Here is a 72,089-nt window from a genome sequence, read left to right as displayed (position 1 = left end):
ATAATATGTTTTCAAAAATCTCCTGGTGCACGTGTCTAAACAACAATCATCAACGACAGCCCTTTTAAGTTTGGTCAGCTGTTGACTATCTGAAAATGAAGGAAATTCATAAGTCAAAATAAAAATAGTTATAAATCTAATAGACCTAACCTTATATATTATAAGTTAACTTGATTATTTGTGTTATCAATTTATTGTGATAAAGGCATAACGCATTATTGTAGATAATCATAAGAGTATCAGATAATCAGTAGCGATCTGATTGTCAGAGAAGGCGGATCCCTCTGCAGTAATTAATATGTAATATAAAATCAATGCCGTAGAAACTGTGGTGCGGGCGGTTCATTGCACCGGGGCTCCGCGTTGCAATTTCTAATATGAGGCCCATACTTAAATAAAATAATATAAGAATTAAGAATCTATACTAATAACAATTTTTTTAATAAGATCATAATATAATGATAATGCCGTTAACACTTTGTTATTTTAGTATAATATAGCACCGCCAGGCTTCATATTAATACTCTCAGTTCCCATATAATAACATATAATAATATAATTATTTTTAAATGTTTTGAATACATAATATATTATGTACAGTATAGTTGCTTAATAGCTTAAATAAATAAAGAGTTGCGATTACATTTACATTTATACATTTTCAACTTTATTATTAGTTATTAATTTTTCTATACAAATAATTGAAGAAAAATTGATTACAATTTTAATCAATTATATTTGTATTATAATTAAAAATTCAGAATATAAATAAGTACAAATTTAAAAATATTGCAATGCAGTTTATTATATTATTAGTGGGGTTGTGGACTGTGGCGGGCTAAGCATCCCACGGATCTGTGTACCATCAATTATATCTGCACTCCCTACATTAACATCCGGTGTGCGCTTTTAAAGGGGCCACAGTTTAAATTTGCACTGGGGCCCATCTATTTCTAGCGGCACTGTTTAAAATAAAGTAATATTGCGTACAATCCCAATTAAAGTAGTATTTAATTATAGTTCCAAATTTCATCTATAACATTTGATTACCATTTACCAAGTAATCAATAGGTACATTAAAGCCGTGGAAGTGGTAAACTAAAATGTACTGAGAATAGCTAAGAAAGAGAAGCAGACTAATTATGTAATTATATTGCAGTATAATAGTATGAAGGTTTACTGGATAATATTGTATAATTGTTTTTATTCAAATTATTTTGGTTAATCATTATTTATTTCAGAAAGGAAAATTCGAAATTACAATTAAAATTGAACGTATGAAACTAATCTGAAAATTAAAATTCTATATATTCTTTTGTGTGTCTAATCATTCATCTATTAATGAGCAAACAAAATTTTTCATAGTCATAAAAATTCTGTCCATAAATTAAATATGTATGTATTGGCAATCAAAAGCTTATACATTTTTAGACCAGCGGGGTGGCATTTTGGCATCAAATAAATGCATAGGCATATACGCAGATATGCTTAGATCATGTACTACGGACTGAAAAGTCTTTGTTATTATTGTGCATAAATAAATGACTGATAACCAAATCAGATTGAACAATCTGAATTCTTCGCAATTCGCTGTCGTACATTGCTGTCAGAGAGTAGGGGTTCTTGGTTCATACATAAATCATGTTTTCATTATGACATCAAGAATTAGCATGAGGGTTAGGTCTATAATACACGATCCTAGTAGTTAAAACTACATCCATATAGTACCTACATTATCTAAGGTATGTAACAGACCACGTGGAAAAACAACATAATGTATAAAAAAGATAAGAGCGTGACCATTTCAGCTTATAATTTGTGATGTTTTTTGTTTTCAAAAAGTGGGATCTGAATGTAAACATACTGTCTATAGCCATAGGAAAGGAAGTCATTGTCATACCAGTAAAAAAAATTAAAAAAGGAGTGCTGTCATGGGACACCCGGGAGAAACGTAGTTTCTTTGGAAGTCTTATAGGTTATAGATTAATTTCAGTGGAACTATTCGAAATGAATGTAAATATTATCTTATCAGGTTTTTTTATTTAATTCATTGAAAAATACATTGAATTATTATTATTGCTCATATTCAATCACCGAAAGCAAATGATACGTTGTCATTAAATGATCGCGAAAACTGAACAGAGCAACATTGTCAACACAACACGCACCGCGGAGAAAAGGTCAATGACATCGGAGCCCGATGCGATCAAACAAAACAACGCGAAATGATGTAATCATAACGGAAAAACCCAGATTCGTCAGCACAGTTACAAAAGTGATTTTATAATATATATTTTGTTATGAACGGTTTCTATTGTAATACTATAATAATTTATTTATTATAACAATAACAATTAATAATAATAGTATCTAAGGTTTCCAGCTACCTGCAACCTGACCTTTTTTATTTTGTGTGTTTTATAGGTGGCGACGTGTAGATATATAATAACAACGTAGCCGGCCGTAGAGCGAGAGGGGCAGGAGTATAGAGAAAGCGATAAAGAGTAAGAGAGATAGCGATTAACGCTTTTATTTTCGTTACGCACGGTTTTTCTAGGCTAGGGTCCCTCCGCTCACATCACGCCTTAAGAAACTACGTTTCAAAAAATGGTAAACCTTTTGGTTTTAATAATATAATATTATGCACCTTTTAAAACGGGTATAATGTGAAAGTAGTATTTTGCCAGATATCCCATATGCCCAGTAACATTATTTTAACCAATTAAAAACAGAAATTTAATGCACTACTGGCAACACTTTTTGATCAAAATAAAATCAGATAATTTAAAAACATAAATGTTCCCGCCTTCCCGAGAATATTTCCCATGAAGGTTTTATGAAATATAAATTACAGTTTCCTAACCAATTTCTAAAAAAAAAAAAAACAAATTCTAACCAGCTTTATGGTCTGCTAGTTTCGATTGATGGAAGATAAAGTATTGTAATTGATAATCAGATACCATAATATATAAATTATATTTACTTTTATCTTTATTGTAGATGCCTTTACAGATGATTGCTAGTTCAGCCGAGAGTCTTGTTCCACAAAACTGTATCGGATCAACCCAGTACGAACTATTATCAGCGATAGATCCCAGAATCAAGTCAATGCATAAGCACAGAACAAACAAAATCATATTGAACTTCATGATTATCTGAAACATTCGGTCATACAACATAAACTTTTGACTATAAGTATCGTTTATTAAATTACCTCACGATATAGAATAAAATAAATACACGTTGATCTTGATTATTAGATTATTATTGAATTTAAATGCGACTAAACACTAAATATCAATTGTTATATAATAAATTTATTTTTATCACACAAATATAGCATAAATCGTTGATTACTTTCTAATGTCAGAATTGTTTTTTATTATTTTTAAATACATACTTAGTGTCATTATACTATCTAAAATTGTGGAATATTTTGAAACTCTCATTAATTTTTATTCTTTTCATAATCACAATATCGTATAAAATATAAAAGTAATTGTTGGTACCAATACTTACATATATCATTTATAAGCAGTTAATTTATTTGACGACTATTATGAAAGTAGTTTTATTACAGTTTATTGCTGGTATTTAATAATAATTTAATATTAATATTAAAATATGATAATTGACTGAACTATAATTTGCTTTCATATCTTTTATAAGTACCTATAATAAGTAAAAATCTTCATATCTAAATGTTTTTAATATTATAATTTGTTAAATAAATTTACCACAGTATGTAACTATAATTCTAAATTAAATAGTAATACGTATTTAAAATGTAATACGATTATTATTTTTGTATATCAATAAAATATAATTAATATTATCTTGAATTAATTTTATATTAAATAATATGACTGATTTATTTAACGTTAAGTTCCTAATGCATTGATAGTGGATAAGTAATTAAACATACCTTTTTCAAGAAAAATTGCTGTGTAGGATACCTGTAGTCGACTCGGTGTATCTGGTGGAAGAGTAACAATAGTTGTACTAACACTGTAGCCAAATTGAATTCTGTAACGTGATCAACTGTGGTGCAGTCTAGTGAGCAGATGAGCAGTCGGCAGATCCTACCTACTTATATATTTGATTTATATGTAGCAAATATAGAGAATAGGTGGGGGTTGTTTAAACCCTAGTGACCATTCAGGTAACAAAAGGACCTTATAAGGTGTACGGGCCGCGTACGAACAACAATAGTACGCGACGCCCGGTCACCGAAATACTTCGCGCGTTACATAGGTATACGATACACCGCTACTCACCAACCGACCTATGTGTGTGTGACGTAAAGCGACTCAAAGGAAGTGGACGTGGTCGCCGAGCAAGATCAGAGAGTACTGGTGTGTGGTGAATGTGTGAGGGTGTGTCGTGTGTATGTGTGTGCTTATAAATAAATAATAATAAAATGGTAACACGTTTCGGGTAAATAATTAATTTATGTATAATACACGATATCAATAATAAATTAACAAATATATAAAAATCACAGAAACACAATTATAATCGTATAAAAATATAATAATTAATAAATTAAAGCCCTTATGGCTGAACAAGATAAATAATATTATAGCCCTTCTGGCTCAACACAGGAAAAATATGGGCAAAAACAATAATACAATAATGATAATAATAATCAGTGGTGATCAGCACATACTGTAAAAAACAATATAAATTTTAATAATATAATAAATGTCGGCGATTAGCGCCTAACAATATAAAAAAATAACGTTCGCGACGACGGTTAAAGGAAGACAAAAGTGTCACGGCGGCCGTATTAACGAAGCTCGTCTCGCCTAGCATATTATAATATATTAATGTCGTACGTTCGCTCGAATATAAGGAATTACGTAACGAAAATAAAAAATTCGTTGGACGTTGACGTTCATTCAACGTCCAAGACAACGTTTTTGACTTCCCATTTTATCAAAGATCGCTTACCGGTGAATGTCATAATGGGAAATTTTCTGCCGGAACCTTTTTTTAAGTACGAGTATGTAACTAATTTCGGACTAATTTCTAACTGTACTAAAATTTGGTCGTCTGTTTCTAAAATGTTTACCCCCTCACTGATCATAAAAAACAAAATCCGAGTTTCTCATAAATCTGGTTGCTAAAGTAAAATCTAGTGAAAATCAATTATTGCAGTTTCAAGTGTTTCAACTGTTAAAAAGTTATTTAATTTTTAAATTTCTCATTTTGTATTTAATTTGAATTACATTTCCAAAAGGAAAATTATGAACGTCAAAATATTATGTGAACTTTTCGTATATAAATATAAATATATACGACACATAGCCATATTATCAAGACCAAATACAGACAAAGATCGTTCAGTTTCGTGGAGGCGGCCAATATGACAGCGGGTGGCCATATATTGTTGTGAAAACGTATAGGCATGCATTGCTGTAAAACTTAGTTTTGGGTGGTCTCCGGTTCTTGGAAACAACAATCATTTGAAATACACAATTGAGCTCACAGGGCACAAAATTATACAATGAATGTATAGTCTGTTGAACGGAGACTTACTGGTCGACCAGCTGTCATTCCAGGAGGTTATTTTTAAGAGCCTCAATCAATATTTAATACTGTTTACAATAAAAATAAAAATGATATATAGTATACAAATTTGGCACAGGTTTTTATTTTGCACCTTCGTTGAAATGCGTTTTATTTTTGATATTATTGAATATTTTTTTATTTTTAAACCATGCATATTTGCACCATATAAACCGTTCTTTTAACGATTCTCAATTACCTATATTATAGTATATAGTTCCACCGAGGCACTAAATCATATAGATATAATAACAGTTAATAGGTAGGTAATTTTTAATATTTTGTATTTGATAAAACAACTATTATTATACGGCTATATAACATTTAATAGGTAGTAGTAACACTGCATTAAATATTAATATTTACACAAAATAGGTTCAATGTATTCAAATAAATATATATTTTAATACATAATATATTTGGTATATATTTATGTATGAACCAATTTTAAAACTTTTTTTACTTTTGTCCACTTTTTTAACATCTTGATTTTATTTGAAACTGTCTCATCTTTATAGTGATGTATGTAACAAAAATATCAGTCAACATATCTGTTTTATGTAGGTATTATATATTTCTACCAGCAGTATTTATTAATAACTACAATATTATATCCACCTATTTTATTAAGTCAAAATAATTATTACTGTGTTATAGAAAAGTGTATATGTGTCACCATAGTGGATTTAATAAAGTTAGTATTGAGAAGAACAAAAAAGGGAGATAAAAAAACACAGAATGCAAAGCTCAAATTGATATAAAAATTAAATTAAGTACTAGGGACACAAAAAAAAAGGATAAATATATTAGAGTGAGTTATATAAGTTTCACTCATCTAATTTGCCCAGTTATTAAAAAATAACTACATAATTAAGTTATTAGAATTTGGAAAAAATATTTATTTATTTTGTATATACTATTACTATATAGTATATACTACATAATCAACTTTTATTTATTTAATTTGTTAATTGTAGTATAATTTGCAATTATAGGATGGTTTACCAGCAATCATATTTGTTATTGAACATAACCATATAGCTTAGGTTCTGCTGAAGCTTTATATTTTTTAAGACCAACCAATGAAATTAGAATTAAATTTGAAAATTATTTCAATGACGGTTTAGGTGAGTATTTTTCTCTTCTATGAATTATGATAAATAATAGGTAATCAAAATATATTTATTTAACTGGAAGTTAATAATATAATATTTAACAGTTATATTTAGATACCGTATCCTCAGATATATGTTTATTGAAAACATTTAACTATTTAAATACCTATAAAAATAAATAATTAATCACAATGAATTAATAAAAATTGAAACTAACAGTTTTGCATGTTATAATACTATATTATTTTAGAGCTAATTAGTTAAATATTTTGAAAAATAAAAACAAGTACTTATGTGGCTATGTACAATTACTCTGTCTCAAATTATAAAATAATTTAATATAAAATTAGTTTTAAACTGTAATTTTAACTCATTTTTCACAACTGAGTGTTTGAGTTGTAAACAAAGTAGGTAAACAGTGGTGCAATTTGTTGCATAGGTATAACCTAATATATTAATGATTTAAATTAATCATTAATTATACTAAAAACATTAAAAATAACAATGTATGGTAAAGCATGTCAAAACTTCAGCTTATAGTTATAAAAATCAAGTAAAATTGAAAATATTAAAACAATTTTTTTTTAAATTTTGCCTTTGTTATAATATATTAAATAATATAATATAATATCATAACCATTATGATAGAGACCTCAGGACCACGGTTAAAGTTATGTTATATTTATATTTTCCTTTAAGGAATAAAGCAATATTGATATTTTTTTTAAGCATCATATTATTCAAATGTCAACATAGTATGTATATAATTTTATAATTTATTGAATTTAAATGGGTCTATTACAGTTTTACCAATCAATGGGGCACAAAATTTCCTACAAAATCGACTATTTACATCAAAATGACCAAAAATGGACTTGAACCCTTCTCCAAAACACCGTCAAATTGTATTATTGACTCCACCAATTTTGATCAATTTAAGAAATTAATTAAAATTATTGTTATAGGTAGTTTTAATAAATTAAATAACAATTATTTTTATATAATTATATATAACAATAAGTTTTCTAAGTTTTCTTATATAGTTATATTCTTATTGTGTATACATTTTCATAAAAGTAAAATATGTAATTTTACTCAATTGTTACTTCATCAATTTATATTAATATTGTTTGAATATAAAAATAAGTTTTTATACTATTTTTAGTACATAATTTAAATCTGCTGATATTTTTAAATTTTTACAAAGACTAATATTAAAAATGTAAAATTCCCTGATCTCCATCACAAGTCTTACTTAAAGGGATCAGGAATCGAATAATATTAATAGATATGTCTCCATAACAATTTATGATGTAGTACCTATTCTATTAATTAAATCCAAAAATAATGTTAACCATAATATCACACCATGAAATTCCACACTAATTTTAATACCTACATATTTTTTTTTTTTAATTATTACAAAGTAAAAATAATCTAAATAAATGGATACTAATTTTTTATTTATACATTTTAAAAATATTTCATTTTTAAAGTTACTAATGGGAGCAATGGTTTTATAATCTATACTCTACACTGTAAAACTGATTATACGTACATTGTATTATTTAATTCTTAAATAAACATTTTGCAGAAACTTGAAGATAAAAAAACAGATTATGAAAAAAATGGAATTATTGTAAGGTTTAATGAAAATCCATTTGCTATACTAGTGGTCACTCCTATTATGCAAAAGGCTCATAAATTAGCCTTTGCTAAAGATATTGCTTTTGCAGACAGTACAGCATCATGTGATACTCAAAGTCATACTGTTACATTCATGCTTACATCATGTGGTATTGGAGCTATTCCTCTGGGTATATTCATAACAAAAGGACAAACAGTTGATGAATATAAAACAGCATTTTCCCTGCTGAATGATTCAGTTCCTAACAGTTTTGATGGCCAAGGTTTTCCAAGACATTTTATAATTGATGATAGCGAGGCAGAAAGGCAAGCACTAAAATCAATTTGGCCACAATCAAATATTTTGCTTTGTAGGTTCCACGTTTTACAATCAGTATGGAGATGGTTATGGGACGCTAAACATAATATCAAAAACGAACACAGAAAATTGTTGTTTAATTTATTTCAAAGTATTTTAATTTCACCAGATTATAATAGTGCTCACAAAGCCTATATTACTGCTATTGGCAAGACAAAAACTATTAATAATAGCATAGGTGATGAAATTATACCACTTAAGTATGAAAAATGGGTGAAATATATTAATAATTATTGGACGAGAAAAGAGTTATGGTGTTTAGCTTTTAGAAATTCTGCTGTACATGGTAATCAGACCAATAATTTTAGTGAAGTTAATGTACGGATTTTTAAAGACATAGTACCTTCTAGAAATAAGGCATATAACGCCATTGCACTGGTTGATTTTATTTGTACTGGCCTAGAAGATTACTACTTAAGACGCTTAAGGACTTTTGTTAATGGTAGAAATGACTCAGCTCGATTACTATTTGAAGATCAAATAAAAAGAGCTATTTATATTAATAAAGATTCGATAGAAAAATTATCTAACAATACATTTAAAGTACCATCAGGGTCCGATTGTGGTCATTATGAAGTAGATGTCACTCATGGATTTTTTACGTGTTCCAAAGGAAATTTAGGAGCTTTTTGCAAGCATCAGGCAGCAGTATACCATTACTATAATGAAGCAATGCCTAATTTACCAGCTATTGCTTTAAATTATTGAAAATAATGTATTATCATCTCCAATAACAAATACATTAGTCGAAACTGATGATTATCTGGATAATCATAATATTGATCATCAGTCTGATGAATGTGTTAACCAGATTCAAGAATTAATTAAAACAAATTTTGAAAAATTTAAAAAGAATACTTCAAGTTCAGTACTCACTAAAAGTTTAGATCGTTTGAAGAAAGTTAAGTCAGTTGCTACTTGGGAATCATTTTTGAGTACTGCTGGTAGTACTATATCACTAAGGCATCTATCTCGTTCAACTATTCATGTGCAGCCTACCAAAATAAGTAGAAGAAAGCCAGGTGTCACAAGAGGTAGTAAACGTTTATAAGTAGGGCGACCAGTGAAGACAGACAATAACAAAAGAAATGCAATAAAAATAAAAATAAATTTAGCCGAAAATATTAGGAAGAATGTCCCAAATGCCAAAAGTCATTAACTACAATGACTATTATCTAACTATTATTTAATTACTATTTTCATCAAATCTTATACCACATATTTTTTATTATTATGATGTACATATTATATAATTATATAATAATAATAATAATAATACATAAATTTATTATTAAACATTCATAAATTTTCTCTAAAATATTATAACTACATAGAATGTAAAATTGTGCTAACTTGAATTTTTCATTAATTTATTGTTATTACTTATTTGGAGACCTAAGGTATTTTTTTTAAATATTGTATCCAACTATTAAATATATTATGTTATTAACTTCTAGTTAAATAACTATTAAAATTTAAAATATACTTTAGCATTTAATATGACTTTATTATTATTTATTAGTTATTATTTATTGCATAGGTAATAAAATTTCAACTACCTATGTTATGTGTATATTTCAAATTTTGAATTTCAATCTAACTGTATTGATAGGTTTCAAAAACAAATGACACTGGCAGAAGTCAGAATTTATTTATATTGCCAAATGCAACAAAATTAGTGGGAAACCATCCTAGAATTAAATTTAAGGTAGGTACCAACCTAAATGTGAACATGAAATACAAACAAAAATAACTATATTTGTAATTTTTAAGGAATGGGCACATTGGTTAAAGAGAACTTATCTACCCACTCTAATATATCCCTTTTTTATGCGTCTCTATCAGTTTTAGTTTGACTCTTGCTTTAGGTGTTGTTTAATAATTACATTTTTTTTCCTCTCAGTGCTTACATTATTAAGACACTATGTTTGTTTAAATGAGTGATGTCAGGTACATAAACAATAAACATATTATATAAAATACAATTATATTATTATAAACTTAATACAATTTATCAAACAAATGTATCAATGTCAATGTATTAAAAATAAAAGACAAATGTAGATTTATAGTTTATAGATTTGGTTGTTTTTAATTGAGATGACATAATTTCTATTGATTATAGTGTTATTAGGTATAATACTACTGGTATAAAACTATATACTAATATCGATGCATAATGGTTTTTTACCGTCATACCAATTTAGAAGTTGAAGCAATTAGATAATAGAATAGTTTAAATTTTCAAAAAGCGCGGTAAAGCCAATCAGAAGGCTAAAATTATAAAAGGTGCCGAGACCGAACCCAGAATGCTAATATGCTGTTCGGGCATCACATACTCACATCGAAAATGTAAGCTGACAGTTTGTCAACAAAAATTCGAATCAGACAGATTAACTCGTAAACAAGTCAACAACTCCGATTTATGGCTAATTCATCATTATTGTACGCCGTTCTGTGCTAATTTTTTTTTCATTGTTTATACAGTTGAACATCTTGAAATTATATTAAATAAGATATTTTTTCAAGTTGAGGTACATCATTTGGGTATTGATTTCACTTCTGTATTAAGCTCCAAATTCAATTTTTTTCAACCATGGCCCTTTTTGGCACAGAACTTTGAGATTGATTTCACATTTTTTTTAACACCAAAGTTCTATCTTTTCTCCCAGTCTCTTCAACTTACGCACAAAAAGCCTTTTTTACTTCTACGAAGTAGTTTTTTTGAAGATAATATATACGAATATACGATAAACAATATACATATACGATATACAATATACATATACGATTTGGTAATAATAATATATAATATATTATATTATATTATATATATATATGTATAATATATTACTTAACACTAACCGACACTTAACTGGACATTGTAAGAACGGCCCTAGTATTTTTGAATAATCTGATACAGTAACATCTTCAAAAGCTTACAATCTTTTAAAATCTTTGATATGCTGCGAATTTATAAAATCATTATATTTTATCGTTGATATATGTTCTATAACTTCATAAAAATTTGTTACAGACCTAAAAACAAGACACTTTCTGCAAATAATATTGTAAGGATTGTGTTGTCAAGCTTAATGTCAGGGAGAATAATGATTATTTTTCTTGATGTGTAGAGATACTTTTGAAAAGTTAAAAATGTCTGTATACTTACCTCGACTATGTACTAAAATGTCAAAAAGATCAAACCCTGAAAATAATATTTGATTTAAATAATCGTTTTGATAATGAAATAATAGGAATTTTCGATTTGGTTTGTTTTTACCAGACATTTGTGATTTGTCTTGAACCTAACATTTTTACATAATTGAGTTATTGCCAAAAAAATTTAATGGACAAATTTTTGGGATCTTCTGTCCAGGCTCCAGAGATTTATTACTTTCCAAAGCTAAATTAAAAAGAGAAATATAATTATAGTATGAGTTTTGGGCAAACAATAACGAAATTAATTTCCGGATACAGCAATTAATACACTTAAATATCCAAATTCTTACTTATAAATAAATGATAATAATATAAAAATGCAACGTTTAATGAATATTATAATATTAGTATAATTAGAACATTACAAATAATTTACTCGTAATTCTCTGATAATTTTTCTCCGTGTATTATTAAAAAAACCCTAAAACATCAAAAATCACCTAAAAATTAAACCAAAGACTGTAAAATAAAATGTAATTTTATAAATTTGTAGGTACATTATTTAAACAAATTTGAAGACTTTAATAAAGAAACCAAGATTACAACATTTCCTTTTCAATTAAGTCTTTATTTTTTTTTAAGGACTTACACATAATATAAATAATAACACTAATATAATAATAGGATTCTTACAAACATAAGGTATATCTAGTAGTTAAAAAATAAATATATTTTTACTTAATTATTTATGTAATATATTCATTTTAATATTGGACCACTTAATGTGTTGATGTTAATATCAAAATGTATTGTTACACCATTGCTTGTAACAATTGCAATGGCTATTAAGTATACCGTGTAAGGCTTTAGATCTGAAACTAATACAGAACCTTCGCAATCGTTTTGATGAACTTCACTCACTGTCTTGACTGTCATAGGCTCTGAAATGAATAAAACATATTTAAACTGTATTTTTAATAGTTACAACATAAAAATAAAATGAAAAATATTCAACAAACAACATATGTGAAATGTAGTTCTTGATAGGAATTAAAGGGTAGGTAGGTACCTACATAAATACAGCATAGTTTACAAATCAGTATTTCAAGTCCAAACATGTTTATTGTTCGTATATAAAAAATATAATTTGATTGGGTGAAGAATATTAACACATTATTAGTTTTAAAATACTAACATAGATTCAATAACGTGAAGATTTGTTATTCGTCTTAATGTGTTTATATCAAAAATATATCCAAAATTAAGAAAGCAAATCATGAATGAAATTCATAAAAATAACCATTGTTATTTTTAGTGTACCTAGAACCTATATAATTATTTATTAAGGTAATATAATGTGCATTTTCTATACTCAATAACAATTTCTAAACGTTTTGACTCGTTTTGAACTATTTATATTTATTTTTCGCAAATTTCGATTTTCATTAGTTTGTTTTAAATTATTGTTGATAAAAATATTTTCAAATGGTTAAAAACCTTAAAAATGTAGTAGAAGATTTCTCGAAATTACATTTTTTTTACTCTCACATTTAGACTATATTAGATATTAGATAAACAAATTATAACAATTTTAGTTAGTAATTAAAAATATTATTCACGGGTAGGTACATGAAACTTTTGAATATAGAGACCGATACATTCATATTCAAGAAAATTAATAATAATATTTTTTTTTGCTACTAATTACCATCAAAATAATGCTGATTAGTCGTGATACTGTTTTTGAACACCTCTATTTAATGAAGCAATTATAAATTCGTCAGTATAATGTATCATACATTTTTTATCACAATGGAATAAAATTTAGCTCCATACTTTTGATAAAGCATATTAAAATAATGAGTTTTAATACAATAAGTGCCAAACACAACTAATAAACTAATAAAGGAATTTACACGTTTCTGTTAATTTACCTACCATAAGATAAAAATATTGAGAAACAACTGAAATTTATTTTTCCTTTTATTTAAATTTAACACAGATTGAATAATTTTATTCAATGCTCACATGTATAATATATTATACAGCTTAATTGTGATTATTTTTATTGAAACTGTATTGAATAAACTGAAAAATATTATTTATAAATATATTATGCTGATTATTACTTATGTGTTATGTATATTGAATAGTAACTTTTTTTATTTGAATTACCTACCTTTAATATTAGTTATTATTATATTTTTAATATAAAACATTGCCACATAAACCATGTTAAATTATTATTTCAAGCTAAGATTTTATGGTTTTACATTTAAATACCTACAGTTGAAAAATAACAAATTTTTTTCAATGTAATATATAAATTTCAATTCTGATTTTTTATAATATACATAATATTATGTAAATACACAATATATTCCAAAAATATGGAAAATTTAATGATTTTACCAAATCCATATACCATAATACCATATTGAACCTCTAATATTTCCATATTATATATTCATGCTTTTAATGCAATTACTGGTGAAAGAATTATATTGTTTGCAACAGGTGACAGCTTGGGAATTTCGACAAGCCCAAGACTTGATATTGCGATGGTAATTTTAACCTTGGCCTTAAATATTTCTTACAACTTTATGAAATCAGGGTTCCAAAAAGTGATTCATATATAACTGCTGTTTATTATTTTCTTGAACGCAAGACAATGTATATTTACAAAGAAATATTCAAACTTATTTTAACTACCTAACGTGCAAAGCATGAATTATTTCCCGATCCAAATTACTTAAATTTTGATTTCTTAAAAAACCTTTAATTTCTGCCGTTAAAACAATTTTGAAATAGTGACAAATAAGGCGAAATTAGCCATTGAAAGCATGGATGAGCCAGTAAAAAAAAAAATCAACATATTATATCCGACTGGTTAACTTATGTCAAATAATAGATATTAAATAAATAACCATTAAAGACTTTTTAGAAAAAGTTGGTCATAACAAGATCGAGATAAACATTATAATTATTATTGCTTTTTTTTATACGTTACATAAGTAGGTATACGAAAATATATACCAGGACTTCTTATTAAATATATTATTTTTTTTTTTTAGCGATAGGTTATTAAACTGATAAGTCATAATATTAGAAACATTATTATAAGATTTTATTAATGAACATTATAAAAATTGCATTTTTTTTAAAATGTTATTTAATATATTATATTGTTGTATATTATGCATATCGTACTTAATAACCCACATTACAAATCACAATTATCTTAGTCCACGAGACATAGAGAAATATAAATTAACATATTAAATGTTAACAAAAATTAAGTTTAAGTTAAACAAACAAAATATTGACATTTGACTTATGAAAGATAAAGTTAAAAAAATTATCACTTTGTAATAAATGTAATTAATGTATCAAACGCCAATCATAGGTATTTAATTATGATAATCAACAGGTAAGTATCTCAAATGGCATATATTTTAAATATAATTAAGGATAATATTAGATTCAATTTGATTAAAATGTAATGATCGTTTATTCCCGTTATTTTATTATATATTATTATATATGATATTTCCAATAATCAATTTGTTCAATGAAGATAAATCATCATATTTGAAGCTTCGGTTTCTTATAAGTTGGAACAACTATTTTTATATGAAACATTCATATTTTTCCTAAGATATATATCAATGAGTTTTCGCGTGATTATGATAATATTAATGAATGATCAGAAAACTAAAATAAAAAATTACACAATCTGAGCAAAAATGTGTATTGTGAGGTAAAAAAAGTTAGGTAGCTTCAGGTTAGGGATTATTTTATTGGCTGCAATACGATTGCACGCGGTCCTTATCAACGGTACCTTTTTAGGTGTACGATTGCGCGTGCTAAATTATTTTTGCTTCTAAGCAACGTTGCCAAATATACAGATTATAGGTGCACGGTAAATATCCGATTAAGTTCCGATTGTGGCGATCCGTACGTTATTTATTACTTATTATTACTTATTATTACTTTATTGTTGCCGATACTAGACAAACTTTCCATCACTAAGAAGTAGGTAATTTTATTTTAGATCATACTTTTATCTTTTTTGTAAATTCCCACACATGAACGAATATAACTAAACTATGATCTTGCATTGTATGTCTATACGTATTTACTGAGATGTCAGTTGTATTCGTGTTCGTGTTCGAGTTTCAGCTGTCAACGTATATTTTATAATTAATTTTTTAAAATGGAAAATGAAATTTTCGTAATAAGTTCAGAAAGAGGGAGTGATTTGTTAGTGGTGAAGAAACACAAATTTCGACACGTCAGACAGCGGGCAGATGGAAATAACAGAGGAAGGTGCTGTAAAAAACAGTGTACTTGTACAGTCTTAATGACAAGTGACAATAAAATAATAATAGACATTGCCGGTGAGCATAACCACCTTGTAGATTCTACTCAAAAAATCGAATTATTTGCTTAACAACTGAAGAGAATCTTCAATGTTTGACAAGTTGCACAGATATATTTACGGACGGAACATTCGACTATGCTCCAAAATTTTTTTTGCAATTATACACAATTCATGGCTATAAAAACGGTGTTTACGTACCTTTGGTATACTTTTTTTTAAAGGATAAATTTAAAAACACATACATAAATGTATGGAAATATTTAATTAGTATATGTGAAAAGCAATCACTACTTTTTAAAATTGAAAAATTACACATTGATTTTGAAATTGGTGCTATTGAAGCAACAAAAGAAGTTTTTCCGGATGTCAAAATTAAAACATGCCGTTTTCACTTGGGACAAGCTTGGTGGCGCAAAGTAAGTTGAATCAATATGAATATTTTTAAAAATAATTAATCAAAATCAATTTTCAGATTAATGGCAATACAAAGCTAAGAATGGCATACAACGATCAAAAGAACGATTTACAATTATGGCTTAAATCATTTTTTGGACTATCTTTCATCGCTCCAGATGACGTGGAGGATGCTTTTGTAGAACTTATAAGTACGTGTCCAAATATTGCAGATGGACAACTATTTTCTGACTATGTTTTGGAGACGTATGTTGAACCTGGTTGTTTATTTCCACCTATTTTATGGGCTGAAACGCCATCACTAAATCCTAGGTAAATATTTACTAATAAGTCTAAAAAAAATATTCTTTACTATATTCATACATTTTCAGAACTACAAACGGGGCTGAAAGTTTCCATAGAACATATAATGCTCAGTTTACTAGTGCTCATCCACCGACATTTGTTGTTATAAGTACTCTTATGGAAACTCAGGCAGAAACCGTCACTAAATTATTAACCATTTCCAAAGCAATAATCAAGTTAAAATCGAAGGAAGAATTAAAGAAAATCGAATTTGTGAGTAAACAATACGAAGAATATCTAAAAAATAAAACACCAGAAAACTTAATTAAGTATTTAACCATAATTGGAAATAGGTATCAGGGCTTTAAAATTTAAATTATTTTACTTATATTATTATTTTATTATAACGATTTTTTTTAATGAATATTTTTTCGATATCTATTTGAATATATTATATTATTTTATTATAACGATTTTATTTTGAAGAATATTTTTTTGAATTATTTTCGATATCTATTCGAATATTTTATATTATTTTATATGATTTTTTTTTTTACTTATAAGGTAGACTGAGTGTTTAACAGTTATTTTTTGTAATTATTTGCACTATTTGTAACTTTTCGTACTATTTTTGACTGATTAGTTGTCGTATAACGCACGTTTATAATGTTATTTGAAATAAATACAATAACACCATGTACGACAAATAACAATCTTTTTTATAATAATTATTATTTTAAATTTTAATAATAAGTTAATAATAAGTTGGCAACGTCGCTTCCAATTTCACGCGCAATCGTACGCTTTTGAATAGTCAAAAGCATGTTCTTTGTTATTCCGGCACCGCGCGCAATCGTATGCCCAAAAAGGTAAAACGCGCGCAATTGTACTCCACCGATTTTATTTAATCGTGAAGGATCTAATAGGTATGACCCCACTGCATAAATTTCACAAAATACTATTGTAAATATGACTAAGTATGTAATACAATATTAACTAAATGCTTAAACTTAAGAATATTGAGTTTTCATTAAAAACTAAAAATATCTTACCTCTGCAAAGGGGATTATTTATGGCAACTATGGGACAGTAAAATATGTGATATCCAACAATTAAACCAGTCTTGTCATCACAGTAAACTTTCCAGCTCAAACCCACAAACGTCGAACCAATCACACTAACCCAAACGTTCTTTACATTGCCATTGACTAATCAATCGTAAAGTGATTTGTACAAAATGTATATCAATAAAATAAATTAGTATACATAACAAAATTTTATTATTACAGAAAAGAGCTTATAAAAAAAATGCAGTTAAATAATTACGTACAAGATTCCCACACCATTCCACTACTGCTGGCTTTAAGGTTATTAATACCATTTCTCATTGGATTTTCGCTATTAACACTTATTGCAAAAATATATTTTTCCATATCTTCGATCAAAGTAATGTTGTAGCGAGATACTGAAATTGGTAAATGCATCCAGTTCATAAAACCCTGTAGAGAAAAAATATTAATCCAGTCATTAGGTATATCAAAAACGTTGGATAATAATTGTAATTACAAATTAGAGTAAATTCTTGAAGTGAAACTTCTTTATAGAGGGTACCCATGAGAAAATAAAATGATTACCAACCTATCGACCGTCACGAAAAATTAGATAGCGTGATGATCAATAATATGGTCTAACAATCACGATACTGTAGGTTAAGTATTATGTTAAGCAAATCCTACATATTATAATAAAATATACCAAATATTATTTTCTATTTCGTATTTCTAGATTCTACTTTCAGTTCAACATTTTGTAACGAGACAAAACACTATACACCATGTTAGATACTAGCGCGCTTCTGTGTCAGCATTATAACTATGACACAAATTCGTCACAAAATCCAAAATAGATGGCGCCCCCGTTTTTGTGTTTGTCCACCACCCAATGCTATTTGACTTATATTACTCGTAAAATATTCAATTTACTCATAACAAAAAGACCACTTATAGCTGTAAATACAATCAGAAATAGTAGAAAAAGAGTTAATAATTAATAAAATTCATGTTACATCACTACCCATCAGTCTACGAACAATTATAGTATTATCATAGAAATATGAGCACATCGCTCTCGGCAAAAGATTACATCTTTCCCATTATATTATAATATAAGTGATTTTAGGGACATGTGATCTATCCGGTATAAAAATTCAGTGAATATAGGCACACTCAACTTTAAGTACCTAATCTCCTCTCTATATAATTTTTATATTAGAAAAGGCAGAACAACCCGTCATATATATAGAAAAAAAATAATGCACGATAATATATAACCATTGATTCTAAACACTAGTAATTCAGAGCTGCTGATGGACGATAGCTAATTTAAATTCATGTACAGGGCCCATGGAAACACTCACGGTCTTTGCCTATGAAAACATTCCCTTCTAAATACTGTATTCCTTAATAAATAATTATTCTTGTAAATTCATCGGAAAATTAAATGAATAGAAGTGAGTATATAAATTAAGTAAATTCCATAAATATTGTACAAAATTGTATGAACAAAAAATTAATGACACCAGAAAATTTTAGTAATTTTGCATATAATATTAAAATAAAATTAATTTAATTTCTGATGTATACATGTTTTTTGTGTATATAATTATTACTCTTATCCAATTTACTTTACGTTGATATCAGTAGTTATATAGCCTAAGTACCAATAGAACATTTAGTATTAAAATAAATACTGCTGTGTAACACACTAAAAAACATACTAGTAACTAAGTATAATATAATAATGGGAATATATTATATTATTGCATATGCCTACGCACTACTTTATTAATATTAATTATTACGATTGGTCATATTCATACAATACGTTAATTCACATACATTACACTGCCGTGGATTGATCAGATCTTTTTCACACCAAAACAAAGTGTAGAAATCTCGTTGATCTGCAGTGGACAATATCTGAGAATCTGCACCTTTCCAGGATAGTTCAAAAATACCTTGTTTGTCAAATACATTTCTCTTGAACGACACTGGTTTATTTAGTGCTATAAATAGCGATAAGTTGACAATACAACCAGGTAAACATACAATTAATCAATTTAAAATAAACCAAATATATATAATATGACTCACTGTCTGCTACGCTTGGTACGTAAACCCTTGAACATTCTTTAGAATAACCTTCTTTATTGTATGAGATTACTATAAATTCGTATCCGATGTTGGTACTGAGAGAATTAAATTTAGCGTAATTATTTTCGGTTTCATCGCTACGATAAGTGCTGTTTTGATAAATAAATAGGTGATGGTAATTAGAATGATTTAAAATTAGTTAAAAGAATAATATATTATGTTATAATATTTGTTAGGATAAAATATAGCAATAAAATATGAAAGTATATTATTATTATCAGGATGTTTACAAAAAATGTTCTATATAACACTAATAAAAAACTAATATTATTTTTTATAAATAATTAAAAATTATCTATATATTATTAAACAAAATATTGATGTTTTCATCTATAATTTAACTGAAAAATTACATTAGAAACAGTGATAATGTTTAAAATACATTTTCTAACGAAATATTTTAATGTAGATAAAGTTACATATATATAACCCTTTAAAATCACCGACGTAAAACGTTCAAAGTAATACTTACGTGATTTGTTTATCTTCTGTTGTATGAATATAGTATGCGATGTATTCAAAGCATTCACCACATTTTTCTTTGTCATCTATAGTTTGCCAATAAATCACAACGTCCCTTTTGGATTTGTCTGATAACGATGTGAAATATTCAAAGCTCCCAATATCAGTTCGTGGTGGTCTTTTAGGAACTGTAAATTTATTAGACATATAAAAAAGTAAGCGTACAATAAAATAAATACCACTAAATCATACGATTATGTTCAAAATCAAAAGGACTAGTCAATGTTTGATTCATCATTTTCGAATAACAAAATAAATGTATAAAAATGTGAAATACCTCAAAATAGGTATACTGAACCTAGCTATCGTAGAAATAAATTAAAAATTTACTTGTGGGTTTGGTGTAGACAGTGATGCAACCAGGAGAAGACCACTTATCATCCCCAACAGCTAACGCCGTCCGAACAGATATGCAAAAATCATAACGCGTAAACGGATATTCCAAACCGATGACATTGAAGGAATAATTATCGGCATCGTGTTCCAGACATTTCATGTCTTGGACCGAAGTGGTTTGATCTGATGTCGATTGCGATTTACAGGTATCACTTGCAGTTATTGACTATGGGGAAAAAAGGTATAATTACGTCAATCATAATTTTATTTTAACTGTTATCTGTGTATGATTGAACTCTTACATTCCACTGTTTAGGATTAGAATCCCATTGGGATTTATATTGAATCTTAAAAATTAATCCGTGTGAATAAAAAGACATTGTACCTAAAGACCACACAAGTTTGATACTAGATTTTGTTTCATCGACCACTGTGATTTTTGTTGGTTTCGTAGGAATGACTAAACATTAAAATAAAATAAAAATAAAATTAAGTGCATCTGCATAGTTTTATAATAAATATTTTTCTTAATTTAAACAAGTTAAAATTATAGTTTTGTAAAATATATACTATTGGCGTAATGGTGGAAACGAATCGAGGTTGACGAATTTCCCAGTGCATTTTCGCCAATTATCATGAAATAATAATACTCGTGTGATTGTCTGTATAGTTGTGAAGTAGATAAATCCCAATAACAACTATTATTTCTGATATCTGAATCTGTAGGACAATTTGTGACAGTTCTAGAACTAAAAATGTGTATATTTTAAATAAATGATTTTATTAATGAATACCATTGATAATAATGCTAATAAAATATCACCTGCCACGACCAGGTAATCTAAAGTATAATTTATACGTAGTTTTTATGGGGTTTTCCGGCTTGGTCCAATTACACATTAAACTTTCCCAGTTGTTAGAGATACAAGAGAAATTTGTAATCTTCAATGGTTTATCTATAAACAACGATCAATTATTCATAAATACCAAGACAATTAAATACGTAAAACAATAAAACTATATATGTCCCTGTTTTATAATAAATGTATCATACTTTAAAAAAATTATACAAATAGAAACTAAAAATATTGCTAATTACCTAACTAATATTGTTTTTATTTTTTTAAGAGCTTCAATGGTGGTATGCTTACTGTTTTACTAACATCAAAAATATTATTCTGTGTAAGTATTAATATACTGCTGTCCTAAGGAAGAATGCCGTAATTTCCTTCCATGCTATTTTGAGAAAAATGACATTTTATGTTTAGTAGTTTTTGATGGTTATAAATAAATAAATACAATATTTTCAAAGTAAAATCCATAATTTCTTATGGAAATATACCTGATGAATTAAAACTGTTCGATTTTATTTTAAATTTGTATTTCAACAAGATATTGTTTTGATATTTATACTAAGTACGCTATTAATTATTCAGAATTGTTTACTTAGCAGAAATGCCATTTTTACGTAGCATATCAAAATGTACTGATCACATATGGTTGAAGAAATAACGCCGTATATTCTATATATTTTTTTAGGTTTAAGTATAATTATTGGTTAGTTTGTTTAGTTATAACACGTCAATTAGAAAATTATTAAAATTATTTCAATGTCTTAAGTGTTGTATATGCATGCCTGTGTGTATGTATATAGGTATGTATGTATGTACCACGTATATATTTATATATATATAACGCTCAAATGTGTTGACTCAAGATAAAATGACTGTGTGACCGATTCGGTTCTCACGATGGTCTACGTGACCAAAAAGGCTGGGTCAGCACATACTGAAGGCCTCGGACGGACCGTTGCAACGCGCCCCGTCTGTTGGTGGTGAGTCGAGTCTGGTCAAAAGAGTGAGTGACACCCGCGTTACTCGGCAGAGCATCTTATAATTTGTATAGCAGAACCTCGTATAATTTCAATCAGATCCTCTCGTAATATTAGTATTTTAATATTCATTTCTTTAGTGTGTAATTCATTTAAATATCCAGTTCTTTAGTGTTTAAGTCATATCAATATTGATTTATTCAGTGTTAAGTTCATAAATCAGTAATTATAATATAATAAATATACCTATAACCAACACCTGTGTTACTTCATTTGACACTAACAACTAAGATAGACCTCACACGACGGTACACCACACTTCATTGGTGGCAGCGGTGGGATCTCTAAAAGCGAAAAACTGGCGTAATTTACTTCGCGACAGTGCAATTTTGGAGATCACTAAAGAACCTACGTGGACTACCGCCATTTGAGTTCAATCGGTTGTGGTGTCAGAAAACCGATACAGAAAATCTACAGAAAATCCGCAGAAACTCGTGCAGAAACTCGATAATCAGGGACACGGTCACACGGACGACAAAAGGTATATAATATACAATATAATAAAGAGTATTATCGATAACATTACGCGTCGCCACCAGCAGTGTCGTAACTGCGCGTCGTTATATCCTACCGGCGGAGTATTAAGATATATATATATATACACACACACACTCAATCGCGTATATTATACATTATACATAATATAAACGTATCCATTGTCATTATATCGCTGAACGAACGCGCCGCCGACATCGCTGCATAGCTGCACGTCATCAAGGTCGGGTAGGGATAACATATACAGTGCCGCGTCTTAGCTGCCGTGGGGGCAACCCGTTCAAAGTACTCGTACGTAAAATAACGAAATAGCGCCCCGTGCGTCTGGGAGAAGCCCGTTCATTAGTACTCGTCGCTATTAAAAATTAAATATTATCGTCGCCACCGCCGCCGTGGCAAAAATCGTCGTCGTCGTCGTCGCCGCCGTGATACACATCGTTACCGTCAGGGAGCAGTCTGCATCCCGGTACGCGCCGCCGTCGAAGGAGTGGGACAAGGACAACGCCACCGAACAAGTGGGTCAGTGGGACGAGCCGACTGTCGCAGCTGCACTCCTATCAACGACATCCTTATCAAGCGGTAGACAATAACAATCGAGTATAAACACAATCAGAATGCAGCGGTATTTATTATCATACATCGTTTTGTAAGTTTTAATAGTTTTATCTAGTTGGGTTTACTATTAATTTATTATATAGATTATTATTAATTTATTATATAAATTATTACTAATTTATTAAATTACTTGGGTCGACTGAATTATAGTGTATGTATTATTTGAATATTATTATTATTAAAAAGGGGGAAATTAATTTTAATTCATAGAAATTTAATTCTGGGTTTAATACCTACTGCTTGGATTGTTTAAAGAGAAAAAAATTATTACTTTTTTTTTTAAAATCAATAATAATAATTTATCTCTACAAAATCTAATCGGGACTTTTTGCTAGTGCATGTCGGACTCAGGGTCAGGTGATAGTATTAATTTAGACCTAATAGATTTGAATAGTTCTAGTAGCGATTCCTCTAGTGGGGAATTTTATGAACCAAGTAGTGTCTTACGTAAAGCAAGAGAGACAATAGAGCAAACAGACCAACTTTTAGGGTCAACCAGGTATTTTCTAAGATACCGAGCGACAACCACAGAAAACACAGAGCATCCAGAGCAGCAACAAAACACAGAGCATCCAGAGCAGCGACAAGACACAGAACATCCAGAATATCGACAGAGCACAGAGCATCGACAAATCACAGAAAATCTCATCAAGCCAGAAAATCCAGAGCGTCCAAAGCCTCGAGCAAGGAGAAAAAATCAACAATATACACAAAGGACAGAACATCACAGAAACTCAAAGTTACAAATAGGAAAAATGGAAGACCAACAAATTCCGATAGCTTCAGATTCTAAGGTAGAATCACACAAAGTTGGAGTAAGCATCGAAGCAGCAATGCGCGTAGTACCGAACTTCGATGGAACAAGCCCCGACCAAGCATATCATTTCCTAAGGGCGTGTGATTTCGCTGTCAGGATTGTCGATCCGGATCAGGTCGATTTGTTAGTACAGGGACTGATAATTAAGCTATCAGGAAGAGCATTGCGGTCTATAAGATATAAGGACATAACGACGTACAAGGAATTCCGTAAAAATATTGTAGAAATATCGGAAACCAAAAAGTTACTACCCCAGCTGCACATGAAATTGCTCACGTGTAAGAAGAGTCCTGATGAAGGAGTGCAGGAATATTATAATAAAATGGAGCAATTACTTCACGACTTAATTAGTGCAACAATGGAGGGGGGAGATTACGCGAATGGAACGGACATTGACAGGTTGTTACACAATCAGGTGCTCAACGCATTTATAAGCGGTTTACCCGAATCTTATCGGATATTATTAAAAGCGCGAGGCCCTAAGAAGCTGAGCGACGCGTTAGTATTCGCTTTAGAAGAGGAAACAGAGGGAAACCTGGCGAAGGAAACTCAATTGTTCAGTATACAAACTAACACCAAGAATCAACAGCCATCGAAATCTTATTCCGGAGTGTCAAAACATGGAAACAATGGTAAAAGCAACAACACCAATAAGGGCTGTTTCAAGTGTGGCAGAACGAATCATTTTGCCAGAGACTGCAGAGCATCACAATGGGATCAAGAAAAGTTTAGAGCCAATCAACAAAGTGGATCACAAAATTTCAAAAACTCCGTTAGAAATGTATTGATATGTAGATATTGCAAGAAAGAAGGGCACGAGCTAGAAGAATGCCGCAAAAGGAAATACGTAAACAGCAAGAAAGAACAGGACCCGAAAGAAGTCACCGCAGAGCATCAGAATGCGGGAAACGGGGCAGAGCCGAGCACAACCAGCGCACGTTCGGTTCAGCAGATTCAGAGCGCTGTTTTAAGTCTGCAACGGCCCTCCACTTCTCAGCAGCATTAATAGACAATACGACCTCGCTCGGAATTGCACAGTGTGTAAAGGAAAAAGTAAGATTGTTGGTGGATACTGGTAGTGACGTAAATATGATAAAACTTTCAGAGCTGAAGAAAAATATACTGGTGGACGAAACCACTATTTACAAACTAACAGGTATAAATTCACAACCAGTGTTCACCATAGGATCAGTCACTTTAAAAATCCAACTTGGAACGGAAGGTACAACTGCCGTGTTCCAGGTCACGCATGACAACTTTCCTATATCAGAAGCAGGGATTTTGGGCGCTCCATTTCTCCGAGACAATGGAATAAATATTAACTTCAGAACCTCTACATTGTCGACAGAATCTTCAAATCCAGAACCTCCAGAACCTCAGATTATCCAACCACGTTCGGAAACACTCATACCCGTCTTGACAGACAAGGAAGATGGAACAACCTTAATAATCCATGCGCAGAACATCGGAGAAAAAGGGATTTTATCGGGAAATATTGTCAATCATGTAAAGGATGGACAGAGATTGGTCTCGGTAATAAACACGTCAGAGGATCCCATCGAATTGTTTCCACCCCGGCTGGGGGGTGTGCAACATGAAATCTTCAGAGAATCAGGTGCCTATGTCTGTCATCAAATAGAAGAACAGAAAGGTAAAGAGAGCCGAACAAAAGGGTTAACAGAAACAATTCAAATGGACCACCTAAATCACGAGGAGCGAGCCAGCCTCCTACGAATATGTAAAAAATATCAGGATTTATTTCATTTTGAGGGAGAACCTCTGTCGTTCACCACAGCGATCCAGCATGAAATCAAAATTCCGGAAGGAACGGCTCCAGTAAACATCAGGCCATATAGGCTTCCCTACGCTCATAGACAGGTGATTGTCGAGCAAATGGAAAAATTAGAAGAGGATAATATTATTCAACCGTCAGAATCGCCATGGAACGCACCTCTAGTAGTGGTACCTAAGAAACCTGACGTGAACGGGAAACCACAATTTAGGGTCTGTGTGGATTTTCGCCGTCTCAATCAGCTTACCATCGGGGATGCTTTCCCAATTCCAAGGATCGATGAAATTCTGGACCAACTAGGACGCTCCAGATATTACACTACGCTAGATCTCGCCAGTGGTTACCATCAAGTACCAATTCGACCACAAGACTGTGAGAAGACGGGATTTTCAACAGATAAAGGTCACTTTGAGTTTGTCCGAATGCCCTTCGGACTATGTGGTGCCCCAAGCACGTTCCAGCGTTTGATGAACAACGTGTTGACAGGACTGAATGGTACGAAGGCGTTTGTATATCTAGATGACATTATTATATACGCAGTCGATCTAATGGAACACGAGACCAGGCTGGAAGAAGTATTCCAACGATTGCGGAAATTCAACCTACAGCTTCAACCGAACAAATGTCAATTCCTTAGACGCGAAGTCATCTATCTCGGACATCTAATAACGGATGCGGGTGTGAGACCCGATCCGACAAAAATCAGCTGCGTACGAGATCACCCCGTACCCAGAAATCCAACCGAAATTAAGCAATTCCTCGGACTCTCGGGTTATTACAGGAGATTCATCGAAAACTATAGCCAAATTGCAAAGCCAATGACGGCGTTGTTAAAGAAGGGCCAACCTTTTGAATGGACCGCAGAGTGCCAGACAGCGTTCGAGGCACTCATCCAAAAACTGGTAACAGCCCCGATTCTTCAATATCCAAATTTTGAGAAATCATTCATATTAACAACGGACGCAAGTCAGTACGCCATTGGCAGCATTATCTCTCAGGGCGAAATAGGCCATGACCTACCTATTGCCTACGCATCGCGTACGCTAAACAAAGCGGAACAAAACTACACCACTACAGAAAAGGAACTGTTAAGCATAATTTGGTCAGTCAAGCATTTCCGGCCGTATCTTTTAGGTCGAAAGTTCCGAATTTACACCGACCATCAGCCACTCACGTGGCTATTCAATGTGAAGGACCCGGGGTCCCGACTCATGCGTTGGAGGCTTAAGCTGGCCGAATATCAGTATGAGGTGGTTTATAAACCAGGTGTGGCAAACACAAATGTGGACGCGTTAAGTCGAATGGGACGAGTTATGCTAAACAGTACCTTCGTTCCACTCACACAACTGAATTTCGACACTTACTTGGAGCTAGTGGAAGGAAAATCAATAAACAACAATAAAGTCATAGAAGAAACAGGGGATCTATTTGACGCTCCGTCAGATTACAGCTTAGCGCATTGTGTATCACAAGATTTGAAAATGAACCAAGGCACAGCTCTCATGTTTCGTAGAAAATTTGGCAACGTAGAAATATTAAAGAGCCAAAATCCAAAAATCCACGAAGTTTTATATATTCGGCAAGAGGATCGGTATATCTTGTACATGATTACTAAATGCAAATATTGGCAAAAATCATCTTTAGAGGACATGTTCCTGGCAATACAGAACCTCAGAGCCATCTGTATCGAACTCAATATTGAAAAGCTGGCGCTTCCTCCGATTGGTAGCGAAAGTGACCAATTAGATTGGTCTACGATTAGGACCATGGTCCGATTTATATTCAAGGAAACAAACATAGAGATCCATGTGTATCCTCAAACGGAGTTGAAAGATTCAGAAAAGCAACAAGTTTTGGCAGAGCACCATGCCAGCCCGCTAGGAGGTCATCGCGGAATAAACCAAACATTGAAGCGTATTCAGATGCGATTTAACTGGAAAGGATTGGCGGATGACGTAAAAGAGTACGTCTCCAAATGTCCGTCATGTCAAATACACAAAGCAAGTAACAAGAATATCAGGCAGCCTATGATTATAAGTACTACAGCGACGGAACCTTTCGAAAAGGTGTTTATCGATGTGGTCGGTCCTCTACCGAAAACAGACAGCAACAATGCGTATATCCTGACAATGCAGGATGACCTAACCAAGTTCTCAATGGCCGTCCCTATGTTTAACCACGAGGCTAATACAGTGGCGTATCACTTTGTGACGTCATGCGTATGTCTTCATGGGATTCCGGGAGCATTGGTCAGTGATCAGGGAACAGAGTTTCTGAGCAGAGTATTAGCTGAAACATGCAAGCTGCTGAAAATAAAAAAATGCAACACATCACCTTATCACCCACAGGCTAACGGAGCCCTGGAAAGGAGTCATCGGACTCTGGGGGAATACCTTCGGCATTTCATAGACCAAGATCAAATGAACTGGGATACATTCATACCGTATGCTATGTTCGTTTTTAACTCATCAGAACATCGTTCCACTGGAAAGCAGCCATACGAGTTAATGTATGGGCGCACCATAAACATGCCAAATTCGTTCATGAAACCCCCGGAACCTCGGTACAATTATGAGGATTACCATTTGGAGTTAAAGCAGAAACTTCAACTGTCGCATCAAATAGCCAGGGATCGTCTGTTGGAACAAAAACAAAAGACGAAAGAGTATTATGACCAAAAGCAAAATCAAATCACTGTACATGTAGGTGATCGTGTACTGCTCAAGAATAGTGCAAGAAAAGGGAAACTCAGCCCCAAGTGGTTGGGACCTTACGAAGTAATCGAGCTTAGAGCCAACGAAAATGTAACCTTACAAAAAGAACGTAAAAGGGTGACAGTACACAAAAATCTTATTCGTGTTTTTGCGGACTGAACATTGTGAATAGCATGATAAATCTGGGAATGTAAATACTAACATAATCTTAAGTGAAAAAAAAAAAATTTCATTTTCAGCTTAACTACAATTAAGGATCAAAGCACTGTATATAAGCTTTATTGGGAACTAGAATTAAGTATGAAAAGAAAACGTAAATCTTGTTTCAGAATTTTATCTCAATCAATCATAATCACCTCTGATGCCTTAGAACATAAAGCGGAATATCCTTTAGTGTCATCCACGTATGCCTATAACATTACGTCATACCACGATCATCAGGGCTTATATTTCGAGCACCATGGGTCAATGAAGATGTCATATCTCAATTGGGACTTAGTAGCATACATCGACCTAGCAGATCCGGGTTATAAATACCAGGATATAATGTCGCTGTATGAAGCTACCGCAAAAATTTGCGGACAAATGACAGAGCGGTTCGGAAGTACGGAAATATCAAATGCATGCGAACAATTCGTGCAGGTATTTTCAAGAGCAACATTGCCCTACCTGTATGAAATCGAAACCAGTCATCGTAATATGCTGCTTTCCATTGGAGATAAATACACGGGGGAAGCTAGGATACGACGAGGATTGGTCCACACAGTACAACGGATGGCAAAAGTCTTGTATGGTATGTATTCAAATATTGACACCGATTTCATATTCAAACAAATAATAGCCCTCAGTTCAAGCAGAAATCAGAACATCACCCTAAGCTCGGAGAGGATAAGAATCATGCAGGTGGACACAGACAAACAGATAAAGAAGATCACAGAACATCAGGAAAAACTGGAGGAAAACCTTCAGTATTTACAAGAGCAAACTAGAGTAGTCATACAAAAGCTTGACAAAATAGAATTTAAAACAAGGCTACTAGAACAGGCGTTTCTTTTCGAAATTTTACTTAATCAGTATTCATACGAAACCCAAAATTTAATGGCCGTAATTAACTCAGCAATGAATGGCAAAATACATACAAGCGTGTTCTCATCGGAGAAATTTCTCATGGAATTGAGGGAAATTAAGATGAACTTACCGGTAGGAACAGCATTGCCACTAGAACTTAAAGCGGAATCTCTAACAGAATTTCTACCAATCTCTGACCTAACGATCCTTCATAGGGAACACTACTTGGTTTTTCTTATAGGAATACCTTTATCATCTGTTGAGGAATATACCGTGTATCACCCTATTTCACTACCCATCCAATATGGCGAAAATATCATAGCCCTTATTCCCCCTGAAGTCGACTACCTAGCATTAAGTAACGATAACGAAAACTTTATCTCATTAGGGGTAAGTCAATGGGAATCATGTAGTAAGTTAGAGTCATATACACTTTGTAAGGGTGAGCAACCGATCCATTACCGAACGGGATCCAACTTATGCGAGCTATCTCAATTAACTAAATTTAACACCCATTCGAAAGACTGTAGAGTCAAACTAGTCACATTAGAGACACCTATTTGGCACCGATTATCGAAAACAAACTCTTGGTTGTACTATACTCAACCAGATTTATGTACGATTAAGTGCACAGATCCTCCGCATACATTCAGAGTTGAGATCTCAGGTGTGGGTAGGTTGACCACCTCCTCATCTTGTGAAATTCATACAAAAAGTTCTGTACTCGTACCATTCTCTAAATCCAATAGAAACATTAAGCTTGATATAATACCGGAAGATCTTAAATACAATATAAAATCAATGTTAACAGAAACTTTTTGCTCAGTTTTGCCACAGAACCTCACTAATGTAAAAATATTTAAGGATCTTAATTCATTAGCTCATAGAGCAATGGAATCGAGTGAACTTAAGCCTAAACCCACAGAACCATTGTTTATTTTTAAAATAGAATTCCATATTATCATTCTTTATATATCCATAACCTTTTCTATATTATTTATAAGTGCAGTAGCTATAAGGTTTAAGAATAAAATCATAAAAATGTATAATCCGGAAATTGCGGACAACCTTTCAAATAACGATCAAGATAACCTTTAAGTTTGTGATTTAAAAAAAAAAAAAAAAAAAACCCTTTTTGTATCGCCTTTAAGTTACAAGTAAAATTAAGTTAGTTTAAGTATAAAAGACACCATGTGGCGGTATTGTAACTAGGTGTACCCGTAGTTTAAGAAATTTGTAAAAGTAGTAAATTAGGTCGCAGGGACTGCTCCAGTTTAACGCTGGGGGTATGTTGTATATGCATGCCTGTGTGTATGTATATAGGTATGTATGTATGTACTACGTATATATTTATATATATATAACGCTCAAATGTGTTGACTCAAGATAAAATGACTGTGTGACCGATTCGGTTCTCACGATGGTCTACGTGACCAAAAAGGCTGGGTCAGCACATACTGAAGGCCTCGGACGGACCGTTGCAACGCGCCCCGTCTGTTGGTGGTGAGTCGAGTCTGGTCAAAAGAGTGAGTGACACCCGCGTTACTCGGCAGAGCATCTTATAATTTGTATAGCAGAACCTCGTATAATTTCAATCAGATCCTCTCGTAATATTAGTATTTTAATATTCATTTCTTTAGTGTGTAATTCATTTAAATATCCAGTTCTTTAGTGTTTAAGTCATATCAATATTGATTTATTCAGTGTTAAGTTCATAAATCAGTAATTATAATATAATAAATATACCTATAACCAACACCTGTGTTACTTCATTTGACACTAACAACTAAGATAGACCTCACACGACGGTACACCACACTTCATAAGCTTAAAATCCTAGTAAATATAATAATAATAATATTAAGTCAAATTTAATTAATTAATTTAGTGAATTATTTACATATCGTTATATTTAAATACATTTTTAGTTTACTAAATAACACAATTTGAATGTTATTGAATTGTCTTTATAATTTAATGAGTTATAGATTGTATTATGTAGTTATATTTTTCCAAAATTGTCTTCTATTCTGAGGAATAATTTGATTTAAATTCGAAAGAATATATTCACGTTTTTCCTTTGGTATTCCACAATTTTCAGTATGTGAAGGCGTTAGAGACATTCCTTTTTGGTTCATATATTTTTTTTTGTACAAAATCCAATGTTGGATATTTTTCGTCATTAAACTGACTTTTAGTAAGCAACACATATTTTACACGTACAGCTTTAATCGATACGATATCTCTGACAAAACTCTATTTCCATTGAAAAATCAGAATAAATCATTTTTTTTTTTTAAGTTAACATTTCCTTTATTGGCTGCCCCTACATCTTAAGAAAAATCTTTGAAATCGTAGGTTTTCTTTTGACGTTTCAACAAAGAGAGTTTAACTTGATGGTGGAAACTATAGGCTTACATAAATGTATGTCCAGCTTCAAAATAATTTCTTGGGCACAAATATCATCTAAGTTGACTGTGTATACTAAAAATGATAATAAACGCCAGTTCTTATTTTGACTGCTGCAGTTATCCAGCCAAATTGTCAACTTTTTGGCATCGCAATATTGCAAGAAAAACGAATAAAACGTGATGACAAAGTATTCTTCTTTACACTCACTAACACTTTCATGCCATACGAGTACACATGCAAATGTGGAAAATAACTAGCAACTATTCTTTTATTAAATAATAAAACTTTTTTAAATGTATCAACACATGGCAACATGATCACTTTTTGCAGAACATAAATAGATTTTGCATCAAATTCCTTTTTCGCGTGCTCTTGATACAGAGCTCTTGCAACATCAGCTTTTTTTATATATACAGAGTAAATTTGGCAAATTTCACAATCATCATCTAAATTATCTTTTGCGTGTTCATGAATTTTTATACCTTCACATATCTCACACTCTTCACTCTTCGCGTCCGAGTACAGTAAACGATTTTAGCGAATACTCGGTAAATATAAAATGTGTGTGGTGTACGACACCAAATTTCCAAATATTATCAGTAATTTAAAATTAAATTTTAAGATACGGCTTATAATGAGACCAGTTTCCTAAACAACAAGGCCGTAGATTATGAGGAAGTGCTCTACGTAAAAACGCCGTATTTGAAATAATACACACACCAATCTTCCTCGGCAAACTGTGATTACAGCGTTTTTACTAAACTCCGATTATATTTAATGACCATTGCGGCAGCAATCTTATTTGCTTATAAACACACATTTCTGAATAAATAATCATATTTACGGCATTTTTATTTAAGAAAAGCGTGTAAAATTATAACATTAAACGTAATACAGTAAAATCTCGTTCTGTTTTCGATTTACAGTATTTTTTCTTAGGATGGCAGTATAATTATAGTATGTTATATTATATTGTTATTATTTTAATAATTAAATACATGGTTTGAAGAGTAAATTAATTTTATATTAGTTTATTTCTTTGTGTTTAATATACGATTAGTACCTATGATATAATTATAAAATTATAAATATTTAAATATCTTTAAATCATATTTTATTGAAGCTATTCTCTTGCTTTTAAAAATTTAAATGTTTTTATGTTTGTATAGTGTATACGCAAAAATCAGTTGAAAAAATGATTCAATTTTCAACTTTGAAGGAAGTTTCTGTTTGAAAATTTGTTCTAAATGTTACTTTTGTGAGATGAATATTGAGAATAGTCAATACCTATTTAATGTTTTAAAAATAAAACTAAGCAAAAAAAAAAAATATATTATCTGTAGGACGTAGGTTATAATAATTGCAGTTAACTTACATCCAACAAAAACATTGTTAAGACACACCCCGATACAGTCATCATGTGAAGCATGTGTTTTACTTGGATGAGATCCAACAACATTTATATTGCTATTTTTCAGAGCATTATTGATTGAAGTACCAGACGATTTGGATAATTCAGCACATTGGTTGTTTTTATCCAAACATATCATGCATGTATAAACATCGGAACCTGCTGGAGGATTAGGTACGCGCAATTGTGCTGCCGTCGAGTTAATGATTGACACATATTGATTGGGCACACGTTCTTCGTTGTTATAGAACCTGATTCTTTGGCTCAGAGGTATTAATTTGTTTCCATCGGCAACATTATCTCTAAGAACTTTCTGCAATAGTTCGTGGTTAGGATTTAAAACGCATGCAATTTCCAACGGAGTACCGCTGTTGTACTCGATGAAAATTTCACCACTCGGAGTTGTTCCTAAAATTGAAAAAAAATTAAATAATAATTGATTTGAATTGCAATTTGCTTAAAAACTGTGATGCAGATAGTTTAATGAAAAACAAATTTATTTTTAGAAACCAATGTAAAAACACTGACTGAAGTAGATTAAAATGTTCCTGTTACATGTTTTTCATGCATAATAATGATAAGGAATTGTTGAACATAATTAAATCAAAAATAATAAACTAATAATAATTTGTTATGCTTAAAACATTTCCTAGTTCAAGTAATTAACAACTAATTTATTAAATTGTATAAAATTAGTATTTAAAAACAGCTTTTGATATACAATTCTTTGGTTCAATCTATGAATAATCAGTTTTATAATATATTGAAAGTTAATTAATTTATGAATAAAAACATTTAAATGATCATTTAGTTTTTTCTTAGTATATATAATTAGTTAATAATATATGGTTCTTCAATTTACAATACGATTGAATTGAATGTAACTTAAAAGTTAAAATCGATTCATGTTCTTAATTTCTTACCTCCGGGTGAATATATGCCGGGGCCACAAGTAATTGATGAGTTTGAAAATCCAACTAGTATAAGTAATATCAACAATTCTTCAATCCAATTCTGTCCCGATGTAAACAGTCTATGTTTGAAAGATCCAGTTTTATACTTACGGGGTATCATTGTACCTATAAGCAAATTATCTGTAACAAAAAAATAAAAATTATTGAATTTCTGATCAGTGTCGCAACTACCGGGTGTGCAAGGCGTGCATTGCACATCGGCCCCCAAGGCCCCAAGCCCTTATATGCCCCACATCACCTTATAACATGCCAAACTGTTAACTTGTTAAAATGTTAGAAATGTTCAAAGCTAAACTTAATACACTAATACTAGTTCTAATAAGTGTCCTATACCTTCTACAGAATAATAATAATAAAAATAATAATGCGGGTCCTTGTCCGTGGTCTGCGTTATCAGGCGACTAACCACTCAACCAATGTGAGCTCATTTAATCGTATATAAAAATGGATCATTCCAATGGGTTTTTAATTTGTATACGTACGATTTCGGGACAACGGGCAAAATGGTAATAACTATTAAGTAATCACGATATCTGTTGAAGTGAAAACATACATTTGTCATTTAATTGTTTTTCATTATTTGTCTGTATGATCTATAAGTGGTTTTACTTGTAAAATTTATATTTACTGTAATATAGTAGTATAGTACACTAAACTGTACCTACAGTACTCTAAAGTGTACCTTGTAAGAGTTTTAAGTTTTAACCGTCTAACAAATAACTGTTTTATTATGAAAGTGATTTTGAGTGATTTTTGTTTTGATTTTTTAATAGTATTTTAAATTTGTTAAAAATGTCAAAACGTATATATGTTAATGGCTGGGAAAAGCACAAAAAAAAAATGAAACAACCGAAAGAAAAAGTAATGCAGCAAATGTTAAGAAATTGTGAATTTGTGAATTAAAAAATCAGGTAATTATTTGTAAATTATATCTATTAGATATATTAGTAAATAGAATTTAGTAAATTGTTAAGTGTTAAGTGAATCTAAAAAAATTTTCAAATTATATTAAAAAAAAACATATAATATATATTTATTGATTGTATTATTATAATTTTAAATTTAATTTTTAAAAAAAAAACAACATTAAATAACCAATAGGCTAACAAATAAGTTGTAAATTATAGGTATACTTATGTATTTCGGTTTATATTAATATATTAATACAACATAATTTATTAAATAAAAAAAAATAATTGAAAATGATCCACTAAATTAAATTATAAAAGAGAATGATAGTTCAGAAGGTACGTTTATTGATTACCTGTATATTTATAAATAAAAATGTTAAAAAATATAACAATAAATATTGCACAAATAAGTTGTAAATTATAGGTACTTCAATATTTCATTATATATTTCAGATTTTGGTGGCCTAAATTTAACTTTGAAGTATACAACTAATCGTGGACATTTTGAAAGTGAAGTATGCACATAATTAAAAAGAGTATTTTGTTATTCGGACCATGCAAACCATCAATCAAAAAATTTCCTAGGAACCATGTTAATAGATGTTTTTCTACTGATTATTACTATAACAACTAAAACAGGTATCAAAATTCCACGACAATGGTTATGTTATTCTTTAATATTAGATAAAGTATATTCTGAGTTTTGTTGGCTTTTTGGTAACCGGCAAACGAGCATTTTAAATATGAATGGATTTCTGGCGTTGACAACGGGCAACATTTATCACAACAAATTTCTAAACATGAAAATTCTATTCAACATATTATAAAAACAACAACAATTTCGAAGATATTGGGAAAAAAATAAAACATTAGATACAGATTTAGAGAAACAGATATCTGAAGAAGAAGAGTATTGGAGGAATGTTCTTCGTCGAGTTATTCATGTTATTTTGACACTTACATCTGGTAATACTGCTCTCCGAAGAAACAAAGGGAAGAAAGGTAATCTTCAAGAAATTGAAGATAACTTTATGCATACTATTATATTACTTGCAAAATTTGATCCTTTTATTCATAATTTATTAAATGATTCAAAAAAACATATAAAATACTCAAACTTGAAAATTCAAGACGAGCTTATAGAACTATACATGCTTGTTCATCACCAAGAGCTAAGAATTTGGCGTTTTATATAATTGATTAGGATTTATCAACAAGTTTTCCTGTTGTTTTAGCTGCATGTCTTATATTTTTAACCATTCCTGTTACGGTAACATCGACAAAAAGGAGTTTTTCTAAGCTTAAATTAACTAAAAATTATTTGCTCAATTCCATAGGCCAAGAACGACTCAGTGGAGTTTCCATACTAAACATAGAAAGGAGAAGAACTTCAGATATAGATATAAAGAAAATCATTGAGAACTATGCATATGCAAAAGCGAGAAAAAAACAATTCTGTTAGATACTTTAGTTTCAAATGTGTTAAAATTATACTATAATTTTATAAATGTTCTATGTTTATAACCATTATAAATGTACTTATAATTATACAACATTAAACAACCATTATCTGTATAATTTAATAATTTCCATAATATTCCTTATAATATTAACCTTTCATAATATAAACACCGGCTATCATATTTTATTAACAATAGGTAAATTAATTTTGAAAAAATATTTAGGCCCCCAAATTAAGATTTGCACACCAGCCCCGTAATTTGTAGTTGCGGCACTGCTTCTAATACAAATTATGTGAAATGTTTTCATGCTAGGGTGATAAAATAGTGCAGACTGATATTGAATTATCTAGCTTACTAATTATTTACTTATACTAGAAACGAAATATAAAAAAACTCTATAAACGTTAATTATTATACTTACTCTAAACAACTTAATAATTTTTTACACTAGATATTTATTTAATGTTATCCACGCAGATTTACACAAGATAATAAAAATAAACCAGGACCTCGCACTGCTGCATTGGTCATTTGGTAGATCATTGTAAATTGTGATGCATATGTTAAACTTGAGTTCAACAACATATCGTAAATCTATATTCATACAAAAAACGATTCTAAACACAGAAACGACATATCAACTTCTATAAGTACCTAATGATATTTAATATTAATTTATATGAGTATAAGTTATAACCATAAATCTCAGTGAGTTAACATTAATGGCCTGTCCATTCATAATTATTGATCTCGAAGAGATTTTCAATGTCGTGTTTTAAAAATCAATGGGCATTTATATTATCTAGACACTGGACTATTAAGTATATAAATAGGAGATGTTTTTGACTTTGTTAGAGATAATCTCTAAATTTTAAATTTAATTATCTTTTCATAAATGACAATATAGTAAAAATAGTATTGGTATATTGATATTTATTGTTAATTTGGCGGTTGTGGACAGAAGGCTATGAGTTCACGACTACAAGATAACCTTTTCAATCAAGATTCTTATTTCTTTCAACTTATCAACTCTGCAGAGCATCAAACTTATGAATGTACTATATTGTATTATATGCGAGTAATCTTATATTTAAAATTATAAGATTTATAACTGTTGGTTCGTTGTATAACGTGTTAAATTTAATAATTATTTTTTTATATTCAATATATTAATTATATTCTTAATTCATCGTATACAATGAAAGGTATCCGGCGTAACTTGAAAAAAAAACAAAAGTGAAAGAAAAAATAGAAGATTAAAAATATCACTTGTGAAAATACACAAAGACATTTATGTATAATGATCCATTATTATATATATATATATTTTTTTATAAAGGGATTATCTTCCGGAATCACAGATTGAGAAACGCGGTGCTAGACTCATTAGTGTCAGACATTTTACGACGTCTGATAACGTGACCATCGAGTGTATAGTATACTAATATTAGAATAATTAATATTTGCGTTGAATTATGGTATTTTTAATATTTAATTCATGAGTATGAAAATAAAATAATTAAACAGAAAAAATACGTACAAATGCGAATTTTTAAATGTACGTAAATCTTTATAAAAGTATCAAAAAACACAACACCTTAGAATATAATATATTTAATAATAGCGATATGAATAAAAATGAATTACAATTGGTTTTCATAACAATATTGGTTAAGTTCACTTTTATTTTTTTCTACTATTTACTCATTCACTATTTTGTTTTTGTTTAATAACCCAGAATCGAATAAAATTCATATACTTATATCACACGTTATATGATATGGATTATAGCCTATAGGTCCTTCATATTGTATATTTTAAACAAATAATGCATTAATAAATTCAGTCATATATTAGTGCAGTCTAAAACATATGGATGGTTTTAACAATTTTATTAATTTAAGACCAGACTTAAGAGGATTAGGAGGAATAGATAGGATAATATAATACCCACGAATAGTAGTCGAGTGTGGTAATGACAGTCAACAGATATAATAATCATAATTTGTTTTAACTTTATTTCCTGTACAACGATTTTATTGTCTATACATCTATAATAGGTACATAATGAAGTAGAATTCCAATATTGCCCACTAAAGTAATTTAATGTTTTTATATCTCTTACAGTAAAATTTTAGCTCTCAATTTTAGTTATACAACTATTTCGCTGTGGAATTTTTATGATTAAAACGTAATAATTAATAAATAATATATTTTCATCGTTATTGGTGCCTGCATGTCTTCGTGTTACGTCGTTTGTCAAATATAAATGGGCATGCACAATAAATACTAAATAGTAATAATAATTATTATGTATTATAGCTGTGCGGTTTATGAAGTGTTGTTAATTGCAATGTAGGTATACCTATGTAAATGCATAAGTTATACATAAAAGTGTGTACATTTTGAATGCTTTTATTTATATATGTTTTAGTGTGTATTTAATACCAAGATGGATTTTAATTTGCATATGATGATTGTTTATTATAATAACGTCGTGATATCGTCAATATTCAGTGATTTATGATCGATACAATTTTTATATTTATTTTATTATAATAATTGTGAAATGACGAATTGTAATTCCATTATTCCATATTATAATTTATAATAAATAAGATTGAATATCTTAAACACATCAAATATATAAGTAAACTGTGACCTATTTTTATAAAATTATATGATATAAGATTAAGATTAGTTCCGAATTGCATTTAGATTTGATTGAAATGTATTTTTTGTATACATAAAAAGTATTTGAGTATCTAGGTACGCTAGGTAGTTCTTAAAATTACATTCATGAAGATTATATATTTCTAGCTTATAACATCTAAAAATGTATATACAGCCATTCCAATTGTATGTACTTATGTATATTGTTAGTATTTAGCTTAGAAATTGAATAAAATAATAATATAAACTTAAAGGTTGATAATTTTCAATATTACATTTTTAGGTGAGTTATGTAAAATATTGATGTTTACAAATATTAAATGTTCATACCTCATCCATTTCGCTGTAGGTAATAAAGAACAAGGGTGACACAGTTTCCTAGACATTCAAATTATATCAGTTGGTGTAACAATAAGCGATTTCAATTTATTTCTCTATTATACTTTTAAGTTCATGTAAAAAATGTTTGTCATCAAGAGTCAAGACCAATGACATTATAGTATATTTTGTATAATATGTTACAATTCACTATTAATATAGGATTAACAACTATAATTGGGCCATACAACCATGATAACAGATTTATTGGAAACAAAATTCCTTCTGCTAATTGTTGTCGAAAAAAAATAATATTGAGTTTTGGTTATTACAAAAATACCTAATTGCCTTATATTAATAGTTTATATAATGGTTGTTTAAAAAACTTATTCCAACGTTCTAAAAAAGTATACGTTCCAGATTATTTTTATAGACAGTAAATAATTACTTATTAATCTGTATCAGTGTATCAAAATCAAAATGTAAATTTTATTTAAACTGAATAGATATTAAAAACCAACTAATAATGAGGAATTCTGTTTTTTTGTTTTTATTAAATAATAATATTTATGAATATCAAATTTTCGTGCATACCTTAAAAATTTTAATGTAGTAAAAACCAATAAGAGAACACAAATTCTTAGGTAGGTACCTTTAAAATACATCTACCTAGGTTATATTATGATATAAAGCCAACAATACGACATTTAAAATGGCAAACAAAAATTGGTTAAATTTTGTGCGATGGAAACGACACATGTGGACGTGACATTATCAAGTAGATTAGCCAACATTTTTTATATTTGTCTTTTGAATATACTTTAAGAAAATTTAGTTGAATAGTTTTATACTATTAATAACGTTTTAATGTATTTTATAGGTCTAAAAATAGAAATCTCAACAAACTCAAAAAAAAATAAAAAAATATTGTACTATTGTCTATTGTTCCTTACTACCTAATTACAACTAATCAATGTTAAACCGAATATAATTTCGTGAAAAAAAGTATTAGTTAGTACGAAGTGAGTTACAATATTAATAATATTTATGGAAATAAAACATTACTTTCTAGTTTGCTAGTTATTTCATATTTGCCCTTCATTTGTGAGTTTTATATTTGTTTCAGATTTATTTTATGTAAAAATGCATAATTTTGTTTCATGTGATATTTCAATTCAAAAAATGTTAAAATATGACTAACTCTTAAATACATTCTGTATTGGTTATTTCAATTGCATATTTTGATTGTTCAGTGTGATATAGGTACAGTCGGCAGTCGCGTAGACTGATCATTTTTATTGCTGTATTTTTTTTCATTTAAACAAAACATTTGAAATGAGTGAATACAGTTGTATAACATAATTTAGTTTAAACACTATTTTAATAGCCTATATAATAAAAAATGTTACTAAATCGATATTTGTATGAATACATTTAGTTGGTTGTAATTAAAATTACAAAATTATTATACGTGGTTTTAATACCTTAATGCATGAACGTATTCACACCATTGTTTACAATTTCGTGGTACATTGACTATAATAACCATAATATAGATATAAATAACATATCAGGTATATTATGATACGTACCAAAATAATATGCTATATTTATGGCTGAAATTATTTCAACAAACCTAAAAGAAAAGCTAATAACCAGTGCCGTAACTAGGCATTGGCAAGGTGGGCGGTGGCCAAGGGCGCAATTTAAAATGATCGCGCTAGGGGCGCAATTTTTATTTCATATAAATACTAAAAATTCATTATTAATTTATAACATTGGTTGCCAAGGGCGCACATAAAGCTAGTTACGGCACTGCTAATAACTAATAATGATATTGATATATAATATACTTAAATGATGTGTGTAAAATGTAAATCGTACTAAATCGTTTTTCGTATGCAATGATTTTTCATTGGTTAGGTCATTCAACAAATTAAATAACAGAGCGAATTATATCAGGTACTTATTTATAAATTTTCGAATAAATATGATGATTAATAAATCCATATATCATTAATCAGACGAAATTAATTTTAATTCAATGATTTCTTTGTTATGGATTTTAAAAGTAAATAACTAAAAGTGGTAACTACTTATAATAAGTGGAGCAAAGAACCAATTGAAATACAATTACTAACTTTTATTTCACACCTTCAAACACTGTATTATGTATGTTTAATTCACAGTCACTTATATCGTGTACAGAGCGGCAAGGTTATAAAATATAATAAATATGTGCCACAAGAAAATTAAAGTCTCAGTATATGAGGTATAGTCGTATAGATTGTGAATTTTATGGGGGCTTGTTTATGAACTAGTTATATTTGAATAAATATAATTAAATGTTAAAAATACATTTTTAATTTGTTTTTTGATAATTATAGTACGATAAGGGTTTGTAATGAAATAAAAAACAAAAGCGGGTAAGTCGTGGATGTCGCTCTGCTATACAGTAGGTTACTGTAATGGATGGGATTAAATTTGAATGCAATGATAGGTATCATTGTATACGAAAAACGATTCTGAACGGAGATGATTTGTCAGTCTAGGATATATTATATTTAAATATTGTCATATATTCTATTTTGAAATAAATATTTTATTTTTCAATTAAGTCGCATTTTGCATAAGGCATAGTTAATCAATTAGTGTAGTTATCATGTAGTTATCATAATTCATAATACCTTATATTATCATAGATATACGAATACCTGGTTTGAGGATAAATCGTTATCATTACGCGATTTCATAAATCATTTAAAACTCAAACGCTCAAAACATTTTTCCTATAATGACACTTCAAATTTTCTCTATAGCTATTTGAAGCAAAACTTGGTGTTAAATTTTATAACCTTAGATATAAATACAAACAATATTATTAATTTTGAACTAAAAAATAATTTGCAAATATTCATGATTTTGACGAATTTTTGTCAATATTGGAAATTCAAATGCTAATAAAAATTTAATTTGAATTTCCGGTGGACATTTTTTTTGTGATAAAGATTGAAAAACTTGTAAGGAGCCTTGTATTAAATTTTCAAATCTTATGTATAAAAGGAAAATTTTTTATGAATTTCTAGAATAAAATAATTTACGAATTTTCGTGATTTTTACGTATGTTGTCAAAATTAAAATTTGAATGCATGTAAAAAAAAAATGTAGATATATATTTCTTTTATTTTTCAATTGCTATTGCAAAACTATATTATGAGCTTTGTATTAAATTCTCAAATCTTAGAATTAAAAAGAAAAACTTTTATGAATTTTGATCTAAGATAATTTGAACATTGCCGTAATTTATATGTATTTAGTCAAAATTTGAACTGTAAATGCTTATAAAAAAAATGTGTGACTATATATTTCTTTTATTTTTCAAATGATATTGTAAAACTATTTTAGGAGCCTTGTATTAAATTCTCAAATCATAGAATTAAAAAAAAAAACTTTTATGAATTTTGATCTAAGATCTAAGAGTGTAGACCATTTCGGCATTCAGTTACGGTTAGGTTAGGTTAGTCAGTCTAGGGTTTTTAAACCATATTCATTATAATATTATAATTTAAAAAAAAAAATTAGGTATCTATAAAATAAATTCCAAATCAATTAAATTAGATTCATTATAAATGTAGCCGACTCACTCAGTCATTCACAGTATATATTAAAATAAGTTAACGACAATAACTATTAACATTAGAATATAAGGTACCTATACTCTAGACAATATAATTAGCTACCAACAAATATTATATTTAAATTACAACAATATAACTAAGATTATTATTCTTGTTAAATTAATATAATGTAATTTCATTCAAATTTGAACTTAAAATAACTATAAAAAAACTGTTTGTATAGTTTTTAGATTTTTTGTGTGTCAGAATTACCTACTTGCGTGAAACCTTATTTTAAATTTTCAATCCTTATTTATATACAGGTAAAACGTTTTAAACATTTTTAATAATTAAATAATTTGAAAATTTTCTATTAAATAAATTTTGTCGAAATTTTAACTTTAAACGGCTATATAAAAAAAAAATGTGCCTATGTATTTTTAATATTTTCCAACTTCTATTATATCAACTTTTAGAAAATTTTGTAATACATTTTCAAGTTTTTTTAACCCAATGAATAAAATTTGATCGACATTTATAGAATAAAAAACATAAGAAAACGAAAAATTTCAAATAGCTAAACATAACTTAAAAATTGTTGAAATGTTTTGAAAATGTTATGAAGTACAGGAATTGATAAAATAAAAATATGGTTTAAATTTAAAGTTTATTGAGATATTTGTTTTTGATTAACAACAAAATATAAGAATATTAATACAAGAGAAATTGAGAGAATGTCCAATGTTGGAATTCAAATTAAATTTAACTTTCCGGTAGACATTTTTTATTTGATAAAAGTAGGTAAACTTAATATGAACTATGAAGAATCTCGTATTGAATTTTAAAATTAGATTTTTTTTTAAACTAGAAAATTGTACAATCTGTAGAATAATTATTTACAATAAGCACAAATGATTTAAGAATTTGATAGAAGAGATAAAATAATAGAGATAAAGTAACAAACAATAAGTTAAATTACAATTACAATTATTTACATAAGTTCAGATAGACGACTTAACTGAAGAGGCCATCATTGATGGTACTTCATGACATGACATGTGGTGTAAACCAGATTTAAAAAGATAAATTTTTATGAATTTCTAACTCAATATTATTTGCACCTTTTCGTTATTTTTACGCTTTTTTACCCAACGAAATAAAATATGATTGACATTTTTAGAAAAAAAAATCGATTTACTTTCTACTATCAAAGTAATAAAAGTATACGATTTATGCTATCGAATATCATAATTAAACTTGATGATTTATGAATTTTTACTTAATTCATAAGGATATGATAGATGAAAAAAAACACACTCCATTGTAAAATCAATAAAATCATCGGTTCTTAAAATCATTGTAGCATAGATTTATTTGTATTTTTTTAATAATACTAAAAAGATACAGGCAGAAGTAATTGTGCATTGTGAAGTACGTAAACGTTACGCACAAGATAGTATTCGTAGCCCGTGAATACGTATAACAATAGAGAATATTCTCCTCGGATAAGAAGACAATATATGGAGCCCCGCAGACACATGAACACAAAACATTAATCTGGATAATAAATCGTCTTAGACACATAGTACTAACACCTTAACACATGATAAAAGCATTTGTAACGTATACAGGGATTTGGAAATATATACTCGCATTATATACGTAATTTTTTTTGGAATTATTTCTAGGGATAAAAAGGTCCATTTTGTGTGGTAACAATATTATCAGTAGGTGGTATACCACTACAGTTTATTGTACTGGCCAGACCATTTTTTTTATACGTATGTTAAAAATTAAATATGTGTCTACCTAAATACGAGAATAAAATACTCCACAAATTTATAAATAAATAAAAAATTAAACATAATTTTAGACTCATGTAGGTCATAAATCTCAAAGCTGAGAAATTTTTTGGGGAAATATAAAATAGGTTTTAAGCAATGTTTAAACAATAATACACTATTCCAAAATTGAAGATCGATTAAGTTTTGATAATATAATGTAAAAAAGTAACGAGTAAATTAATAAGTATATATTCTACTCAACTCTCAGATCTTCAAATTAAGTCATTTAAGTTAATGCAAGCTTAATTAATGATAGTAACATTGAAAAGCGGATTTTAAAAAAAAAATACTATGACAAAATTGAATATTTATATAGAAAATGCGAGTTCACACTGTACTGACCAAAAAATATTAAAAATATATAAACGAATATTTTTATTGATATATATAATATATGTATATAATATAATAATATTGATATATTTATATATTTGTAATCATTTGGTATAGAAAGTGTTAGTACAAGCTAGTCACGATAATTAAAACTTTTCCCGATTATTTTTAAAAGTACTTTGTGTTTTCTCTCCTCGAGTACTAATTATAGATTCAATGTATACTTCAAAACCACCTTTAAAGTTTAAGATTTTTATTCTTATAACAAACACACAAAAAACAATTAAAGCTTATTTAAAACCGTTGAATCAAAAATTTAAATCAAATAACAATTAAAAAAAAATTGTTCTCAGGAAATCAAAAATACAACGGGGAATAAAGACGATAGATATACTATATACGACTAAATAACTATACGGCCAATAACATAATAGAAATAATAATAACATGAAGTAGGTATAAATTGTATAATAAACTTATATGAACTTACCTCGATAATTATATTTATTGCAGGCCGTCTGGTTGCCAATTGATCTTTACTTTTCGTTTTTTTTCGCAATATACTTTTTTACAGCAAATCTATATCACGACGATATAACGTGTTCTCGACAGTCGAGTGGTTAGAACTGCGATCTAAAAATGATCAATATTAATTAACGCCAAATAACAATCACCAACAAAATAAAAAAATTGATATTATATTGCAATACCTTAAGGAACCTTTAAATATAACAAAAAAAATAAAAAATAATTACTTCGATGTAAGTCAGAGATTAAAAGCCACAGCATGAAAATCATACAACAGCTTAGAAACACTGAATGAACGAGACTGTCCCGGATCCTGATACTGATGGTTGACCGTTGGGCGCACAAAAAATAATACGTAGCGCTAAGGGAAGTGGAAGGGGATCATTGTTATGGCCGATCCTTAAAAATGAGCGTAGAAATAATATTGTAAACACATGATTTTTGGTTGTCTTTTTGATTAAATATGGACAGAATTACATGATGTGCCCTTAAAAGAAACTTCTATGTCTTAAAATATTGAATGATGGAATTTCTTTTAGAGGCAAAAAACGCATTTTCACCGAACTATGTATTATAGCCTATCTATATAGATTACAGACTATGGAGACAAATGATAGTTAGCAAATGTTGGACATCTTCTCGTAACTATAATGATATACACTAATACTATAAGTAGACATTTGGTTAAATTTTTAAGGGGCTATAACAATCAAATTTAAAGTGCTCACAAGGGCTTCAACTCCGCATCCTCTTCCTATAAATAAATATAAAATATTACTAATAAAAATATCGCAACAGTTTAATTTCGGGAAAGCGCTCTTAAATTAAATCATGTATTTCCAATATTATTATTGATACTTGACGCTTAAAAGCCACATTTATTAATTAATTAACTTTTAAGATTAATACATTTTTAAAATGCGGCGATTAATACATAATCATACATTCAAATCATACACAATCACCTAGTAATATACTTTAATAAGTTTGTTATTTTTATCATGTATTAATGTGAAATAAATGAAAAATTATTTTAAATATTATTTATACTATTTAAATATTATCAATTAACTGTGGCGGACACGCACTTGCGTTTATATGTATATCATGTAGTTTAACCTTTCGGTATATTAGAGCACTTTAAATTCAATTTTAAAAGTAAGTGTACAATTTACTTTCTTAGTTATGAGTCTGTTTTACAATGAAACATATATTGATTGGAATTTTGTTAATAATCGCAGAATAAATCATTATCTGTGTTTATCATCTTATGATGTTATTTTCAAGTTACTAAATTAAACAATAATGGGTAGACATTATAGACACCCATTTTTCATTTGAAGTGAATTTTTGAAATTATAGTTAAATTATTAATTTATATTTTGAATCTTTAACTGGTAATTGATAAATAGTATTAATAAAAATGTAAATGCTACAAAACGATCTGAATATCGAAACATAAAAGGTGATAACATCTATGATTGGAAAATGGTTGAATTTAACAAAAGCTAGAATAAAAAATAAAAATTCATACCACAGCCTACAGGTGCAAGACATTTAGAGCAGTAGTAACCCTTTATTTATAATGATTACCATGACTCCACTTTACATTTATTAAGTTCGTCAAATGTATTTTCTTTCTATCAACATATTATGGTAATAAATACCAATATTATACTTCCCTAGTAACACTTGGAGTTTCCCATTAGGCACCAGCTTTGGATTCCAGCTAGGGAGTCCATACAACCTCCAAGGAACTTCCCTGGGGATTTTATATTAAATATATAGAAAAAATAATAATTTATTATTATTATTATTAGATTATACTAGCTAATATACAACATACAACTTTGCTTTCATCAAAATATAATTTTTCAAACTATAATAATCGTGTACCTATCCCATTATATTGAATAGCAAAGGTTTTAGCATTGATTATAATTTATAGGAATGGGTTAAACTGTTGAAGTTTTATAAAAGTTATCATATTTGAATATGATATTAAGATCTATTTTATTGTTGTGCTCGTACGGGTTGTTCCGTATGAACGTTGTTTTTTCGGTAGTGTGAGGGTTCGATTTTTGGAGAGAGTACAACAAAACAGTTTTAAAGATTTAAATTCTAATATAATTTTATTGTGATTCGAAATATATAATTCACTGTATAATTTATTATTGATGGTTAGAACGACGTACAAGTTTAAAAGAGCTAAGACGACTGACTCTACGCATAGGCGTGCGCAGACTCTAAAAGCAGGTAGTGCCCATATTTATCATCGACCATTTAGTCAACCGTTTTATATATATAATAACAAATCTAAATTTTATAAAAGTACCTATTTAATATTATCACATATTATATTTTCTTACATAGTTTAATATAATAATTAATAATAATTAATAGTACACAATAGCAATAATTGCTACAAATAATATAATAATAATAATAACAACATAATATAATTATAAATACTTTATTCACGAAATTATTAAATATTATATTATATTTAATACGAAATTCACGTCATCTAGAAACAGTAGAAATCATAAATATATTTTATGTCCTTAGAGAGACATTCGTCTGTTCCCCTTACTGTTGAATTCATCTATTACTGCATTTAAATCTACCTTTGATACCATTTCTTGTTCAGTGAAAAGCAGTAATAATGACTCCAAACGTTCTTGACTCATTGCACTGCGTAATTTGTTTTTTACAATAGTTAATTTTGAAAAAACACGTTCACAAGTACAGCTAGTTACAGGTATGATTGTAAACATTTTCAAAGTTTTAAAAACACAAGTATATACTGTAGAATTTCCAGTTGTTTTCAACCAATCAATAATCCATTCATAAATAGATTTACTAGAAGCACCATTTAGTTGCATAGCATTTTCATAATTTTTTAAAAGTTTCAGTTCAGTAATTAAATCTTCCTCTGAAACTTTGGAAAATGTTGATAATATTTTTGTAGTATTTTGAGTTAAATTCATATTTAACATACATGCCATAGCATCAACCAAGTCAAATGTATCCTGCTTAAATCTTGAATCAATTCCACTGAGTAGTTTGTCAAGTAATGGATAGAATACTGTAATTTTCAATTCATCAAATTTTGTATTAAAAAAAGCTTGATTTGATGAATTAGAATCTAAACGAGTTGAAACTTTGCGAGAATTACTATCTGGAATAACAATATCATGTTTTTTGCATAATATAACAGATCTATCAAACATTTGTTTGTATTCACTGTCATCATTTCTCATACTATCTAATGTACTTCTCAAACTATTAACATTTTTCATTGCCAAAACAAGATTAAGATTTGGTTCTTGGAGTAAGGTACTAACTTTTAAAATTAACATTAAAATTGGATTCATCATATGCATACCAAAAATGAAATCAAAGGTTTTTAATTGATATAATAAACCAATTCCTTTAGCTCTCATCTCTGGCACTGAACAATTTTCACAAATGTTTTCTATTGCAATAATCAAAACTTCATAATTATTCATAATTGCTTTCACAGCTTCTGCTCGACAAGCCCATCTTGTATTTGAACATGACTTCAATGTGTGGAGTTTATCACCAGTTTCTTTTGCAACTTTTTCCAGAGTTGCGTGTCGCATAGGACTACTTTCTATAAAGTTATATATGAATTGAACAGTTCCTAAAAAATTAAAAACTAATCGATTTTGTTTTCCTTTAGAATTTGATTTTTCACATATAAAATCAACCAACACTAAATTTAAGCAATGAGCGTAACAATGTACATACATTATGCTATTGTTTTTCTCTTTGCATTTTGATTGAACGCCATTTAAATGACCAGACATGGTCGATGCTCCATCAAAACAAACAGATAAAACATCTTCCCATTGTTTATTCATAAGATCCAATACACTACATAATGAATTAAAAATGTCTTGCGCTGTGGTTGATTTTAAACGTTGCAATGACACTAATGTTTCAATTGGTCGATTTTTTTCTTCGTCAAAATAACGAATTATAATAGAAATTTGTTCGTGATGACCCACATCACTGGTTTCATCAGCCAATATAGAAATAAATGAATTTTGAACATTAATTTTAATTGTTTGTAAAATAACATTATGAATAGACATAATCAAATCATTTTGTATGCGATTACTTGTGTACAGTGCATGTTTTGGACCTTCTATGAGATGTTTTTTTAAAACAGTATCATATTTTGATAGTAAATTAACCAACTCTTTAAAAAGACCTTGATTTACACTGTGTGAACTTTCATTATGCCCACGGAAAGGTCTACCACCTTTGACTAAACAAATTACAATGTCAATTAAACGATTCATAGTTAGTCTATTATTTTGGCGTTCTATTTCTTTTTGACTAGTTTCATATGCATGTCGTTCATCTATCTTAGAAGCTATAGATTTATTGTGTATATAGTTATGTAAAGCTGTAGAACTATTCAAATGGTACTTTGATAATTGATGTTTTTTAAATGCCTCCCCGGCTCTATACCATGCACTGAACCCTTTTTCAAAAAAAGTAGAATCAATTTGACCACAGTTTTTTTCATTACCTTTAAACATTCTGCAAGGGAAGCAGAAGGCAGCATCAGCTGTAGGACTGTATTCTAGCCAATCGTACTGTTTATACCACTCTTTATGGAATGATCTAAATTTATTACCTTGAAGTTTTCGTGGATATAAACTTAAAATTGGTTTGTAACCACCTTTTAATATTCTCTCTTTTAAATTTAAGTGTGTTAACGACGATGGATGGATTGGATCATGTATATCAATAGAACTAACTGAAAGATAATAATAACTTAAATTAGTAATAAGTAATGACTAATGATAAATAATAATAATACCTGTAAATATTTACATACCTGTAACTTGAGCATCAGATGAAGTAATAACTTCTAAATTTGTCATGTAATCTTCTTGGCTTGTATTTTCACATTCTATTACTTGAGTATCAGATGAGGTGACAACTTTTAAATTAGGCTCTTTTTCTTGACTTGTATTATCACATTCATCATTTATTTGATTTTCACTGTTATGCTTCTTAAAACAAAATACAAAATAATATATGTATACTACCTTGCTAAGCAAAAGTGCTATAAAAATAAATATACATTTATTAATTTTTAATTTTTATTCTCAATTATATTTTATTAAGACAATCAGCTAATCATTGTTGTATTTCGATAAATAAATATATTTTTGCTTCTATTTTTATGTGCATCTTTTAAAATTTAAAATGCATATTTTAAAATTTTTTATCGCATACAATATACAAATAATAATTTTTTTTCAAGTAACAGCACTTTTGCTTAGCAGGGCACTAGGACAGTATTCAAGAGTAGAGCATTTAATACTTTAATTTATAATTTAATAGCTAAGCTATATGCATGTAATGTACTATATCCTACAGATTATAAGAAAATAAATAGTCTGTGTATTATTATACTTACCAAGATCAAGTTTGATACAGATGCAGGATCGTCAATATCGTGTTCATTAATTTTATTTATTGGCATAAAAAAGTGTTGTATATTTTGACACGATTTTGCCGCTACATTTAACTTAATTCTTTTTTTTTCACGCTCTTTAGCAGCTCCTCCTTTTGTAGTTATACTTTTGTTAATATCCATCGTTCAATCGTACAATCAAATTCAATTTAAAAATAAAATTAAAACACAACAAAGTCTCACCACGGACGCGAAAGACGTATCGTGTAGGTATGATTTGTGTACACACTACACGCTACACAGTCCGTCAGTCCACAGCACACGAACGCGAGAATATTAGTAATAACTAATAACTAATAATAACAATAGTACTGAATTTGTAAAAATAACATATTATCATGATATGATATTATATTATATTATATGATGATGGAAAACCCTACGTAAACGGTAAACTTGTATTCAATTATTCGGTATTCCAATAATAAGATAACAATCTTTACCATATTATTATTTATAGTTATTATTACATAATATTATACATCAATTATATAAATAAACTATAAAAACAATTTTGATACTAGTCAAAATAATATGTCTATACGACTATAATACACCATACTGTATAGTGTATACAAACTTTCAACTACAGAGTGAACATAGTGAATTATTCAATTTTTTCAAATCCACTATTTGGTAATTTCGGTAAATTAAGGCATAGGGCGCTTCGGCCCATGAAAAATCACGGGTCGTGCCTGGGCACGCCCGGCACGCCCTGTGCGCACGCCTATGACTCTACGGTTCACTAGCGGGTGCCGTGTAGCCGCAATATTCCGGGAGTCGCCCACACATTAGGCGTTACCCGTAGACTACAATAATATACTCTTATATTCTAATACAACAGGCTAATACAATATACTAATAGCTAATGCGTACATAACAATATGATAATATAGCTGATTTTTGAGTGTCTTCTCTAATAAGAGTTTTAACTGTATTAAGTCTATATAATATAATATATGTGTTAAATAATGTTAATTGTATACAATATTAGTGACTTTTTTTTTGTAACTATAGGTAATTCAAATATTTTGTTTTAACTCTAATTTTACTCTATTTAATTTTTGTATGACATATGTCATATAATATTACATAAATGTAAAAAAATATCATCAAAGCTAGTAGACAGCAGTGGCCGTGATTATTTAAAAATTTAACACAAACAAATACAAATATTAAATTTACAAATATAATATATTAAATTATTGTTTTGATTACATTAAAATATTAAATATTTTGTTTTTCACTAATTTCACTATGAACCATAGGAAAGGCGGCAAATGTTCCATTTTCAATTTTTATACACAAAATATTTGTTTACAATTGTTTCAACTTTTCAAATTTTAAATTCTCTGATAAATTACTTAATTGATAAATTTTGAGGTATGAAGATTTGCATGGATATTTATATAATTCTGATTTTACCAAAAACTGCAGTTTTCCTATAATGACTAGTTGTTTTGATTGATATGCAATATTTTCAATAAGTACAAAAGAACCACATATTGTATGGCAGCACCAATCTTTTGAACTATTGGCTGTAAATGTTAAACCATTTATTTTTATTTTTTTTAATTGGGGTGGACGACATGAAAACAGCATTGGCTCATTCTTATGTTGTGACCACATAATTACATCTATGTCTTTTTCAAGTTCTGGAGTGGGTTTGTCACCTATCTCACTTAGTCTTCTAACTACTTGCCGTATTGGATAACTATATGTTCTTATAAGCTTTAGTAGCTGCTGCATATGATTTTCAAAGCGAAATGCTGAAAATGTATCCAATGAACCATACATTCTACAATCTTCGGCAAGATGAATTAATCCGCGTACATTGTGACTAAGGTTATGAACCCCATACATTATTTTAAATGTAGTTACAAAATGTTTCAACAGGTTTTCGGCATAAAATAAATTTTCTTCAGTAATTTCTCTGCTGCACAATATTGTTATGGCAACATGTAATGTAAGGAAATGTTGATATGTGTCCATTGATATTTTATTTTTAAGAACAATATTGGTCCAATATAAAGAAGAAATGTTCTAAATTCAATTGCTTTCCAGTGTTTATATTCATCAAGAAATCTCGGCTTCCTTTGGAATTCAACTGGAATATTATTATTTACCAAATAATTCTATAAAACAATTTAATATTTTAAATATTTTTTGGAATTGGTAATAGGTTACAGGTATTCTGTATTATACTATTTTTATAATATGAATAATCTACACAATACACACTATTACAATAAGTATAAGTCTCTAAATATAATATTGTCCGGTCGTCTAGACTCTAGGCGCTATACACTAAAACATAGACAGTAGACCACCCAGAGCGTTTGCGTCGGCCTGCACGGTGTCTATACTATAATTTGTTTCAGTTAAAAACATAGACCGAAGTTACCTAACCTTCCAAAACCACCAAAATGTTTTACACAACCTCTTATAAAAAAAGGTAGGACATTGTGATTTTCTAAGTTAAATTAGAAATAACATTTTAGCTGTCATACAGTTTATTCAAAAAATTTCAAGTCATCAATTGACATTAACACTCTTATTTTATTATAATTTATTCAATGGATTTGTTTATTTATTTTGTTATAAATTATAATACACTATTTAAAAATCTATGATAAAATTATACAGGTTGTTTGAATGTGATGTACATCTGATGAATGTCATCCATGACTACATGTATGAGTGAGGATAATATTAAATTATTTTATAAATTGTCTACTAAAATTATGAAACACCTATATTATACAATGATCAATATAACATTGCTTTTTTTTTTTTAATAGGAAATCATACATGTGCAAATCTCATATCATCGTCTATGGAACCCATTAAAAGTAAGCATAAGTACAAAAATAATGTTAATTTATAATAAATTATGATAAAAACTATTAATTTGCAAATTTTTTTAGAGCTTTTGTTATAGTATTAATATTGCAACTATAAGTATAAATGTATATATTTATCACTGAATTATTTTGTTATAATTTTCAGGTTTAAATGAAAAAGCTCTAAAGTGGTGCAATAATAAAAATGTTAATAAAGTTGTAGCCTTTACTTCTCTGAATAACTCCGAACAATTTAAATCATCTAATGATCTTTTGTTTAGCAGTGATAATGATGATACTCCAATCAAAAGTAATTAGTAAAACTTAATTTAATACAATTCTGAACTATTAATCAATTTTTTTACATTTATACCTATAAGAAACAGATAATCAAATTACTTCATCAAAAATAAGTCCTATAACAGAATCAACCAACTCAACTGATTTTTTCCATAATAAGTTGCACGTGGTAAAACTACTAAGAAAATTAATTGTTAATATTACTTTATTTATTTAAATCTTGATAATATTTAGAATTTATTTCATTTAATTCAAATTTTTTTAAGGAAATAGCATTGTGACGTTTAATGTTAGTCCGTCTACATCAACAACTTCTTTTGATTTATTCCCAAACGACATGGAACACAATGAAACTCCAAAGAAAAATAATTAAGTACACTACTATAAAAGTATATTAATTCTAAATATTTAATATTTTGTTACTTAAATTATATTCGGAAATGGCCAAGCAAGCAGTTGTTGCTTTAAGTCCAACAAATTCAGTTGAAGTAGGATGTATCAAAACTCCGATTAAGGGTAATATTTTTACATAAGTATTTATAATTGTTATAATAATAATAAATTTACTTTACAGTTAATGAACAATTCAACATTGAAGGCGCTTTGAAGTTTCTTATCAAATCTCAAGTTCAAATGGCTCAAAAGTTTGAAATCATAGAAAACAACCAAAAACAAATTTAATCTTAAATTATATATTAATCATTAAAATTGTATAATATTGATTGTTAGTGACACGTAACATAATATTAATGTTTTATTATAAACACAGTTAATAATTTTAAACTAGTACCATATTATTACAGGCAAAGAGGATCAGCAGTTTTAGAGGGTTAGACGACACTACATTTATGAAGTCATCCTTAGATCACTTATTCAGTGACAACATTGGTGTATTAATTTCCTTCACTGGTAGGAAACCATCAAATGCGGTGGAAAAAAAATATGCAATTAAGAGTTCTATGCTGTATAAACTGATATGTGGTAATTTAAAAATTGTCTATTGTTTGAATTCATATTACTGAAAATTAAAAAAACAAAATAATATTTTTAAATTTTAGATGTTGGTCGTAGTCGTTACACACACCTCAACTACAAAATTAAGTATCATCTTTAATGTAAATTGTAGAATTAAAATTTTTTTGCTGGATTAAAATATACAATTATGTATCATAAATCATAATATAATTATTTTAAGGTGTTATACATATAATATAGATATGAAGTGAGATATTATAAAATAATTTAATTCATTCATTATTATTCTAACTTTATCAATACATATAATTTTGTATGTATCATATAATAATTATGTAGAATACAATTTCATTATTTATTTATTGTATTATATATTATATATAATATATAATATATAATATATAAACTGTGAGGCACTATCTAAAAATGCAGTGTACACATAAATTTTTAGACAGATTGCGCATTTGATTATAATTTTAAACTTTAATACAAACACACTATTCAAATAAATTATTTTTATTATATAATAAAATATGAATAATAGTTTCAATGATTAAATAATTAAATACAGTTATAAATATAACTTTTTATTTTATATCTTTCCTGGGAGTCGTAAAGCAAATATTTTTCTTTATAGATTCTATGAACCAAACAATAGTTTGGGAACCTTTGGTGTGTATAGGAAACATTGTATTCTATATGTTTATACTTTAATTGAAAACCATCATTGCTTAATATAATTTTATATATTCTAGACAAACAAAGCTCCACTGCTAAACAGTTGATTATAACAAATGGAAAAAGAGAATTGGACTTAAATACATCACCGATAAACCCTGGTTATTCTATATAATAATACTATTATAATATTATACTAAATGTATTATTATTTAAGAATTTATTTATAGTTAAATGTTAATAAAACTAAGACGTTTCTCATTCTTACATAGTAAAATAATGTATAAATAAGATTTATTATTAATAACTTTAATTTTGAAATTTTTTTTTTCAGATACAGAATTTCAAAAAGAAGTCCTATACAAATTATCCTTCATTAAACATGAACTGAGGAGAATTGTAAGCAACCAAATGGAATTAGGTCAACGAATAGAAAATTTGGAAACTCAAAATCTCAGTAATATCTTGCAAACAGCTAATAATAACAAAAATACATACTTACAAGATATACCTGGTTTACCTTTGAACAATATCTCAGATTTAAATGCATTTAATCAGAAATTATCTGGAGATGAAATATTTTGTAATAATGTGGTAAGTATAATAACAACTTAGGCCGCCTATATATGTTATTTAATATGTCGTTTATAATTTAAATAATATTTAGTAGTATATATTATATATTTTCTTTTGTATTGTAGAGAAATCAACTAACATATATAGGAGGAAAACATTTTAAGGCGATGATTAAGAGAATAATGGCTAAACTTTTTACCGATGAACTGTTAAAATTTTTTTCATATTCTGGTAAAAAAGGAAAAACCAAATTTTCAGACCAAATGATTTGTCCTATTATTTTTGGTAAGATGAATATAATTTTATCTCAAATATAACAATAATATATGTTAAATGTTTATATTATAATATTATTGCTGTACATAGTTTTAATTCAGTGTAATTAAAATTATTTATCAGATGCTGTTAAAAACCAACCCAAGTTTAAAAATGTTACTCAGAATGAAATGGAAGAAGTAATTAAGTATGTCCTTGCCCAAGCTCCATTCAACATCAAACGACTTCTACTTATTATATAATTATTATAATCTTATTTACATTTATTATACATGGATATATCATAAAGTATAATAAATCAAATAGTAAATATATATATATATTTATAATTTTTATTATTATTTTCATTATACTAATACTAAAAAGTGTTAATTTTTTAATTTTTATTGGTTCAATGTTAATAATTTCATACAATATAAGAATGCATTTTTTGTCTATTCAATATATTATATTATATAAATTTAGTGGTTCTGCAATTTTATAAATTTTCATTTATTATAATTTTATTAATATTATTATACATGAATAATTATATCATAAAGTATAGTAAATCAAACAGTAAATATATAGGTATATATATATATATATATATATATATATATAGAGTTAGCAGTTACACTGTAGGTGGAATATATTATTGTGGTCTGTGGATCCGTAAGTCGTAATACTTCCGTATTTAACATGTAAATCATTTTCAAAAATAGTTTTATTTTTATGGGTACTATAATGCTATTATAATTTTTAAGTATTAAATGGAAATTTGCAAATAATTAAGTACCAACTAAATGTAAGTATAAGTAGTAAAGAACACTTTCAATATGTAATTGAACTACTTTTAAGAATAAAATTATACAAAGAATGCAAGTGGCTAAATGCAAACAGTGGGAAACGAACAATGCAAAATGTAAATAAACTTCGGGTTTTAAAAAATACCTAAGTAATTTATTATACCTATTTATAATACATGTTATTAGCAGTGCCGGCCCAAGATACGGGCGAACTGGGCGGTTGCCCGGGGCGCTACTTTTTTAGGGGCGCTTTTAAGATACGAATATTTTATAAATTTTAGCGTAATATTTATTAAAATTGACAATAATATAGCTAAATGACTAAATTATGTATGACGGAATATTCTGTTATATATATTTTTTTTATAGATTTTATTCCACTTTCTAGTTTTTATCATTATATCACAAATAATTAAAAAATAATATACAATGATATAATATAATCATTATCTCGGGTAAACCAAAAAATGATGTGTTACAGCCGATACGTCTATAAATTGTATCCAAATAAGTTTTGCCGTCCTTTATACCTATTCATAAATATAAGAATTTCAAACAAAATATGTAGGTAAGTATAAAAAGTATTAAATCTATTATGGAGCATTTGATTAAGGGCGCCTTTCAAAAAGTTATATACTATATATTTAAAAATGTATTCATTAATATTATATTATTAGTTAGATTTTGTTTTCTTATGTTTTCAGGCTTTATTAAATATTAATGAAATTGACTTAAAATCTGAGCTGGTAGCAAAAAATTGTTATGATCAATTGAAAAATATTAACAATCCTCAGGAACATTTAAAGCGGCTTCAGTTCCAACGAGTTCCGCATCTTGTGAGAGAACATTCTCAGCAATGCGTCGAATAAAAATAAGATCAACCATGTTACCAAATAGATTTTCTAAGCTATCTATCATAGCAATTGAAAGAGATTTGTCAAACGTTCTCAACAAAGAAAATATTTTAAATAAATTTTCTAATACTGAGCGGAGGCTTAAGCTGTAAATTGGAATAATATGTTAATATATAAATATTTAACATCAATACCATTTTGTTTATCATTTGTTTTATAAATAATAATGAATAATTTGTTTGTGGGATGTGGTGGGGGGGCGGAGCCCCCCACTTAATTTACTTATTATAAAAATTCTAGGGCTGAAGCCACCCTAACTTTAAGGTCTAGTTACGCCTATTGCCTCGATGTCATCGACACAATTAAACCTTGATGGATATGAATATATATCAATTGTGTGCAAAACCTCTGGAAATGCTACTATATATAAAATTATTCTAAGGCACAATAATTTAAATGATGAGCCAAATCCAACGTTCGAGCAAAAATTTAAGGTACCTAAAATAAATTATATAAATAAATAAATTTATTGTACAACTATTTTTAATATTATCTTTTTTGCAATGATTTTAAAAGGTTAACATCGATTCAGAAATCATAGTAAAACTTCCGATTTAATAATTTAACCCATATTATAGGGGTAAAATAATAACGGATGGACCAACGATAAATGTGAAAAATATTACTAATTTTGGTATTCAAGTGGCTGGAGGCGTTTATGAACATTTTAAACAATCATAATTATCGTCATTTGTGGTGGATCAAATTTGGGCCGAGTCCTAACTCCTAAAGAGATGCAAACTGAATCATGTTTTCAAAAAGAATCATGTTATGTCCTAAATCATAATTATACAATACAAATTTATGATTATTACCATATTTTTGATTATTATTATACAGTACATAATATGTCTTTGAAATAAAATAACTTACTTTAAAATAAATAATGAATAACAGATCATGTATTTTTTTCCATTACTGGCTCGAAGACCATCAAGAGCCTCTTTTTATTGTTCAACTTTTTCTTTATGTGTCTTGTCTCTATTTTCCACAGATATTTTTCTGTTCTCTTCTATAGCAAATATAACTTTATCCACTGACGGCATATGATTTAATTTTTTCTTTAGTTGATAATGACCATTGGCGTTAGTAGCGATAAGAGAAGATTCTTCTGTTGTAGAATAAACACGTTTACCAGTCGATGATGCAGTGGAAACTGGTGGAATACAGGGCTTGGAACCAATCAAACTATCCATTAAATTGCAATAGGCCCATGTTTTGGACCCCATTCCCTGACTTTCCATTATGATCCTTTATAGATGTATACGATCTTTTTAAGGTGTTAAATTTCGACTGGCATTGTGGACCAGTAACATGATGCTTCTTTTTCAATAATTCCTCAGCTATATTTTGCCAATTATTTTTTTGAGATATCCGACCCGAATAAAAATCATCAGTTATTTTTCTGTACTCCTCAATAAAAAAAAAGTATTGCCTCATGAGGCCACTTAAAAACATTATTGTCGGTTTCATTGTTTATATTTTGTTCCATTGGCAAAGTTTCATTTTGACCAACTGACTCACTTTCATTAAGTAAAGACGATTCTCCATCACTTACATCCATGAGTCTCAAATATTTAGCTTTATTCAGCATTTTATATGAATTTGTCTGCATCCAAACCACAACCAAGAATTTTGACCATATTTATGTTGGTTGGGCATCCATCAAACGTAAGAGAGACAATTGTTACTCCAGTTTTAGTTAGAAGGTCTACACAACGATTAACTAATTCTGCTTTCTGTGAACTATTAATGTGACTAAACGAGAGCCCTCATGTATACATAACAAAATTATACGGGAGTGTGAGTGTGTGGAAAAAAAGGAAAAATTTAAAGGTATTATAACAATTGATCAATTGATTTTAAATGTACGTATTGTAAAATATTAAACACGAAAACCATACACTGTCTTCGGCGCAATTTAAAAGTAACAAAAGTCATGTAGAGTATGTGTCGCGTTCAGCTCTTAACCACAAGCAACAAAAATAAATGTATAGTTAAGGGTGCCTTCACGACCATAAAAATAAATAAATTGATAAATAGATAAATGCCAAATGGTATAATGTAATAGTTGTGGTGGCAGTTAGTTTATTGCATAATTAAAAATAATCCACTTGCCTGTTTGGCACAGCCATAGAAATAATACAAACCGAATAATATAATAAGTAGCCGTGTTGGCTCACCTATACAACAATTTAAAATGAAACGGTATGCCTATATGACTACCAGAATAATACAATATATAATAATAAAATACAGCCATATCAATAATAAATATGAGTAGCCCTGCTGGCTCAACAATGTAATAAAAAAATGTAAGATTATAAGTTGTGAGCCTGTTGGCTCAATACAACAAATATAAATAATAAAATGCAAATGTATATAAAATTGGCCTAACTATAAATGTATAATAATATTATAATAATGCGGCTCGTCAGCCGTTTACCAGTGAGCTGCCGTCCGTTAGCGGCTTCGAACCAAACGCTACCACCCCGGGATGCACACGTTTGTACAATAAAAAGAATACAATATAATATTAAAATGTGTGGCAATCCCGAGAACGTGCGACTAACGGGCCGACAGCTCGGACGAATAACTCACTGAATGACATTCACAAAACAAACAGTACAAAGAACACGTGCTTCTGTAAGTATGTCTCTGACCACCCTGAATGGGGAAAATAATATTAGAAGGGCACAATGTAGTGACTATGAACGATACTTACAGAAGAGACTCACGACACAATGAAGACTGATGAATAATGAAAACACATGAAAGATGAAAAAATTGATAACAAAATATGGCACGGTTGAAAGCAAATATGCAATATTGTCTCTGGCTGGAACATCTCACAGCTCGAGAGACGGCAAAAAACAAAAAAACGAACGAATGTAATGAAAAATGAATATAACTTTTACTAAACCGACTGAAAATTAGGACCATTTCCCTAGCACCCCCAATTTTGAATTTCAAAACAAAACAAGAGCCTTTTTTTGTGCATCGTTTGTGCTCATTTGTGCTGAAAGTCTCGAAATTTGTGCTTTCGAACTTTCTGAGATACAGACGTTTTTGTTAGGGGATGCTGGTGAAATGGATGCACCCCAACTTCGGAATTTTAAGAAAAAACCAAGAGCCTTTGTTTGTGCTCTTTTGTGCTGAAAGTCTCGACATTTGTGCTTTTGAACTTTGCGAGATATGAAGATTTTTCTTTTGGGGGTGCAACCCCACTTTAACATTTCACTATTTGAATCATGCCGTGATTTGTGTGGAAAGTCTTCACATTCATTCACGTTATATTATTAAGTCTACACTATCTTTCGATTTTTAACGGTTTGAACCTGTAAAATGGTTATAATTACTAGGGCTAACCTAACCTAACCTTTCGACGAGCGAGTGCCACGTATTCTACTTCTACAAGCTGTTTAACGTTTTACTGTCCAATTTTTTTCCAACAAGAAGTTTAAAAAAATGTAAGTATTTTTATATACCTATTTAAATATTTTATTTATCTCAATAGTTTTGTGTTAGTATATTTAATAGACATGTAAGTTAGGTACCTACACAAAAGTTTATACTAATAATTAGGTATACGAGTGTTTCAAGTTTCAATTTACATAAAAATTTCGTTAAATGATCAATTGCGTAAATAATTAAGTTTTATTGACGTGAAATGTCAGACATCGTCATCATCATGCATTGGAATCATTATATTTATAGGTATTGAAATAAATGCGTACCAATGATCTTACACCCACCTATATATCAATTTATTTTATTTTAAAGATAAAAATTATTTAATGCGTAATAGTAGTAACTGTAATTGGTAATATTACCTATACTGTCTGACAGTCACAAGCCCGGATTAAGACATTCAGGGGCCCAGGGGCCAATACACGGTTGTGGGTCCCCCATTAATAAAAACAATTTTTTTAAATTATAAAAGTAGGTATACAATAAAACAAATTCAAAACTTTTTATTTAAATATGATAATAATAATAATAATAAATGAGAATATATGATAATTAATGAGAATATAAATATTAAAAACATAATTTTTTTTAAATACATATTTACAAATAAAATAAAGTATTGTTTAAGTAAAAGTTTTTTTTCTAGCTTTTTGAATAGCAAATATTTCTAATATTTTATCGATGCTTAAATTTTGAAGAACATCATTTTCTGTTGATAAAATCATTAATGATGACAAATTATCTTGTGTTTGAGAAGATCTATTTTTATTTTTAATTCAGGCCAACTTCAAAAATGCTCTCTCAGCAGTACAAATAGCAACAGGAATGGTAAGATATATTCTTAAAGCAATATGAATGTTAGGGAAAATATTAATTAATAACATTACAATCAGTCATCCATTCAAATATCTTGAGTACATCACTTCCATCAAATGTTGGTTTTAACTTTTAACTGATCCCAAAACTGCTTGAAATGTACTATTTCATACTTTATTGAATCATCAACATCATCTTTATATACACTAATGAATTTGTTAACACTTTCCTCAACATCAATAGTAGACTCAACATGTAGTCTAGTTAAGAATAAATAATTTTCAACCACTACACTATAATATGCATTTATTCTTTTGTCCAGTTCTGAGCAAAATTTATCAACTATATTATAGTTTTTTGGATCAACATTCAATCTGAGTATCCTGCATTGACAGAGGAAGCTTTAAAAAAGTTAATTCCATTTTCAACGACATACTTATGCGAAGCAGGATTTTCTACGATGACTACAATTAAAACTAAATCGAGAAATCAGCTGGATATATCGCCAACAATGAGAATAAGTCTATCCAAATCTATTGAGCCAAGGATTGACAAAATTATTTTAAATCAACAACAACAAAAGAGTCATTAAATTAAAAAATATTCAAATGTACATAGTATACCTTTTTTTGTAAAATATTTAAGACGAAAAAAATTTAAATTTAATATTATATTATCTATTTATTTAAAATTATCTGTAAGTCGAATTAATTATTTTTTTTGTAAAATATATACATAAATAAATACAATAACAGTGTATTTAAATTTTTAATGCTTATTTTATAAAAGGGTCGTTAGACATCTTGGTGACATTATAGGGGGTCGCGAACTCAAAAAGGTTGAGAACCGCTGTTCTAAAGGACTTGCATGCAGACGTATGATTAGGAGTCATACATTTGAAAACCTTGCAGATTCCATTGATAAAATCATTAATGAGTTTAAGCTACATAACAAAATCACTTTAATTGTTACGGATAATGCTGCCAATTTCGCAAAAGCGTTTAAGTTTGTTTTGCTAAATATATTTTTAATAATTTTTAATTGGAATTAAGATGTTTAAAATATGATGTTTTAACCAGTTTAAAACAGAAAAATACAATTTATGTTTACAAATGAGTTTTTAAATTTTAGTACCTCCAAGGCTCCAACCCAAAGTAACTTAATTGTGTGTAACAATCAATCAATTTATTTTTATTTTTATTATTTAACAATCAAATTTACAAAATGTAATACCTATTAAACTATGAAATTTATAGTTATTAATATGCATACCTGTAATACACCAAATTCAGTAGAAGATCCAAGGTTATTTAATGTCCAAGTGTCATGCCAATGTCGAACAGTCCTATACTTAGGGTTAATTGCATCAGCTAGATCTTCAGAATTTATACCATATTCTAATTCCAATTTAGTTTCATGTATACTTATAGACTCTGATATGCCTATAGGTAATAAATATATAATTTGTATATTGAAAAAATGTAATTTATTCAATACTTTTTTTTTTTTTAAGAATTTGCACACCATATTCAACATCACTACAGTTTTTTGTGTAATAGTTATCCATGTACAAAAATGTTATAACATAGGTAAACAAATTGCACCACTGTTTACCTACTTTGTTTACAACTCAAACACTCAGTTGTGAAAAATGAGTTAAAATTACAGTTTAAAACTAATTTTATATTAAATTATTTTATAATTTGAGACAGAGTAATTGTACATAGCCACATAAGTACTTGTTTTTATTTTTCAAAATATTTAACTAATTAGCTCTAAAATAATATAGTATTATAACATGCAAAACTGTTAGTTTCAATTTTTATTAATTCATTGTGATTAATTATTTATTTTTATAGGTATTTAAATAGTTAAATGTTTTCAATAAACGTATATCTGAGGATAAGGTATCTAAATATAACTGTTAAATATTATATTATTAACTTCCAGTTAAATAAATATATTTTGATTACCTATTATTTATCATAATTCATAGAAGAGAAAAATACTCACCTAAACCGTCATTGAAATAATTTTCAAATTTAATTCTAATTTCATTGGTTGGTCTTAAAAAATATAAAGCTTCAGCAGAACCTAAGCTATATGGTTATGTTCAATCACAAATATGATTGCTGGTAAACCATCCTATAATTGCAAATTATACTACAATTAACAAATTAAATAAATAAAAGTTGATTATGTAGTATATACTATATAGTAATAGTATAATATACAAAATAAATAAATATTTTTTCCAAATTCTAATAACTTAATTATGTAGTTATTTTTTAATAACTGGGCAAATTAGATGAGTGAAACTTATATAACTCACTCTAATATATTTATCCTTTTTTTTTGTGTCCCTAGTACTTAATTTAATTTTTATATCAATTTGAGCTTTGCATTCTGTGTTTTTTTATCTCCCTTTTTTGTTCTTCTCAATACTAACTTTATTAAATCCACTATGGTGACACATATACACTTTTCTATGACACAGTAATAATTATTTTGACTTAATAAAATAGGTGGATATAATATTGTAGTTATTAATAAATACTGCTGGTAGAAATATATAATACCTACATAAAACAGATATGTTGACTGATATTTTTGTTACATACATCACTATAAAGATGAGACAGTTTCAAATAAAATCAAGATGTTAAAAAAGTGGACAAAAGTAAAAAAAAAGTTTTAAAATTGGTTCATACATAAATATATACCAAATATATTATGTATTAAAATATATATTTATTTGAATACATTGAACCTATTTTGTGTAAATATTAATATTTAATGCAGTGTTACTACTACCTATTAAATGTTATATAGGCGTATAATAATAGTTGTTTTATCAAATACAAAATATTAAAAATTACCTACCTATTAACTGTTATTATATCTATATGATTTAGTGCCTCGGTGGAACTATATACTATAATATAGGTAATTGAGAATCGTTAAAAGAACGGTTTATATGGTGCAAATATGCATGGTTTAAAAATAAAAAAATATTCAATAATATCAAAAATAAAACGCATTTCAACGAAGGTGCAAAATAAAAACCTGTGCCAAATTTGTATACTATATATCATTTTTATTTTTATTGTAAACAGTATTAAATATTGATTGAGGCTCTTAAAAATAACCTCCTGGAATGACAGCTGGTCGACCAGTAAGTCTCCGTTCAACAGACAATACATTCATTGTATAATTTTGTGCCCTGTGAGCTCAATTGTGTATTTCAAATGATTGTTGTTTCCAAGAACCAGAGACCACCCAAAACTAAGTTTTACAGCAATGCATGCCTATACGTTTTCACAACAATATATGGCCACCCGCTGTCATATTGGCCGCCTCCACGAAACTGAACGATCTTTGTCTGTATTTGGTCTTGATAATATGGCTATGTGTCGTATATATTTATATTTATATACGAAAAGTTCACATCATATTTTGACGTTCATAATTTTCCTTTTGGAAATGTAATTCAAATTAAATACAAAATGAGAAATTTAAAAATTAAATAACTTTTTAACAGTTGAAACACTTAAAACTGCAATAATTGATTTTCACTAGATTTTACTTTAGCAACCAGATTTATGAGAAACTCGGATTTTGTTTTTTATGATCAGTGAGGGGGTAAACATTTTAGAAACAGACGACCAAATTTTAGTACAGTTAGAAATTAGTCCGAAATTAGTTACATACTCGTACTTAAAAAAAGGTTCCGGCAGAAAATTTCCCATTATGACATTCACCGGTAAGCGATCTTTGATAAAATGGGAAGTCAAAAACGTTGTCTTGGACGTTGAGCGGAAGGTGACGGTCAGCGCGTTGAGATTATTATCTTGTTTCGATCATGCCGGAGAATTATTTTAATTTATCATTTTTAAATTCCGAGTGGAGTGAAACAATGCATTATATTTATAATTATGTTTTTCTTCTATCTGTCTTTCACATTTACGGTATAAAAAAAGTTTTGATTTTTAAGTTTAGCATATTTTCTGTTAGAAATAGTTAATTTATTTGATATTTTTAAGAGATCAAAATTGAAAATTCTTTGTAAATTTTGAAAGCATCTTGAATAGTAAAAAAGTGAAAAAAATGGTAATTTTAACGCATATACGATTTTTAAAAGAATCGATTTTTTTTATGTAACCTGCAACTAAAAACCAAACGACTGTAGACACTTGATATTTTTATATCATGATATTTATATTTGAAATATAAAGGTAAATGAAACAAGACAAATGTTGTATATTAAGTTAAATAATATAGTTTATCTATTATGAATAACAAAATGATTAACATAATATTGCAGAATAATAATCTTTTTATTAATAGTATAGTATTATATACCAGGGCTTGGAACCTTTATAATTTTTTCGGTTTCGGTTCCAATTCGGTTCTTCAAAAAAATAAAAATTCGGTACCGGTTTCGGTTTCGGTTCTTAAAATTACAGAATTAAGGTTTCGGTTCTGGTACCGGTTAATACCGGTATTTAGAGGTTAATTTTTTTTTTTCAAAAAGTAAAAAACACCAACTATAAACTTAATTCATATACCCATAGGCGCAAACTAGGGGTAGGGGGCCGCAGCTCCCCCAAAATCCTATGACATACAATTTTAAAATGCTATATTGCAATGGTCATCAGCTTGCCTTTAATATATTCAGCCCCCCAAGTCAAAAGTTGAAATTGTGCCTACGCATTTACCTATAATTATCGAAAATGATAAAATCAAATTATAGTAGGCTTATTGGGTTAAAACTTAAAGGACTTAGTAAATTTACTATTTTGTTTTAAAAACATCCAAAACATTAATTGATTGGTTGTTATTTTGTTTTGTATGATAGGTACTATGATATGCTATTTTTAGTGGTGGACACTGCCAAATAACGACTATCGAATAATTCGATAGTGTTATTCGAATGGTCAATAAAAATAAAGGTATTCAAAATTCAAATATTCAATTGTGCACTTTAATCGATAGCTTATAATAAGAAATTAAGAATAAACGAACATTGCATATTGCGATATTCAAAATTATTGGTTATCCGCCCATCAGTCCTATTTTATTATTATAAGAAACTGTTCAGAAATTATATTTAATATGTATATGTATACCATTATATAATATTAATTATTAGTCCTTGTCACAATCTGATAACAATTTATACGGGTGTGTATTTTGATCGTTTTAATAATCATTTTATATTTTTAGACATCATTCATCAACTTACATTACAATAAAATTGTATACAAAACTATTTATAAGTTATAAAATATATGGAAATAATCATAACTACATGCTTTACAAACCAACGGGCAAATAACAATATTTATATATTTATTTTGGTAAATGCTCATATTTTATTATTTCCTGGAACTGTTAGATTATAGAAATGTACAATTATAATTACCCGTATAAAGTACAACCAAATTTTAAGAATCAACTATTATTTAATAATATATTGTATTACCTGCCTAAATATATTAAATAATTAAATAAAACTATAACCGAAAAAAACCGAAATTAACCGAAAAATTCTCTTCCGATTAATATCGGTTCCGGTTCCGGTTCCGGTTCCTAAGAAAATCGAAAAAGGGTTCCGGTAAGGTTCCAGTTCCAATATTTTCAATGGGTTCCGGTTAAAATACCGGTATTTTTAATTTCGGTTCCAAGCCCTGTTATATACACACCCTGATATGTGATAAATTACATAAAAATAAAAATTATAGTAACCATAAACCTTATATGGCTTATATAAAATAATAATAATAATAATATTAATAATTAACTAATAACAAAATAAAAATAAAAATAGTATCCATCATAGACCTCATATGGCTTATATAAATCGTCCATTAATAGCTGGTGTAGGTAATCCACAATTTTCTGGATGGAGAACAAACAAATTTGTTATAAAAACTAATAAATCTGATTGTTGTGTAAAAACAAACAATGGAAGTATATTATTGATTGAAAACATAGCTACGTGTGAATCTTCTAAGATAATTATGGTGATTGGTAGATGTTATGAACAAAAAGTACCATTATTCCTACAACCATGTAGTTCAACTTTATTTGGAATTTACAAAGTTTCTAAATTAGGCGCTCTTCAAACATTTTATATTGATGATATTAAAGAAAAACTAGTTTGTTTGCCTTTAAATGAAAATATTGGATTGATGATAATAATTCCATTCATTCACAATCATGAATAATATTAATATTTACTAATATTGGTTAGACATTAACCATATATATTATAAAAAGTATGTATTTATTTGAACAAATCATTTCAATAAATAAATTTTTAGGTCTTGGATTGTTGTATTATTTGTCGATGCCAATGTTATCCAACATGTTCCTAGAATTTGGCTTAAAAAAGTACAACATAAGAAGTCAGCTGTATCTAAAAAAAAATTATTATGTTGGTTTCCCTTTACTAAAACTGATTTTCCAAATACAAAAGTGCATTTCAAAAGAGACCAAATACAAAAAATGATACATAAATGTTATGTACCTAATAATACGGATGGAACATGGTTTAAATGTAAACATATTGCTGGTCCTTTTTGTGGGTATAATACTTTGTATATCTATAATGTCTTATGTTGAATTTCATTTAGATCACATTTTTATTTTATACATATTACTAAATTTTTAAATATATTCTGTTATATATAGATAGTGAAATGCTTTCTAGAATGGTTAGTGGTACTTGGAAGTAGTTGAGCAATTGTTGTCAATAGATAATGACAATTTTAGCCGCAATTTCGAAGAGTTGGTAAGTTGCATTTTTTTTTTTATAAAACTACCTATAATTTCATATTTTCACATTTTTTTTTTAGTTTTTAATATAAAATGATTTAATTAATATTTATAAGTAGGATATAGTAATAATATACAAATCAGCTAGATGAATATCAATGCCATGCACCGATGCACCTTTTCCTTTTATTTTATCCATATAGTATAAAATATATATAAATACTTCATCAATAATCTATATGATAATTATGTTGTTGTGGTTTTGTTTAGTTATGATTTGTATTGAAAATATTCAATTGAATACATCAATTAATTAAATTATGATTTTATAGAAACATTATCCGGAAGAATCCATAATACAGATGAAGAAAAGATATTTTCAAATATCTTAAAACACAGTGGAAATCATTATAAAAATAAAGTGTGAGAAGTATTCCTATTTATTCCTATTTTTTTATTTGTATTAATTTGTATTTCTTATTATAAGCTATCGATTAAAGTGCACAATTGAATATTTGAATTTTGAATACCTTTATTTTTATTGACCATTCGAATAACACTATCGAATTATTCGATAGTCGTTATTTGGCAGTGTCCACCACTAAAAATAGCATATCATAGTACCTATCATACAAAACAAAATAACAACCAATCAATTAATGTTTTGGATGTTTTTAAAACAAAATAGTAAATTTACTAAGTCCTTTAAGTTTTAACCCAATAAGCCTACTATAATTTGATTTTATCATTTTCGATAATTATAGGTAAATGCGTAGGCACAATTTCAACTTTTGACTTGGGGGGCTGAATATATTAAAGGCAAGCTGATGACCATTGCAATATAGCATTTTAAAATTGTATGTCATAGGATTTTGGGGGAGCTGCGGCCCCCTACCCCTAGTTTGCGCCTATGGGTATATGAATTAAGTTTATAGTTGGTGTTTTTTACTTTTTGAAAAAAAAAAATTAACCTCTAAATACCGGTATTAACCGGTACCAGAACCGAAACCTTAATTCTGTAATTTTAAGAACCGAAACCGAAACCGGTACCGAATTTTTATTTTTTTGAAGAACCGAATTGGAACCGAAACCGAAAAAATTATAAAGGTTCCAAGCCCTGGTATATAATACTATACTATTAATAAAAAGATTATTATTCTGCAATATTATGTTAATCATTTTGTTATTCATAATAGATAAACTATATTATTTAACTTAATATACAACATTTGTCTTGTTTCATTTACCTTTATATTTCAAATATAAATA

At 28.6% G+C, this 72,089-nt stretch overlaps 4 protein-coding genes across 4 annotated transcripts in view; 1 reads left to right on the top strand and 3 right to left on the bottom strand.

Moving 5' to 3' along the window:
• The window catches only part of LOC149061795 (uncharacterized), a 4,689-nt gene extending 724 nt beyond the window's left edge, over positions 1 to 3,965 (bottom strand). The window contains exons 1-3 of the mRNA XM_089216419.1: positions 3,926 to 3,965; positions 2,984 to 3,155; positions 1 to 89 (exon numbers count right to left, since the gene is read on the bottom strand). The exon at positions 1 to 89 is cut by the window's left edge and continues 91 nt beyond it. Of these exons, the coding sequence (XP_089072545.1) occupies positions 1 to 89; positions 2,984 to 3,149 (255 nt within the window). The 5' untranslated portion in view covers positions 3,150 to 3,155; positions 3,926 to 3,965. The remainder of the gene's footprint in view (positions 90 to 2,983; positions 3,156 to 3,925) is intronic.
• An 8,610-nt stretch (positions 3,966 to 12,575) lies between these two features.
• Positions 12,576 to 47,340, bottom strand: LOC149061794 (cytokine receptor-like). The gene is made up of 14 exons (XM_089217803.1): positions 47,110 to 47,340; positions 46,845 to 46,987; positions 35,145 to 35,315; positions 34,186 to 34,629; positions 21,830 to 21,962; positions 21,577 to 21,755; positions 21,309 to 21,466; positions 21,001 to 21,232; positions 20,621 to 20,798; positions 20,089 to 20,237; positions 19,834 to 20,000; positions 18,267 to 18,435; positions 17,989 to 18,144; positions 12,576 to 12,794 (listed from the first exon to the last, which is right to left on the bottom strand). Exons 3-14 carry the CDS (start codon positions 35,293 to 35,295, stop codon positions 12,613 to 12,615), a joined length of 2,298 nt encoding a protein of 765 aa, XP_089073929.1. The 5' UTR covers positions 35,296 to 35,315; positions 46,845 to 46,987; positions 47,110 to 47,340; the 3' UTR covers positions 12,576 to 12,612.
• Positions 47,341 to 49,446: 2,106 nt separating this feature from the next.
• Positions 49,447 to 53,111, bottom strand: LOC149061793 (zinc finger MYM-type protein 1-like). Its single transcript, XM_089215118.1, has 3 exons — positions 52,347 to 53,111; positions 51,759 to 51,936; positions 49,447 to 51,677 (listed from the first exon to the last, which is right to left on the bottom strand). Exons 1-3 carry the CDS (start codon positions 52,524 to 52,526, stop codon positions 49,447 to 49,449), a joined length of 2,589 nt encoding a protein of 862 aa, XP_089071244.1. The 5' UTR covers positions 52,527 to 53,111.
• Positions 53,112 to 57,167: 4,056 nt separating this feature from the next.
• Positions 57,168 to 58,293, top strand: LOC149061792 (uncharacterized). The gene is made up of 4 exons (XM_089215117.1): positions 57,168 to 57,360; positions 57,534 to 57,793; positions 57,901 to 58,060; positions 58,175 to 58,293. Exons 2-4 carry the CDS (start codon positions 57,611 to 57,613, stop codon positions 58,291 to 58,293), a joined length of 462 nt encoding a protein of 153 aa, XP_089071243.1. The 5' UTR covers positions 57,168 to 57,360; positions 57,534 to 57,610.
• The last annotated feature ends 13,796 nt before the right edge of the window (positions 58,294 to 72,089 follow it).

Source organism: Diuraphis noxia, unplaced genomic scaffold (genome assembly GCF_037042655.1).
Source record: "Diuraphis noxia isolate RWA-SAM2 unplaced genomic scaffold, SU_Dnox_SAM2 contig0001, whole genome shotgun sequence".
Lineage (NCBI taxonomy): Eukaryota > Metazoa > Arthropoda > Insecta > Hemiptera > Aphididae > Diuraphis > Diuraphis noxia.
Note: the sequence above shows the minus strand (reverse complement) of the source record. Positions and strands in the feature narration are given on the sequence as shown.

Excerpts from the sequence above, each read along its gene's own strand:
- LOC149061793 (XM_089215118.1), bottom strand. The coding sequence starts at position 52,526 with ATGGATATTAACAAAAGTATAACTACAAAAGGAGGAGCTGCTAAAGAG. Across the intron at positions 51,937-52,346 it reads CTGTATCAAACTTGATCTTG|AAGCATAACAGTGAAAATCA; the intron begins GTAAGTATAATA and ends TTTTGTTTTAAG. Across the intron at positions 51,678-51,758 it reads ATCTGATGCTCAAGTTACAG|TTAGTTCTATTGATATACAT; the intron begins GTATGTAAATAT and ends ATTATCTTTCAG.
- LOC149061792 (XM_089215117.1), top strand. The coding sequence starts at position 57,611 with ATGGAATTAGGTCAACGAATAGAAAATTTGGAAACTCAAAATCTCAGT. Across the intron at positions 57,794-57,900 it reads AAATATTTTGTAATAATGTG|AGAAATCAACTAACATATAT; the intron begins GTAAGTATAATA and ends TTTGTATTGTAG. Across the intron at positions 58,061-58,174 it reads GATTTGTCCTATTATTTTTG|ATGCTGTTAAAAACCAACCC; the intron begins GTAAGATGAATA and ends ATTATTTATCAG.
- LOC149061794 (XM_089217803.1), bottom strand. The coding sequence starts at position 35,295 with ATGATACCCCGTAAGTATAAAACTGGATCTTTCAAACATAGACTGTTT. Across the intron at positions 21,963-34,185 it reads TAACAATGTTTTTGTTGGAT|ATAAACCATTGAAGATTACA; the intron begins GTAAGTTAACTG and ends CGTTGTTTATAG. Across the intron at positions 12,795-17,988 it reads AAATAATCCCCTTTGCAGAG|AGCCTATGACAGTCAAGACA; the intron begins GTAAGATATTTT and ends TATTCATTTCAG.